We start from the raw sequence: 72,089 nt of genomic DNA on the forward strand, positions 1-72,089 counted from the left end.
GGATGATGGGGATAATCTTATGGTTATGGATTTATGGGTGTTCACTAAAGTGCCATAACTTCGAGTTAAATGGGTAATGTTTGCTACCTTCCTCTCGGAAGAGTTCTACGTCAAGGATTACAGAGGAATTAATACTTCAGGATCCGAGCAGATGACGATCAGGGACAACACAGACACTTCTCATCTTCCCCCATCACACTGCCTCTAGACCTCTGAACCCTTAGGCCAGTGATGGCAAACCTTTTAGAGACCGAGTGCCCAAACTACAACAAAGACCCACTTATTTATCGCAAAGTGCAACACAGAAATGTAATTTGTGATTTATACTCCCTTCTCTGTCACAGTTTTCATTGATACCAGCACCTGAGGCACCGATAAAGCAGAAAATAGTCCCAGGTAGAGCTGTCACTTTAAAATAGCTCTGTGCACAGCAAGTCCTGGGCTGTCTGGGACTGCAGGAAGATACCTGGAGTCATCTCTGGTGATGGCCTGAGTGCCCACAGAAAGGGCTCTGAGTGCCACCTCTGGCACCAGTGCCGTAGGTTAGCCATCACTGCCTTAGGCCATCCCCCTGATCTCTCTACCACCGGCTCATCTCATGATGTATCCTCTCACGTTCCTACTGTCTGGTGGTAACATTTCCGTAGTTCTGGTTAAATACTACAAGTGTCATTTTATTTTTAGTAATAAAAGTCATCACCAACCTGACCCAGTTTCTCCATCATCTTCATGGTCCGGTTCCCCAGATTGGTCAAACCCTCCTGCTTTGGAATATTTATTCAGATTTTTAGTTTTCCCTTACCAGAGAATCAGAGCTATCAATAAATTCTTCAGTAACTTCCTAAACTTTACTCTGGTTATGTAAAAAAAGTGAATGATCTGCATATACATAGTGAGGGACCCATATGGATCTATGGTCTGATTACAATTTTATGGTTCAGATACGCTGGATGCGCTATAATGCCAGAAATGTCCTTTGGATTCTTTACATTGGTATCACACATAATATGACTAGATACACCTGGCTCACAAGTATCACACATACTAGGATTAGATCCATCATACAGTATCACATGTACTAGGATTAGATCCACAGCTCAGCAGACTGTATCACACATGAAAGCCTTAGATACAGCAGCACACACACAATATCACTGTACAAGGATTAGATACAGCAGCTCAGCCTCCATTTCTCTCTTGAATCTCTCTTGAATTTCTCTCTTGAATTTATGGTTGAGAGCCATTAACGCCACATATTAAAATGTAATTCCCTGGGAGCCAAACATTATGCACATGCCCCCAAGTAGATAAGTAGCCACAGCACAAGCCCCCTAGTAGATTCATAGCCCCAGCACATTCCCCCATGTGGATACATAGCCCCAGCGCGTAGCCCCCCTGTAGATAGAGGCGTGGATACCAGGAGCTACCCATCTACTGAGGGGCATGTGCTGCGGCTACCTATCTGAGGGGCATGTGCTGCAGCTACCTATCTACTGAGGAGCATGTGCTGCGGCTACCTATCTACTGAGGAGCATGTGCTGCGGCTACCTATCTACTGAGGGGCATGTGCTGCGGCTACCTATCTACTGAGGGGCATGTGCTGCGGCTACCTATCTACTGAGGGGCATGTGCTGCGGCTACCTATCTACTGAGGGGCATGTGCTGCGGCTACCTATCTACTGAGGGGCATGTGCTGCGGCTACCTATCTACTGAGGGGCATGTGCTGCGGCTACCTATCTACTGAGGGGCATGTGCTGCATCTACCTATCTACTGAGGGGCATGTGCTGCGGCTACCTATCTACTGAGGGGCATGTGCTGCGGCTACCTATCTACTGAGGAGCATGTGCTGTGGCTACCTATCTACTGAGGGGCATGTGCTGTGGCTACCTATCTACTGAGGGGCATGTGCTGTGGCTACCTATCTACTGAGGGGCATGTGCTGTGGCTACCTATCTACTGAGGGGCATGTGCTGTGGCTACCTATCTACTGAGGGGCATGTGCTGTGGCTACCTATCTACTGAGGGGCATGTGCTGTGGCTACCTATCTACTGGGGGACATGTGCCGTAGCTATCTACTTGAAGGCATGTGCTGTGGCTAACAATCTACTAAGGTAGCCACAGCACATATAGATGGATAGTGGGGGCTACCTACTCCTCTCTATGACCCAGTTGCCACTGCCTAAGCTACAAAGGTGCTGGCGCCTGGGTCGTGTAGGCAGCATTAACTTCCAGTGATCAGTGTTATGTGTATCTTAGATTTGTCTATGATCCTGGTGCACCCATCAAAAGAGCCACATCTGGCTCTGAGCCGTAGGTTTCCTACCCCTGCTCTATATGATACCAGTGACACTTACCTATCAATACTGGGATTAATATAAGGAGGAGGATCAGGACGCGGTTCATCCTGAAGACACAAAAATAAAGAGAAATAAATATAAAATTTAGGATTTCAGAGTATGGATGATGCTGATGATTACAGAGTAGGGGAGGCTGGTTATAGTCCCATTATATATGGCAGCCATGTATATTGTGGCGCAGTTGATTGGCTGCAGTGTCTTTACATGTTAATTGCTCTTAAAGAGATTAATTCCAGTAATATGTATTGTATTTAGTAATAATAATGTATGCATTTTAATCAAGTAATGTATATTTTATGACCTACAAATCTAGTAACTCCTTGACCCCATCTATAGCAGCTCCCACCCGTTCGCCCTTTCCCTACTTGCCCCCTGAGGCGAGAAGATGGAGGAGACTTACTTGTGTCTTCAGGAGAGGACCCTCGTATGTGTTCTTCTTCTTCTGATCTCTGAATATGAGCACATGCAGGCGTCTGCGGTCTCAGCAGACACTTCCCCAAAATGCTTAAAACATCATTAAAAGAATTGAATAAGAGTCTGACACAGACCTCGAGCTGAACGAAGAGGAGCGGCAGAGAACTGACGATGAAGGTCTATCAGTTATACCGCAAGCGGCAGTTTAGCAACTGCAGCATAATCCATAACTTTCTAAAGTATTTTACTTGCCAAGCAGAGCTGGGGCAGGCGAGAAAAATTGTGGCCCCACCCACTCCTACCGATAACGGTAACGTCATAGGTATAGCAAAGGTTAGAGGTAACATGTAGTAAAGGTCTCATTAAAACTGTAAGGCTATATTCAAACTAACGTATGGAGGACGTATACACTCACCGACCACTTTATTAGGCACACCATGCTAGTAACGGGTTGGACCCCCTTTTGCCTTCAGAACTGCCTCAATTCTTCATGGCATAGATACAACAAGGTGCTGGAAGCTCCTCAGAGATTTTGGTCCATATTGACATGATGGCATCACACAGTTGCCGCAGATTTGTCGGCTGCACATCCATGATGCGAATCTCCCGTTCCACCACATCCCAAAGATGCTCTATTGGATTGAGATCTGGTGACTGTGGAGGCCATTTGTGTCCAGTGACCTCATTGTCATGTTCAAGAAACCAGTCTGAGATGCTTCCAGCTTTATGACATGGCGCATTATCCTGCTGAAAGTAGCCATCAGATGTTACAGGGTACATTGTGCTCATAAAGGGATGGACATGGTCAGCAACAATACTCAGGTAGGCTGTGGCGTTGTACCAAGGGGCCCAAAGAGTGCCAAGAAAATATTCCCCACACCATGACACCACCACCACCAGCCTGAACCGTTGATACAAGGCAGGATGGATCCATGCTTTCATGTTGTTGATGCCAAATTCTGACCCTACCATCCGAATGTCGCAGCAGAAATCGAGCCTCATCAGACCAGGCAACATTTTTCCAATCTTCTACTTTCCAATTTCGATGAGCTTGTGCAAATTGTAGCCTCAGTTTCCTGTTCTTAGCTGAAAGGAGTGGCACCCGGTGTGGTCTTCCGCTGCTGTAGCCCATCTGCCTCAAAGTTCGACGTACTGTGCGTTCAGAGATGCTCTTCTGCCTACCTTGGTTGTAACGGGTGGCGATTTGAGTCACTGTTGCCTTTCTATCAGCTCGAACCAGTCTGCCCATTCTCCTCTGGCATCAACAAGGCATTTCCGCCCACAGAACTGCCGCTCACTGGATGTTTTTTCTTTTTCCGACCATTCTCTGTAAACCCTAGAGATGGTTGTGCGTGAAAATCCCAGTAGATCAGCAGTTTCTGAAATACTCAGACCAGCCCTTCTGGCACCAACAACCATGCCACGTTCAAAGGCCTCAAATCACCTTTCTTCCCCATACTGATGCTCGGTTTGAACTGCAGGAGATTGTCTTGACCATGTCTACATTCCTAAATGCACTGAGTTGCCGCCATGTGATTGGCTGATTAGAAATTAAGTGTTAACGAGCAGTTGGACAGGTGTACCTAATAAAGTGGCCGGTGAGTGTATACGGCCGATGTATATACGGCCGATATACATCCTCCATAGACGGCAATGGGCGCACGGCGCCCTACGGGAGCGGAACGGTGCGTACCCTGAAAAAGATAGGACATGTCCTATCTTTCTCCATAGTACGGCGCCGTGCGCCATTAATTCCTATGGAGAGGGGCGTGGGTGAGCTGCGCTCACCTCCTCCTCCTCTCCCCGTACACTGCCGTTGCCCGCTACGGTACGGTACGGGCGGGCAACGGCAGTATGAATATAGCCTTACTCCAAGATCTAGATGTGTTTCACAGAAAAGATAGATTTAGAACAGCCAGGACCTGACCGGTTCCCTTTAACATGAATGTCACAGGTAACTAATCAGTTAATATTTCTGGTGGTCGCAGATCTCTGGAGGCTCCAATGTCATCTGCATCCCACGTCACTGGCAGGAGCAAAGGGTTTGGATTCTCTATATGGACAATAGGAATTGAGTGCAGGGATCCTCAAATCCGATGTGGACCTGTAGCTCATATCCCATGACTTTTGGGAGGGAGACTCAAGCAACAGCAGGTCAATTATATTTAAATAAACTTCATTTAAAATGTTCAAATGTGACCATAGGAGGTCAATTTAAGGTGCAGCTTAAAGGACATCTACCACCAGGATGAAAGACGGTATGCAAATGAACCTCAGTGCTTCCAGGTTCCATTAACAAGTATGGAACAGTTCGTAACCCTGGTAGTAGATGTCCTTTAAAATACAATGGACAAATACAGCATAATTCAGACAAACGTGTTTTGGATATTTCTTGTTTATTCTCAGTCCTAGTCATAGGACACAGGTCACAGACACTGAATTTACACTAAAGCCTACACATTGCAAAGAAAGGAGTTTACCATTCAGTGTCAATTTTTGACCATTCTCTTTCCAATGCATATGTGTTATGGAGACTGGGTAGCCAGCATCCCAAGGTCCTCCTCTCCACACACATAGCCAGCATCCCACGGTCCTCCTCTCCACACACACAGCCAGCATCCCAAGGTCCTCCTCTCCACACACATAGCCAGCTTCCTCACTTACATCTCCTCCTCCCACATGCAGACAAGTTCTCACCATTTTCAAGATTTCTGCTTGTAATAGAATATATGCTCAGCTGTGGAACTTTAACAAAACTAATGTGCAGACATGGTGCGGACAGCTAGCCACGCATCAAAAACCTTTCATAATACCCCACAGTTCTACTACTGTGGGGGCATTGGGAGGGAAAAAGTGAAAGTTTTGTTTTCAGACAAAGCTTACAACCTGCCTGGTCAGCACGCTGAAACTTATTAGTGACGTGACGACAACAGGAAGCACGTCTTGGTTTTCCTGTAATTTTGAAGCGGAGAACTGTCGAGATCAGCAAAAACAGACACAGCAAGATGTAGCTTAGATAAGAGGCGCACAAACGAGGAGAGTACACAGCCCCGCTGCCATCTCTTATAGGGGTTTTATTATTTCATTGCTGTAGAAGTCATCTCAAAAGCAGTTACTGATCTTTGCGTTATAGTTTTTGAAGGGGTCCAAGTATCGAGCTTAAGGGAACTTGTCACCAGGGACTTCATTTTCACTGAAGACAGACTGTAAAAGCCCATGTCACCTGCAGTGAAAATAATCCTGTATTTTCTAAGCATTTGCATTACAAAATAATTGTGTGTTATAACTTACTCTTGCATCCTGACAAAATCCTGGGGTAGTCACAGGGGTTGGGCTTTGGTTTGGATGAATTTCAAAAAACAACATGTGACTTGTCTATGCTGCAGGCTGCCTCCATCTTTGTGCTCCTCTACAGCTTCTCTCTCCCCCACTGATGTCAGGCTGAGACCTCTGAGAAGGAGCAGGGGGTGGAGCTGTACAGGATCACAAAAGGTGGGGGCTAAGCTCTGAGGAGGGAGTAACACAGACAAGGAACATATTTGGTTTGGATGCATTTCAAAAAACAAGTCCAACCCCTGTGACTACCCCAGTATTTTGCCAGGGTGCAAGATAAGTTATAACAAACAAATATATTGTAATGCAAATGCTTAGAAATGGCAGAAAGGCAGATTTGCACTGCAGGTGTAATGGGCTTCTGTAACTTGTCTTTAGTGAAAATGAGGTCCCTGGTGACAGGTTCCCTTTAGTCTTCGCCACACACACAACACCATCCTTGCGGCTGGCACTGAGGGTATGTGCTGAGGACAAATTCTTTCCAGCAAGATTTAGGTGGCTCCCCCTAGTGGTCAAAGGTCAGTATGCAGCATTTCACAGGGAACAGAGAAATGATACCGCTTTATAAGTTTAAAAAGGTCACTTTTATGTATTTGTTAAAAATGTTTCCTGGATAATCTGTCCTCAAAGGAAAAAGTAAAGCAGCAGTTATACTGTAAAACACAATATGTATATCAGCAGACAGGATGGAGATAAGACGACAGTGCTGTATCTTCATGATAAGAGTAGTCAGGGAATCTATAATCAAGAAACGGTTAAAAGGATCTGCAGCCGTGATGAAGGGAGATGTCCAATAGAGCTCTTACGTAAATGTTTTATGTAAATGCAGTGGGGCCAGAACCTCCTCTGGCTAATCAGTGGCCACAGATGACTAATGGACATCACTTGTGACTAACACAACATTACCCCTTCAGCGGCTGACCACAGGCTAAGGGCAGCTGGATTCCCAGGAACCAGAGGGGCTGGCTGTAGTGCAGCCTAGTGCCAGAGTCACATCACGTTGGAGTAGTCCAGGAGAACAGGCCTCATCGACGGCCATCAGGGAGAAGAAAGAAGAGGGGAGGCCCTTGGGTCATTCCCAATGTTAGAGATCCCCAGCAGGTAGAGGAGGCTTATGATGTTAGTAGCAGCAAGCCAAGGATTACACCGGACAATAGGAAGCTTGAAAGAACTCACAATTCATCTGGAGCAACAATCCTTCCTGGCAGACCTTCAAGGCAATGGATTGGATGCCTATAGATACTGTTGTGGAGTAGGAATTAAGGATTACCTTCGTGTCAAAGGGGGGGGGGCAATCAGGAGTCTTGGGGCTCTGCTGCCTCATCAACAATCAGAAAAAAAATAAAATAAATAAATCGGCCCTCCGCAGACTAAGTATACAGTCATGCGCTGAGCACACTGCCCGACTGGTTACAAAAGGTGTGGACATGCGCACTAGACACCATTCACCGCTATGGCACCAAGAAGTTGGACATGCTCTGTCAGTCGCGGACCAGCTGACAGGTCATAGTTAATGACATATTGACAATGTCACTTTTGTTTTCAGTTACCCCATTGGACTGGACCAGTGTGTACCATGGTTTATGGGAGGTAATCTATTTTCATTGGAAGATTTTCCCGACAGTCACTACTACTATTGGTTATACTACATGTCGATCGTATCAATACTTACCTATCAATGTCGGGCATTAGGAAGTCTCACACGTCCACCCATGCTATTGGCCATCAACGCTGTCGGGGAGAGTGCCATGTGCCTAGTAGCTTTTGTCAGTATTGGAGTCTATGGATTTCCCACTCAGTCAATAGCTCAGTTGAGGGGCCTCGTATTATCATAAATAACCAGTGAGAGGACGGTTCCACGCCTAATAAACCTGCCAGGATTGATGCATTCCAATGCAGAGCTTATAGCTAGGAGCTCATTCACGACGTTTGCAGTCACCATACGAGTACAGCCAACAGCTCATACAGTATAGGAGCGTGCCATTCCACACATATACGAGTAGAGGACGGAATTTCTAGAGCACCATACTCAATGTATGTGAGCTTTCTTGACCTAGCTATAGATAGATTCTGTTGTGGACAAGGAATTTTTGAGTACCTTCGTGTCAAAGGAAGGAGGGCTGATTAGGATCCCCAAATCTCTGGGGCTCTGCTGCCTCATCAGCAGAAAAAAAAAAAAAAATAAATAAATAAATACAACCCCCACCCCTGCCCCGTGGCTAGGCAGAGCCTACACCGTTCTGGGATTTTCCAGCTAACCAATCACAGCCCGTGTTCTGTAGAGGAAATTGCAATAACATCAACATATTAGAGACCCTATTAACTCCTCAGTGACAGGTATAATGTATGAATGTAAGCACTCCTTACATTACACCAGCAGGTGGTGTCTCACCCCACCCAGGACCACAGCCTCTGACCACTGCAGTAGTTGGACGCCCACGTCCTCGCCCTCGTCCTCTACCCCTAGCCCTCGGGTTAAACATTTTCCAAATTAAAGTGTAAACTTTAATTTTATTTTTTTTTGTGTGTTTTTTATTTATTTTTTTTTAACAAAACGATGCTATCCTATTGCTGAGGGAGCAGGGGAACGCAGCAGAGCTACACTCCCTAGGTTTATCATGTCTCAAGTTACTGGGACTCGTGGTAGAGCACTGTTGAGGCCAGAACAGTGCGAAAAGGTGATGTCGTGGATTGCGGACAATGCTTCCATGTCGCCGAAATCGGCACTCCTCCAGCTCCTCCACCTCAGCCTCCTCCCCCCCAGTCTGCCCCCTCCCAGCAAAATTTGGCATTTGAACCGGCATACTCTGAGGAACTGTTTTCTGGACCCTTCCCACAGTCACAAACCACTTGTCCGGTTGCTGCTGAGCAATTTTCCGATGCCCAGGTTTTCCACCGGTCGCAGTCTGTGGGTGATGATGACATTATTGACGTAGTGGAAGAAGTGTGTAAAGAGGTGTTGGACGATGAGGAGACACGGTTGTCAGACAGTGGGGGAGCAGACTGAGGGATCGGAGGATGATGAGGTGACAGACCAAAGCGGGGTTGATAGGCCGGGTGAACACAGTGCTTCTGAGACGGAGGCGAGTCCTATAGCAGAACAGGTTGGAAGAGGCAGTGGTGGGGCCAGACGGAGAGGCAGGGCCAGAGCTGGTGCATCAGCGCCAAATGTTGCCCGTAGTCAAGCTCCCGTGGCGAGGGCTAGATTTTCAGAAGTCTGGAGGTTCTTTAAAGAAACACCGGATGACCGACGGACTGTGGTGTGCAACCTTTGCCAAACCAGGATCAGCAGGGGTTCCACCACTACTAGCTTAACTACCACCAATATGCGCAGGCATATGAATGCTAAGCGCCCCACTCAATGGCACCAAGCCCGTTCACCTCCGGCCGGGCACACCACTGCTCCTTCCCCTGTGTCATCTGCTAGTCAGCCCCCTACCCAGGACCACGGCCCAAACACCTCCCGTGCGAAAACCCCATCTTCGCCTCCACGATCCTCCACAGCATCCACCAGCGTTCAGCTCTCCATACCCCAGATGCTGGAGCACAAAAGGAGGTATAGCGCAACCCACCCACACGCCCAAGCCCTCAACGTCCACATCTCCAAGTTGCTTAGCCTGGAGATGCTGCCCTATAGGCTGGTAGAGACAAGCACGTGTCAGAGAACATCCTCCGTGCCCTGACCAACGCCGTTTCTGACAAGGTCCACCTGACCACGGACACGTGGACGAGTGCTGCCGGGCAGGGCCACTATATATCGCTGACGGCACATTGGGTTAACTTGGTGGAGGCTGGGACCGAGTCTGACCCTGGGGCTGGTCATATACTGCCGACGCCGAGGATTGCGGGGCCTACCTCGGTCCAGGTCTCAAAGGCCTACTATGCCTCCTTCTCCTCCCACCCCTCCTCCACCTCCTCCTCCGAATTACCATCCGTGGGCATGGCGCCATCAGTCGGTAGCTCTAGGCACAGCAGCAGTGCCATCGCTAAGCGACAGCAGGCGGTGCTCAAACTGCTGAGCCTAGGCGATAAAAGGCACACCGCCCAAGAGTTATTACAGGGCATCACGGCACAGACTGATCTGTGGCTGGCACCGCTGAACCTGAAGCCAGGCATGGTTGTGTGTGACAACGGCCGTAACCTGGTGGCAGCTCTGCAACTCGGCAGACTGACACATGTGCCATGCCTGGCCCATGTGTTAAATCTCATAGTTCAGCGTTTCCTCAAGACATACCCCAATCTGTCTGATTTGCTCACGAAGGTGCGCCGCATCTGTGCGCATTTCAGGAAGTCCAGCACAGATGCTGCCACTCTGAGGGCAGCGCAGCGCCGCCTCCAAATGCCCGCTCACCGACTGTTGTGCGACGTGCCCACGAGGTGGAATTCAACACTGACCATGTTATCCAGAGTTTGCCAGCAACGCAGAGCGATTGTAGACTGCCAGATGTCAACTTCCACCAGAACTAGTAGTCAGGTCAGTCAGCTTCCTCAAGTCTACAATGAGGAGTGGACGTGGATGTCTGATATCTGTCAGGTGCTGAGTAACTTTGTGGAGTCAACACAGATGGTCAGTGGCGATGCCGCCATCATCAGCCTCACCATCCCGCTGCTTGGCCTGTTGAAAAACTCTCTGGTCAGCATGAAGTCGGAAGCTTTGCGCTCGTCACAAGAGACGGGGGAAGAAGATTCCCTTGTTAAAAGATAAAATATAACTTTTATTAAATGCTAATAAAATAGGACTCAAAATTGCAGACAAACAAACATGAAACAAGTATGAATCTCTTTTTGGACATAAAGGGTGGGTGCTTTCATAGTTTCATGCACGCAAGCCATGCGGTATAAACCCCCCTCTCTAGTTATAATGGGGAACTTCCTAGTAACTAGTATGTCCTGAGATTACAGTAAAACACTGTATTGGTGTGGCTATTAGAGTTTAGTACGCCACCTCAATACTGTAGAGTAGTAGGTAGTGTGCAAGGTAATCACTAAAGGGATGGTATCCTCGTTGGACACTATTGCACTGTCGTTCCCGTTCTCCAATTGAACTTATCGCTGTGCCTGTGCCCCTGGAACATGCAGTTGTGCCTGTGCCTACACCTATCCCAATAGCACGCCTGATTGCTGCCTAAGATGGTAGCAGTTGACTAGCAGCTTATATACTGTAAAGCTGCCAGATCAGTGACAGTCAGATCGCCGATGTTGTTGGCACTCTGTTGCTGACACTATAGGGTTTGCAGATGACTAGCAGCTTATATGCTGTAAAGCTGCCAGGTCAGTGACAGTCAGATCGCCAGTGTTGTTGGCACTCTGTTACTGACACTCTAGGGTTAACAAATAAGGAGCTGTATATATGTCTGCTAGCAGCAATACACCTATCCCAATGAACAGGCCTGATTGCTGTCTAAAAGAGTAGCGGATGACTAGCAGCTTATATGACTGTAGGGATTAACAAACCCAAACCTTAAATTTGGTACTTGCCCCTGTACCTTAATAAACCATCCAACCATTTGGTACTTGACCTTGTACTTTGATAAACCATCCAACTGTCTGGTACTTGACCTTGTACTTTGATAAACCATCCAACCGTTTGGAACTTGACCTTGTACTTTGATAAACCATCCAACCGTTTGGTACTTGACCTTGTACTTTGATAAACCATCCAACTGTCTGGTACTTGACCTTGTACTTTGATAAACCATCCAACCGTTTGGAACTTGACCTTGTACTTTGATAAACCATCCAACCGTTTGGTACTTGACCTTGTACTTTGATAAACCATCCAACCGTTTGGTACTTGACCTTGTACTTTGATAAACCTTCCATCCGTCTGGTACTTGACCTTGTACTTTGAGAAATCATCCAACCGTCTGGTACTTGACCGTGTACCTAGACTAACCACCCAACCGTCTGGTACCTGACCATGTACCTAGACTAACCACCCAACCGTCTGGTACTTGACCGTGTACCTAGACTAACCACCCAACAGTCTGGTACTTGACCGTGTACCTAGACTAACCACCCAACCGTCTGGTACCTGACCGTGTACCTAGACTAACCACCCAACCGTCTGGTACCTGACCATGTACCTAGACTAACCACCCAACCGTCTGGTACTTGACCGTGTACCTAGACTAACCACCCAACAGTCTGGTACTTGACCGTGTACCTAGACTAACCACCCAACCGTCTGGTACCTGACCGTGTACCTAGACTAACCACCCAACCGTCTGGTACCTGACCGTGTACCTAGACTAACCACCCAACAGTCTGGTACTTGACCGTGTACCTAGACTAACCACCCAACAGTCTGGTACTTGACCGTGTACCTAGACTAACCACCCAACCGTCTGGTACTTGACCGTGTACCTAGACTAACCACCCATAAACAGACCGGGAAACTAAATGTTTGGGTAATGTGGGAAGGCCACAGCGTTTATTAACAACTAAGATAAATTATTAAATAATGTTATAAATTAAAACATTTCCCAACTTGCTAGGCCCGCTTGGCATCTTCAAAATCTTGAGAACCAACTTCGCCCGAAATGGCGGCTGCGGCCCTACAGCCGGCATGTGGGCATCTTCCAGCGCCTTAGGCCTGTGTAACTTCCGCCACGGAGCAGCCTCCTCCCTCCTACCACCGGCTGCGACCCCCCACACGGACCAAGGCCATGGCCTTCTCAGCCTGCTCCTGCAGGCCGAGAAGGAAAATATTCGAAAATATTCACCTCAATGGAATTGAGATGGACCCCGTCGCATAATAAGAGATGGCGGTTATCCCCTGCAGATTCTCATGCCTATACAGCACTCCACCCAGGGACACCATGTATTTTTGATAATCGGGACTTTCCTTGCTCTCCTTAAGGCAGCTGTGAATAGGATGCCTGACCCATTAACTACTCGAAGACATACCTGCAAAACCCACAAGACTTCCTTCAAGGGACTAGTTATCCGGGGTGAGCTGTGCCTTTTTACGCAACCCAGGATTATCCTTTACCGACTTTAAGTTGCTGCATTTACCCAAAACCGGGGACCAAAACCGCAAAAGATCGCAACTAGTTATGGAAAGTTTTGGACACTTCCATCTTTCTCTGCACTAAGTCGACCGCCCTATTAAAGGAGACGAACGTAACCGCCACAACCTCCTATATAGCGTCATTGACCGATGGACCCTTGGGAAAAGACAGGTGGTCGATTAATCTGAACATTCCGGGCTCCTTTTGGGAACTAAGCCTGGCGGTTCTATAAGGGGACCGGCCATCCTACCCGGGGAAACCTCTTCCCGACCTTCTCCAGTGCTAATACTGGATTGAACGAAATTAAACTACCGCATTTAACCAACATTACGGTAGGCTGGTGGTTATCCTGATGCAGTGGATGGGGTGAGAAGTGCCTTTTGTGCTGCCCAGGATTATCCTTCACTGACATTAACCCCTTAACGCCAAAGCCACTTTTCATCTCCCTGACACGGGCCAGTTTTTGAAATCTGCCCTGTGTCACTATAAGTGGTTATAACTTGGAAGCTTTAACATATCCAAGGGATTTTAAAATATTTTTCTCGTGACACTTTGTACTTCATGTTAGTTGAAAAATTTTGGTGTTATGTTTTGCATTTATTTATGAGAAAATCAGATATTTGGTGAAAATTTGGAAAAATTCTCGATTTTCGAACTTCAAAATGTTCTACTTTTACCATACGCAGTCATCACCGCAAAAAAACGTAATAACTAACATTCACCGAATGTCTATTTTATTTCTCTGTGGTTTTTTTATGCATGCTCTTATTTTTGTAAGATAAAAAACCTGAGGGACCTGCTCTGGTTTCAAGTCACTTTGAGAGGCCTAAATAAAAGTAAAATCCCATAAATTATCCCATTATAGAAACTACACCCCTCACTGTATGTGAAACAACTTTTATGACGTTTGTTAATCCTTAAATGTTTTACAGGGGTTAAAACAAAAATCGGATACATTGTGAAAGTACATATTTTTGGCTAAATTAATGTGTCTTTCAAAAATGTACAAATTCTCAGTGGATAAAATACCAAAACGCTCCACAAAATTTGATACCCAATCTCTCCCGCGTATAACAATCCCCCATATGTGGTGGTGACTGCTGTACGGGCACACGCCAGGGCATCGAAGGGAAGCTGCGCCATTCACAGCAGATTATGCACTGTACTTTTTATTGGCTATACAACTTTATTTTCATTTATTTATTTAATTTTTATTTTTTGGCAATTTGGACATATAAGGGCTTATTTATTGCGACATGCGATGCACTTTACTAAATAAAAAATTATTCAAACTGGGATTTGAACCTAGAACCCGCAGTGTCCATAAACAATAATGACACAGCGCCTCAACCAACTGAGCTATAACTTCCGTGCTTCATGTTAGTGGGTCATTAGCTTAATGATGGTATTTTATTAACTCTTGAATGTATGGGGATGAGACTTTATTAACTCTCGAATGTATGGGTGAAAGAAAATTGTCAATTTTGGTTTCCGGACTTAAACTTTATTCACTTAATTCTTTTTATTAAAATTTTTTTTTTTTTTTTAATTACTTTTACAGGTAAGCCTGATCAAGCGATCCACTGATCGCTTGTTCAAGCTATTCTACACCTCCCACAATGTAATACAGATGAGATGCTGCGCATGCTCAGTGTGTTACAGCCGGGACGGACCCGGCTCCTGGAAGGAGGATCGCGCAGCCCCTGGCACTGGCAGTCCCTAAATGTGTTACCCTATCCTGCGTTAGCCAAATTCCCTAAGCCCACAGGTGTATCCTGACTGCCTTCTAATTGTGTGAGTAGTGATCTAATGGACGTGAAGACCTCTGTTCTTGTGTGATGACCTCTGTGTTCTTGTGTGATGAGATAATGGACGTGAAGACCTCTGTTCTTGTGTGATGACCTCTGTGTTCTTGTGTGATGAGATAATGGACGTGATGACCTCTGTGTTCTTGTGTGATGAGATAATGGACGTGATGACCTCTGTGTTCTTGTGTGATGAGATAATGGACGTGATGACCTCTGTGTTCTTGTGTGAGGAGGTAATGGCTGACCACGAGGGGAGGCCACTGAACTCACCGGATGAAGTCTTCGCTGGTGGAGCTGACGTGTCCTGATGAGAAGACTGTGCTTCGTCCTGTTCAGATGGTTGGTGATGTTCTGAAGCTGAAGTGATGCGTTGAGGTGGTTGCTTGACGATGTCAGAACAGTGAGGTGGAGCTTGAGAACCTTGGCTGCCATGGCGGGATGACCTCTGGGACTGCGGTGGCTGTAGATGAGTTTCGGATTCCTGGTGAGTTGTTGGATGCTCTGATGTCCGCCTGGAGCGGGGAGGGGAGTCTCTGCGGCGTTGTCGGGAGTCTCGGTGACGGGTGCGTGAGTGCGCCGCCTCGCAGCCACTGGAACCCGGTGACGATGGGCTGTTGTAGTGTCTGCGGCGTCCTCCGTGATGATGATGGCAGCTGCGGTCTGGCGAGAGGAGCTCAGAGCCAGTATCGGCAGCCCACCTGCGGTATGGCCTCTGGGAGTGACTTTGCTGCTTGTAGTACGAGGATCTGTGGCTCCTGTGTCTGTGGTGCACCGTAGGCATAGAGGTCTCTACCGCATCAAGGGTATGCAGAGAGGACTCGGGGAATAGGAGGGGAGGCGGGAAGGGGAGCTGCCCAGGGATCCAGAGCTGCAGTGTTGGCCTGGCCCGGGGGGGGGTTGGGCCTGGGGAGTAGGCCCGAGGCCTGGGGCTGGCTGGGGAGTAGGCCCGAGGCATGGGATGGGGCCTGGGGCTGGCTGAGGAGTAGGCCCAAGGCCTGGGATGGGGCCTGGGGCTGGCTGATGGGTAGGCCCGAGGCCTGGGATGGGGCCTGGAGCTGGCTGGGGAGTAGGCCCGAGGCCTGGGATGGGGCCTGGGGCTGGCTGGGGAGGGGTTGGGGGTGCAGCGCTGGGGTGCGGGGGTGCGGCACTGGGGAGCGGGGGTGCAGCGCTGGGAAGCGGGGCAGGGGAGCAGGCAGCAGCATTGGGGTGCAGAGCAGGGGAGTGGGCAGCAGCGCTGGGGTGCAGGGCAGGGGAGCAGGCAGCAGCGCTGAGATGAAGGGCAGGGGAGTGGGCAGCAGCGTTGGGGTGCAGGGCAGGGGATGCAAACCACTTACCCCTTGTGGTCTTCACAGCAGGGATCCCACGAAGATCCTCCAGTGCAGCCAGCGTCCCACGTGGTCCAGGCAATGCCATCTTCTTCTGGCCCGGGCCGCGCTTCCTGGCTGGTGCAGGTGATTTTCCTCAGGGGACGTCCTCCATCTTCTGCCAGCTGCTCCCGTGGAGGAGGTAAGGAGCACTGGGTGGGTGGTGGTGACAGGGTGGCGGGCTGCCGGGCGGGGGTGGTGGCTGTACCCTCCAGGGTGGAAGCCACTGCAGGAGGATTCGTCCAAGGAGATGGGTGTCCTCTTCAGGGACGTCCGCTTCTTGAACCGACCCCGCAGAAAGGCGCTGCAGGAGGGTATCCAGCATGGCTGAACCCTGCATGGCCGCTTGCTGGATTACTTGTTCTTCTAGGGAAGCCATGCTGGGTATTTGCAGAGGGGTCTCTGACTTCTCGCCTCTTCGGTCCAGGGGGCAGAAGGAAAGAGGCCCCCCCACGTGCTCTCGGACTTTATAAAACCACCGGGCGGGTCCTTACCCGCCCCCAAACACCACCTCCTGTGACCTCACACGGGAGGAGTAAAGGGGCAAGCCCCACCAGCCTACCAGAAGGCTTGAAACCACCCCCTACAGTCCTCAGCCCCTTCGCTATTTGCTTTGGGGCTTGCTAACTGTAAAGCTGCCAGGTCAGTGACCGTCAGGTCGCCAGAGTTGTTGGCAGTCTGTTACTGACATTATTATGAGGTTAGCAGATAAAGAGCTGTGTATGTATCTGCTAGCGACAGTACCGCCTGTCTCGCTAGTTGCGGAACATATCTAACAGCTCCAGCTTAACTGATCTGCTAACGGGAGTTCACTTTTATGTCTCCTATGGACTCTCCTCGCTGAGTACAGATTTCAGGCTGAATCACTTCACCTACTACTGGTAAAACGTATACACCCTAAGACCCAACACGTTTCGTCCGCCTAAACTCATCAGGGGTCATTCATTGCGGCATTACTATTAGGGGTATGTGTCACATAAGTCTGTGCTGGTGCATACAGACTTAGGGTGTATACGTTTTAGCAGTAGTAGGTGAAGTGATTCAGCCTGAAATCTGTACTCAGCGAGGAGAATCCATAGGAGACATAAAAGTGAACTCCCGTTAGCAGATCAGTTAAGCTGGAGCTGTTAGATATGTTCCGCAACTAGCGAGACAGGCGGTACTGTGGCTAGCATATACATATGCAACATCCCCCACCGGGGCCTAGCCCTTGAGGTGAGGCCTGGTGACAGCCGGGGCCCGCGGTACCGGAGTGGCTGGCGGTTGCGGCCTAAGCACGCTATTGTCACGGTGCTTGGTACGGGGAACCGGAGGGCTGTCCTACAGCCTGGCAGGTCTCCAGCAGGGTGGTGTTGGCAAGAAAAGATGAGGGAGAGGCTGCTATAGCGGATCTCCCTGGGGCAACCCCTTAATGTCCCGAGGGTGAGTCTCTGGGTGATGGACAGGGTGCCGGTGATGAAGGCAGCCGTATTAGCAGGGACCAGACGGAGACAGAAGTTGAAGAAAACAACTTACAGTTCTTTATTTGAACCGGCAGGAACCGCAGCAAACGTGCCTTTAACAGGTAGATGGAGTGCTGAGATGTGAGTTGGAGGGAGCCTCAGGAGATAGTTCACCAGCCTGGATGTAGAGGGCAGGCTGGGAGGTAGCTGTGTCCTGGTAGGAAGCTTCAGCTTGTCCTGTAGGGCTTCAGGTATCACCTTTAAAGGTAAGATGATACCCCTTTTCCTCACTACACTAACTCTAGTCTAATGCTCCACTCTTCAGAGGCAGGGGCTAGGCTCTTCCTGCTCTGGTATGGGCTAGACAGAGATTACTCTCTCACTCACTCACTAGGATTCTCCTACACTTGAATCTCTCTGATAGAAGATCTCAAAAGACCCAGAACATTCCTGGCCAGGGGGTTTTATTACCTTCCTTTGGTCAGGTGGTGGCTGCTCCTCCAATCACATCTCAGCTTACAGAGCACAGGATGTAACACATATCATTGGATAACAGCATCTGGCATTATACAAAATACTTAACTCCTGCCTTGCCAGGCAGGATTCACCACTGCAATACCGCTATGTCCTATCAGGACCATGTAGTGTAAGGTGATTACATGCAGGTGGGACGTATTCGCAAACCCTACCTCGCCATTGCATCGGCGAGGGTGTTGCATACCCCGGGGGCAATTGAAAGAGCCGCCCTCGGCTCGACTACAGATGTTTTGGGGCACAGAGGGGGCTAAAGGCACTTCTGGGAAGTGCAGGCTATGTGAGGTGTAGGGACAAACCGCCCATGGTCCTGGAGACAGGCACCTGGGTTGGTGTCGGACTAAGACAAAAACATATAGCTGTATGACAGTTGGTCGCTGACGCCATTAAACCGAACTGTACAGTAGGAAAGGTGTGGTGTCATGTCCTGTAATCCACTCCTTGCACCAAGGCCTGTATATTTGCTGTATCAACGCTTCTTCCCTGGCGGCAATTATATAATGTGTATATATGCATTGCATTAGCATATGCGACACGAGTACCTCCTGACTGGCATCCTTACCCATGTATGGGTGGCATCCAGGTGCTATCTCTGTAACACCCTCGGTCCCCGAAGGACCCGCAGTTTACGGACTACCCCCACGTGCAAACCTCAGTTTGAGGGATCAGGTAGCGGTCAGTGTTTTACATGAAAGACGGTCCGACACAGCCACACTACAACCTGAGAAGCCTATGAAAGGGTTAATGCAGACTACTGGCAGATATGACAGTGTGCAAACATTTGGCAAAATCACATTGGCTTAGCAGCCCAATGGGTACACATCTTATAACATTGCAAACGTTACAGAGGTGGATAGGCTACTCAGGGTAGCACGATAGAATGTCTCTTTTCCTGAAAAGGAAAGGCAAACAGAATGTCCGTACCTAAAAAGGAAGGCATTAAGTGCAAAATGATAATAAATTACATTGCAACTTTTCCTTGAGGTTGGCAAAAGTCTCTCAGAAGGTCTCTAATGACAAAGTCCATCTTCTGGGTACAGCCCTTGATGTGGGGAAAAGTGCACTGAGAAGCAAAGGGTCTCCTCTTTTTGGAGAGGGACAGAGTCCTTTGAAGATATCTCTGCTGTGGCAGAGGAAGAGGTGCTATCATAGCACATGACAGTGTGTAATCTCTTGACTGAGATAAATAAGGATAAGAGTCTCAGGACAGTCTCTGGCTCTTTAGGGAAAATGGAGATAAATATACACAATATGTACATAGTACCTGGAGAGGGCTACAGCCCTTCAGGGGTTAGTCTGATGCACCTTCGCTGGGTTCAGCAGGGACAGGATCCAAAGTCAGCAGGGAATCCTGTGCATCCTCAGCGGGAGTAGGTGCCGGCTGGGGACACCCGGTGGCAGTAGTGGGTACTGCAGGTGCAGCAACATCCTCCGGACCTTCAGGGGGAGGAGCGCTGTCGCCCGGGATGTCGGCTGTTCCAGCCGGGGGCTCAACTGAGCCAGGGACCACGGAGGGGTCCAGGAAGAAATAGACAGAGCCCGGCGGCCGCGCCGCAGCTCCTTCCAGCTCCGGTTCTTCCGGGGCCGGGTCATCACCCCATTGGTAACCGGCAAGGGGAGATGTGGGCCTCGATGGAACCTCCGGACAAGGTTCGCTAGCCGGAATGTCTTCTCCCACAGAAGAGCCGCGGGACCTGGCAATGCTCCCGGCAGGGGAGACGGTGGGGGTGGCGCCCTGTATCATGCCCGGCCCATGGATGGCAATGGGACCCGTACTCACGATTACCGTGGATGGGGCATTCACGTGGGTCACCGCCCGGGGACTCGCAGCCGAGGAAGAAGAGGTGTTCGGAGATTCCGGCCACTCGTCGTCCTCATACCAGTCATCGTGCGGGTAGTAGCGGTCCTCATCGGAGTCGGGGATCCGGATCACACCAGCCGCCCAAGGTCCTCGGGGCCCCTCTTGCAGGGAGAACTCAATGCACTCGCCTGGCTTCAGGTTGTGCTGGCTCTCCGGCAGATCAGGCCTCTTGACGGACCGGCGGGGTATAAATACTTCCCGTCCGGTGTAGTCCTGGGTGGCGAAGCCATAGCCCCGCTGCTTATCAAAGAACCGGACCATGCCGGTGGTGCGGTTCTTCTCCACCCAGGCTCCAGCTGTAGACCGGCCGGCCATGTAACGTTGGGCCTCCTTCTCGCGGCGTCGCTGCTCCGAGACAGCATCCCGGAGTCGCTGGCGGGCGGCCTCACCTCGGCCACGTGGCTGCGGAGGTGTCGGTGCTGGGGCTCGTGGCTCCGGTGCAGGCTCGGATCTCCGTGTTGATCGGGCAGGTGCCGGAACAGGAGCGGGAGCAGCCGGAGGATCAGGAACCGTCACAGCAGGGCTGGTAGGCCGAACAGCAGGGATGGTAGGCCTCGGAGCAGGTGGCACAGCCGCAGTAGGCCCAGGCGTTGGTTCTGCAGGAGTCGGAGCCTCCCCACGTGGCGCCTCCATGTGGGCCTGCGGTACCGGGATGGTAACCGGGACAGGTATGAGGAACCGCCCGGGTGGGACCTGGTACTGCGTCACCGTTTGATAACACGTCCGGGTGACGAAGGCCCGAGTCAATCCTCGGTGCAGCCGATGTCCAGCGGAAGGTCTCCGGACCGGCTGCGCAGAGACCACCACCATAGTCTCTAGGACTTCATAGAACTCAGGCCGCTCCACAGGAGGGAAGGGCGGAGGACCCCACATGATGTTGTCTTCACTGTCCAAAATCCACTCGAGTTCTGGCGCTTCTCTGAGGCAGGGCAGGAAGTCCGCCTCGAGCCAGTGGGAGGAGTCCAAGTCCTTCCCGCCAAGAGCTGTGGCGGGCTCTAATTTTTCCTGCGCCACAGGAGGCGGGGTTCGCGCCCTTCGCGCGTGGGTGGAGCTTGATGCGTCATCTGGGTTTCCCGCCAGTGAAGGTTTTGGCGGGCTTGAATTACTTGCTGCGCCACAGTTTCTGAGGTAAAAATCTTCAGGCACGGCAGCGCCGGATGTAGCAGAGCTGGTACAGTTCTTGCTAGGATTAACCTCTGGAGTGCTGGAGCGGCGCTCGACAGCACGTGGCAGCAGTATAACACAGTTCATTCCAGAAACACACAAGCACTTGGGCCTAAACCCGGATGGCAGCAGGGTTAGGCAGCACAGTCTTTTTCTTAATAAAGTACAGTCTTTAGTGCCAGGATAAGGCACAGAAGTATATATCCTGTTCGTGACGCCACTTGCAACATCCCCCACCGGGGCCTAGCCCTTGAGGTGAGGCCTGGTGACAGCCGGGGCCCGCGGTACCGGAGTGGCTGGCGGTTGCGGCCTAAGCACGCTATTGTCACGGTGCTTGGTACGGGGAACCGGAGGGCTGTCCTACAGCCTGGCAGGTCTCCAGCAGGGTGGTGTTGGCAAGAAAAGATGAGGGAGAGGCTGCTATAGCGGATCTCCCTGGGGCAACCCCTTAATGTCCCGAGGGTGAGTCTCTGGGTGATGGACAGGGTGCCGGTGATGAAGGCAGCCGTATTAGCAGGGACCAGACGGAGACAGAAGTTGAAGAAAACAACTTACAGTTCTTTATTTGAACCAGCAGGAACCGCAGCAAACGTGCCTTTAACAGGTAGATGGAGTGCTGAGATGTGAGTTGGAGGGAGCCTCAGGAGATAGTTCACCAGCCTGGATGTAGAGGGCAGGCTGGGAGGTAGCTGTGTCCTGGTAGGAAGCTTCAGCTTGTCCTGTAGGGCTTCAGGTATCACCTTTAAAGGTAAGATGATACCCCTTTTCCTCACTACACTAACTCTAGTCTAATGCTCCACTCTTCAGAGGCAGGGGCTAGGCTCTTCCTGCTCTGGTATGGGCTAGACAGAGATTACTCTCTCACTCACTCACTAGGATTCTCCTACACTTGAATCTCTCTGATAGAAGATCTCAAAAGACCCAGAACATTCCTGGCCAGGGGGTTTTATTACCTTCCTTTGGTCAGGTGGTGGCTGCTCCTCCAATCACATCTTAGCTTACAGAGCACAGGATGTAACACATATCATTGGATAACAGCATCTGGCATTATACAAAATACTTAACTCCTGCCCTGCCAGGCAGGATTCACCACTGCAATACCGCTATGTCCTATCAGGACCATGTAGTGTAAGGTGATTACATGCAGGTGGGACGTATTCGCAAACCCTACCTCGCCATTGCATCGGCGAGGGTGTTGCACATACACAGCTCTTTATCTGCTAACCTCATAATAATGTCAGTAACAGACTGCCAACAACACTGGCGACCTGACGGTCACTGACCTGGCAGCTTTACAGTATATAAGCTGCTAGTCATCCGCTACTATTTTAGACAGCAATCAGGCCTGTTCATTGGGATAGGTGTATTGCTGCTAGCAGACATATATACAGCTCCTTATTTGTTAACCATATAGTGTCAGTAACAGAGTGCCAACAACACTGGCGATCTTACTGTCACTGACCTGGCAGCTTTACAGCATATAAGCTGCTAGTCATCTGCAAACCCTATAGTGTCAGCAACAGAGTGCCAACAACATCGGCGATCTGACTGTCACTGATCTGGCAGCTTTACAGCATATAAGCTGCTAGTCAACTGCTACCATCTTAGGCAGCAATCAGGCGTGCTATTGGGATAGGTGTAGGCACAGGCACAACTGCATGTTCCAGGGGCACTGGCACAGCAATAAGTTCCATTGGAGAACGGGAACGACAGTGCAATAGTGTCCAACGAGGATACCATCCCTTTAGTGATTACCTTGCACACTACCTACTACTCTACAGTATTGAGGTGGAGTACTAAACTCTAATAGCCACACCAATACAGTGTTTTACTGTAATCTCAGGACATACTAGTTACTAGGAAGTTCCCCATTATAACTAGAGAGGGGGGTTTATACCGCATGGCTTGCGTGCATGAAACTATGAAAGCACCCACCCTTTATGTCCAAAAAGAGATTCATACTTGTTTCATGTTTGTTTGTCTGCAATTTTGAGTCCTATTTTATTAGCATTTAATAAAAAAGTTATATTTTATCTTTTATCAATAATATCTCCACCTTCAGTGATCTCGATACCCTAGTGGAGTTATTCTATATAATCACACCGCATGTAACCTCAGTGATACAAGATTCCCTTGTTGATAGCCAAAGCACCCTTAGGTCTGTTTCTCAGCGCATATCGGAGGAGGTGGAGGAGGAGGAGGAAGAGGAGGATAATGTTGGCGAGACAGAAGAGGGGAGCATTGTTCAGTCCTTCACTGTTCAGCATGTATGGGCAGAAGAAGAGGAGTTGGAGGAGGAGGAAATGGACAGTCAGGCCAGTGAGGGGAGTGAATTCTTACGCGTTGGTACTCTGGCGCATATGGCAGATTTCATGCTAAGCTGCCTATCCTGTGACCCTCGCGTTCAAAGAATTTATTCCAGCACCGATTACTGGGTATTCACTCTCCTGGACCCATGGTACAAGCAAAATCTTTCCACTCTCATCCCTGGAGAGGAAAGGAGTGTGAGAATGCATGAATACCAGCAGGCCCTGGTGCACAAGCTGAAACAGTATTTCCCTTCTGACAGCGCTAGCGGCAGAGGGCGTACTTCTGCAGGACAAGTAGCGAGGGAGAGTAGGCGAGCAGGCAGCTTGTCCAGCACTGGCAAGGGTACGCTTTACAAGGCCTTTGCCAGTTTTATGTCACCCCAGCAAGACACTGTCACCTGTCCCCAGTCTTGGCAGAGTAGGGCTGATCTTTACAGAAAGATGGTGAGGGAATACGTAGCTGACCATACCATCGTCCTAAATGATCACACAGCTCCCTACAACTACTGGGTTTCAAAGCTGGACATGTGGCACGAACTGGCGCTGTACGCCTTGGAGGTTCTTGCCTGCCCTGCCGCTAGCGTGTTGTCCGAGCGGGTTTTCAGTGCAACTGGTGGCATCATCACCGATAAGCGTACACGCCTGTCGACTGACAGCGCTGACAGGCTGACGCTTATCAAGATGAATAAAGCCTGGATTTCTCCGCATTTCCATTCTCCACCCGGTGAAAGAAGCTGAACCTGAATAATGTATGCACTCCTCCTCATTGTCCTCCTTCTCCTCCTCTTTGTACACTAAAGCAGAGGAAACTGGCTATTTTTTTTGCCAGGGCCAACTGGCTCTGGCTATAGTACCCTATGTATTTAATTTTTCTGGAGGGCCAACTACCCTGTCCTCTGTTTTAAACAATTTTTGGGACTGCCACATACAGGCACTCAATTTATTTAATCTTTTTGGAGGACCAGCTACCTGCTCCTCTGGTTTGAAAACTTTTTTGGACTGCCACATACAGGCACTATCCAAATTAAATTGTCTCTATAGCAGCCTCCACACGTCGTCTTTTTAGCTGCCTTCACACGTTGTCTCCATTGCTACCTCCACACGTCATTGCCATAGCTGCCTCCAAAAGTAGTCCATATAGCTGCCTCCATACATGGTCCCCTTATCAAACGTGCTGTGTCAGGCAGAATTTTGGGTTGTTTTCATGGCTTCCACAACAAACTTGTTAACTTTGTCGCCACCCTGCTGTGTAATCCACAAAATATACTGGCAAACTTTTATCATTTACCAATATTATTTCAGCGCTTCTTGCGCATCTGTTTACATTCCCCTCACCCGCCATATCCCAAACTTATAAGAACGCTACTACACTTGATCTTATACAAAAGGTTCTTAGAAGTGCTGTTTGGGGAGTAGCCTAGAGACAGGGGCTTGGATTGGCGAAAGCTCGCCTGGCAGCGGAGCGCCAGCTCCATCCCAAGATCCAACTAACATAGTTTTAACTGCAGCACCTTTAATCTACTACTAGTTCACTGCCTCCATACATGGTCCCCTTATCAAACGAGCTGTGTCAGGCAGAATTTTGGGTTGTTTTCATGGCTTCCACATCAAACTTGTTAACTTTGTCGCCACCCTGCTGTGTAATCCACAAAATATACTGGCAAACTTATCATTTATCGATTTTATTATAGCGCTTCTTGCTCACCTCCTTTGGTTCCTCTCTGCCACCCATTGGTTTTAAGCCTGAGTCCATTTGGGGTATGTTGCCAAGACACTCTCTAGCCTGCCGCTGCATAGTCCCCTATAGTGTCAGGGTCAATTATTGGATGTTTAGATGCTATCTAGCCTCATTCGGTCACTCCGTCATGGCCATGCTGTTGCCCATACTTTTGGCATAATGGTGCGATTAAGCAGCCTCAGAGGCATCCATGCATGCTGCCCCTGCTGTTTCCTGTCCATTTCCGTGGTGTTTCCATCATTTTCTGAGGTTTCCAGGTGTTTGGCCAAGCTTCCCTGTGCAGATCCTTGGTCCCCTTGAAAAAATGCTCGAGTCTCCCATTGACTTCAATGGGGCTCGTTATTCGAGACGAGCACTCGAGCATCGGGAAAAGTTTGTCTCGAATAACGAGCACCCGAGCATTTTAGTGCTCGCTCATCTCTAGTAATGACCCATTTTTCAGAGCATTACACTAAGGAAGAGACATCTCATAGGTCACCATAGGCTGGAGACCACCATTACTGGAGTTGGAGGGGTACCCCAATGTCTTTATATTCTCGAATATTCAGCATTGCCCAGAAGAAATTTAAATGCTTATTGAGTCCCAAGGTGGGATGAGTCCTACTTTGATGCCCCCCCTCCCCTCCTAGCCAGATTTATCACCACTAAAAACTATTTTAGAGCAGCAGTGATGTATTTAGAGAGGGTAATCTGTTTTGCTAGGTATGGGGAACATCCCAGAATGACTTCTCCACTCACTTGAATCCCAAATGGCCCTTTGAAAATTGTTGTTCCATACCAAAAAGGTCCTGGATAACAGACCGGTAACCATAAAATGGATCTTGGAGAAGGTGGACACTAAAAATGTGACACTCAAGCTAGAAAGTTGCACAATACCTTTTGTCATCTTTCGAATTTAGACTAGACTGTGGTGTCTCAAAATCCCACAACTTTCACAGCAATTGTTACACAAGGGAAAAAAACAAAAACACTCTTTGAAATGGGGACATGTTGTTAGAGGGGGGGAAACAGGAACAGCTTAGCACCCAGCTCAAACAGCCAAATACCACAGGTCTTACTCACACCATCTTCAGATCTCAACAACATCGTCACCAGATGAGAACACACTTCAGAGGAAACGTGACACCTACATATGTTATCTACGTATATTTAGACTTTATTTTCTGATTGAATATAAGGGCAACCATATGTATACTGGGGGGGGGGGGGGGGGAAGGGAACAGTCTTGACACAAGTGACTTCTATGGGAGACTGTTGAAATGGTCTGGATCCTGTGCAGAAGGAATAGGATATCACCAGCTCCCCCCCCCCCCTTATTGTGGTGTGATCCAAGGTCTTCTGCCTTTGTTCCACCATTTAGGAATTATTCATCATAGTTACACCTGCTGAAAATTAATCTTTACGAAAAGACGGCATCTCCTCTCTACAAGTTTCTTCCCATTATACATCCTGTCTGTTATAGGTGTTGATCAGCAACACAGCCCCAAACCAAAGGATTGGTCTGGCGCCATTTCCTGAAATATAGCAACCATTTTTTTTCCCCGAAACTTGGAAGCTTTATTTTAACCAATGGTTCCAACTAAGGTATTCCAACTGTTGGGGAACCAAAATTGCTAGCACATTGACCATCTGGGATTATGTTCAATAGGAATCATAAAGGATTATCCGGTTGTCGGATGATCTATAAATCTGCCCATCTACAATAGAAGTGTGCACCAATGTAGGATTTTTTTCCACACTGTATCTACGAGGAGGTTCTGGCCTTCTTATAGATCCAACCTGGCATAGGACTGAAGCAGTCTATAAGTAGTCCACTTGCCCTCTACACCACTATTTTTGTCACCAGGAACCACTTCTAATTTCAGAGCTTGTATGCACTGATAAATCCTGCACCCCTGCAATTGCGTTAGACCTGTTTATTTGTCCAGGGATGGACATTTCTGTACAGTTTACACAAAACTGCCATTATGGGATTCTATAGAGAACATGTTCTACAGAGATTAATGAACTGAATTTTATTACATTACAAAAGCAGAACACACTTTAGGTTGTAAAAAAAGTTTTTATTTGACCAAATGAGCAGTAGAGCGGTAGTGATGCATCAGAGTCTAAAAGAAAGAGGGAAATAAAATTAGTGAAATGTTCGCAAATAAAATCTATAAAACCTATAGTTTAGACTCTACCTTCATACTCTGTCTTTACTTAAATTATTCACCAAGTCTTTGCATTACATTAAAACTTACCATAACAGGTCTTCTGTCAACCAAGATTCCAAGGAGAATGTTTGATTCTGCATTGGAAGTGGATTTCCAAAAGTGCACGCTCCACAAAGTTCTGCCGAAAGAGACTGTGCCACCTCAATTTTCAGATCTCCTGCAGAGCTGAAGGTAATACGCAGATTTCCGGGCTGGCCTAGAGTCACCATGTCTGAAGATTTGACAACGTAGAGCTCTGGAGCCAGTGTGACAGGTGGGACCCTCAGTTTACCATTTACCTAGTGTAGAACAGATACTTAGTAATGACACATTCTACTGGGTCAAAGCAAGAGGGGCCCAAGTGGCCACAAGAAATTAACTTTTGATACTACAATAACTGAAAATCAAAAGTAAAACATTTAGCCTTCTTGACCAAAGCAACCACTAGCCTTCTCCTGCAATTCTTTACTCACCCAGACTTCTAGTGTCGAGTGAATGGTGATGAAGCTTCGTTCATAGAAGATATGGAGCTTAGCAGGTTTAGGCGATCGCACATGTAGAGCAATTCTCAACCAATTTGGAGTAGAGTCGTCACACTTGCGGAGAATATCATACACACCATTTCCCATTGTGAGACTTGAGACATTTCCAAATGTTGAGATTGGTTTATCATGAAAGCTACAGAAGCGACAGAGGCTTTGGGATGTTGAATTTGAGTCACAGTTCAGGTATTCAGGTTCAGAGGGAGAAATTCTCTACAAAGAAAAAAAATAAATATTGAATACAAGTCTTAAGATTTTCTTCTATACCGTTTTGCATTGTTAAAATGGATGCCCCAAGACATCAATCAAGTCCTTCCTTCACCTTATAAGTAGCTCCAGCAGGAGCCCCCTTTTGCCCCACCTACAAATTTTATCCCACATGAGGCTTAACAGACTTTGTCTGGGGTCTTTTCGGAGTAAGATATATATGGGGCAAGTGTTCAGCCAACAATTTTGTTTCTGTGTTCGACATAACAGCCAGAGGTATGAGGCTTAGTGAACATTGTTGGAGATAGCAATAATCTACTCACTTTAAGGCACAAGTCAGCAGGAACACAGCCGATTCCATTCCACAGATAACCCTCCGTACAGTTACAGCCTTCCTGACAAGGTCCCAAGCATTCTCCATTTTGACACTGAATGCAGGTTCTCGTACAGAGCTCATATGTCCCATGAGGGGAACATACAAACGCTGAAAAGAAAAAGACGGACATTGGAATACACAATGAGTGGCAAGAGGTTTTCGGTCATAGAAGCATAGAACATTCAGCTACCCATTTATAAGGAGTCAAACTAGGCTTCGCTTTTAGACAGAAAAATCAAGAATCTGTCGTCTAGTCATTCCACTGGACCCCATGCTGAGTCTTAAGACCTCGCATTTAGCATGTTCCACCACATCTTATGTTCCAAAGAGAAGACAACTCACAAGAGAAGTCAAGAGTCCTCAGTCCATGTTATACAATATACCTTAAACAACATTCCTAATGAAATTGAATTGAAGGCATCCCACCTAAAAAGTATTGATTTTAATAGAAGATAAATGGAGTTACAAAACTCAAAATATTCTCTGGAAATCAGGCAACCCCACATAAATACAACTATATATTTCATACACAACTCAACCCAAGACCGGATATAAGTTTGGAAACTTACGGCAGAAGCTCTCATTCCTCCAGGGTTTGATCGTCACAGATTGTAGCTGACACAAGGTAACATATTCTTCAAGATCACGACAGGCAACCTCATCTCCGCTTTCACCACGCTGAAGATCCTGACACACATGAAACCGGCATTCATCATGGAAGCGATCAGGGTTGATGACACGGTGGCAGTCTCTGAACGGGCTTTCGTTCCCCAGAAACATGCTACAGTAGTTGGGACTGGTAGAGTCGTCTTCATTCCTGGTCCATGGCTCCTTGGTTACTGTTAAACATTGGTTTTCCGAATAATTATTTGACATTTCACTTGTGAATTTAATCTGGTTCTCATGCGGCTCCTTTTGAGCACATTGACCACATATGTAGTTTTGGTACATGAATGGAATCTGTACAAGGATAAAACCATGATGGTCATACTTTATGGCAAGCCCACAAGCCGTGTTCAAGATCAAGCTGGAGCCTTCAATGCTTATTTGGAGCTTGCCCGGAACAAGGCAGGCAGGTAGACTTACTGTCACATTATTGACCTAAAAGAAATATTAAAAAAAAAAAAAAAAAAAAAAAAAAAAGTTACCACTCTATATACTGGAAGTCACTAGCAGATACATTTCGCAAAATATGGCATAGAAAAATTTTAACTTGTAATTAAGCACTTCCGTCTATACTATACTATAGACCAGTGATGGCAAACCTTTTAGAGGCAGAGTGCCCAAACTGCAACCCAAAACCCTGCTTATTTATCATGAGGTGCCAACCAGAAATTAAAGCAGTGACTTATTGCTCCCTGTTCAACAACTTTCAATCATATTGGGCTGATGACAGCAACAATGGAAAATGTTCATCATTTTAGCTTCTTTCCAGTTTCCCTCTGTACTCAGAGAATAGTGGGGCCAGCAGGAGGTCCTCCAAAAATAATTTGATGCTGTCTAATGCTCCCATTTCCTACAGTCCCAAGTAGCAAAGCAAGTATCAAAATATGACTGAAAGCAGCATCTTTTAAGTTGCTTGGAACTGCAGGAAGATTCTTTGAGTCCTACCTGGTGTGCTGGCCGGGTGCCCACAAAAAGGGCTCCGAGTGCCGCCTCTGGCACCAGTGCCATAGGTTCGCCTCCACTGCTATAGACCCAACACACACAGGATGTAAAACAGAATTGGTTGAAGAGAAACTAGCCTCAAAGTGCGCACACAGTATTACAGATCATTGATATAGCCTATTAAAGTAGATTCAGGAGGGTCAGAAACAGTGGGCGACAACAAGACTGTATTCTCTCCAAAAGGGGACCCTGGCTCCCCCAAATGAGTTGTGAGGATTTGTTACCCACTTTAAATACTAATAAAGACTTGGAGAGAATACACCCGGTCTTGTTGAGCGCCCACCATTTGACTCCAATCGGCTTAGCTCCCCATGCTTGGAGAACACACCAAAAACCCATCAAGCTGCACCGCTGACCATCGTCCTTTAAATCAAACACTAGAGTTGTGCCTTGTTGAGCACAACTCGACCAGGTGAGCAATCACTAAAGCATACTAAACATCTGAAACCAAACAATATGACCCTATGAGCGCAGTCTTGCTTCTGCCATTTTTCTATAGCCCATCAAATGCTCCTCTTACCAATACACCATTTTCCCACATCCTTGGCACGATGATCTTCAGTCCATACACCTCAACATGAAGACTCTCCAAACTATGGTTTCCAAGATCATAGTGGAGCAGAACAGAAAACTTCTCCACTTCTGTATCATTGTTGCAGATTTCAGCCAGAGACCAGCTACATGTTAAAGGAGATGACAAATTATTGATCCTAGGAAAGCTTGGAGCTTGAAAAAGACAACTGGTTTTATCTAGAGATGAACAGGCCAGTGGGACAACGCGAGGTAGACATTCCAGGTGAATTGGTGAAGTAGTTGGTGAAGTTGAGAAAGGCAGATCTGTCATTGAGGTAGGTGAAGTAGCCGATAAGTTTAATGTCTCAAATGGAGGTTCTTGAAGCTCTGTTTAGGAAATGCAACTGGTTAGAGTGGAGAAAAGCCAGACATCAGAAAGACAATTTGTAAAAATAAAACTCACGGCAATGTGTTTCATCATTCCATGGGTGGATTGTTGCTCCAGCCAATTTGCATGCCTGCTCATAGTGGTGCAACGTTTTACAGATTGAGAACAGGTCATCTTCATTCACATTCAGAGCAGACAAGCAGTTATTATAAAAGCCTTGGGGACCAAGGATGCTATGACATTCTTGGAATGGTCCATAATCTTCCATTATAAGGTCACAATACTTTGTTGCATTGAAAGGATCATTTCCAGAAGCACAAAAGTTATGTTCTACATAGGAGCTCCAAAGGGACATGTGGTTTTCAGTTGGCAAGTTGGTGATGTTCTCAGCAGACACATTTTTCATGCCACAGAGACCAAGAACCTTCCCTACATATTTAATTGGAACATTAAGGGAGACCATTGAAGAGTTGAAGACAAGCCAGAGATTAAAGTTGGTTTTCATCACAATGTTGAAAGGGGTTTTGTAAAAGACCACTTGATCAGACAACTCAACGGGAAAGTTTGTCAGAGCACCATTGACCTACAGGAAAAAGAGAACAGGAAAGAGTCAATCCATGATCCAAGTGGCCGTCCTCACCATTAAAACCTTGGATTCACAGGGTGCCTAAAGTCTGGTGCAAGTAGGACCCTTTATGAACCAGAGGGTCTACCCCCCCCCCCCCCCCCATTTAAATGAAGCCCGTAAAAATGCCATCACATTTAAAAGGGGAAAGAAAATAAAAAAGACCCAAAAAGTGGAATTGTAGTGAATCAACCCCTTTAACCACGAACTACACAGCCATTTCACATCATATGTGTGCCTTTTTCTATATATAAAATACCCTTCTCATAACTGCTGAGTAAATAGAACGATGCAGCTTTTGCATACCTATTTACCCATTTAGAATTCCTGCAAACGTTATTTCCCACCCAAATTTTTGTAAAAGTCAAACTAATCGCTTTTCTCATCTGGAGCGCGTTTTTTTTTTTATAAACTTATCAAAATGGGCTTATGACAAAAAAGGTTACAACCCATTTCAATCATTTTGCACAAAAAAAAAAAATAAATAAATATATTTTATATAATAGATATCTAGGATTAGGACAAAATAAGATTTTTACCTTGGGACCTTCACTTTGCATATTTAATACAATTTCATAGCCATGTATTTTCACAATGGCCTCTTGAACACTTGGCAGCTCACCACCACTCAATGCTTTTCTTCGCAAAAGGACTTCAAAATTGACTTGCTTGCTACTATTTAAAGAGGCCATTACAAACAAACAGCTATTGTTGAAGGGGAAACTAAGTTTATCCAAGGTGAGAAAGGTTGGTCCCGATGTCGAGCAGGTGGATGACAAAGGATAGCAAGCTCTGACACCCATTACAACGGTACACTCCTCGTCCAAGGTGCAACTATGACTTTCACAGACAATTCCACCATCTAAACAGGAACATTTGTTTCGGCACTGATCATCATAGAAGATGGAACCAGGTTTCCAATACTGGCCATTCTTATAACATCCGCAGTCTTCAGGAAGAACACAATGGTCCCCACTAAGGACGTAGCCAGGATTACACTGACAACCGTCTTGACATTCGGAAACACAAGTAATGGGAAGTGTGTTGTAACAAGACGATTGACAGCTAGAAACACATCTATTGGAACCGGTGTAGGTGGAATTTGGTGGACATTCATAACCTAGAACAAAAGAAAATATATGAGAATGATGCAAGTAAAGCTAACCCCCCCCCCCCACCACACACACAATTACGTTTTCCAAATTACATTCCGTTGAATGCCACTGCATAATGTTGCAGATTTTCCGCAATGTGTGCAGATAACTTTCAGCGATTTACAACGGTCGACACCTGCAAGCATACTTTTTTTTTTAAATGGTGTCTGATTTCGTGAAGAATTGTTGCACTTTAGGGACTCTAGTTAAAGGGGTTAGCCGGTTATAAAAAGTTACTTAGTGCCTGGCCATTTAAAAAAAATAAACATGTACTTGTCTCCTCCAGTGCCGGTGATGTCCCACGCAGCTTGTTTACAGGGGCACAGAAGCCGCGCACAGGGAGCTTTCGGCTGGCAATGTGACCGGCTACTCAGATCCGTCCCCATCTCTCAGCGTTGTAAGCTCTGGGAGCTTCCGGCCGGCCAGAAGCTCCCTGTGCACCCTTGTAAAGAAACCGGCGCACAGAGGAGACGGACCGCGGCACGGGACATCAGCAGCGCCGTATGAGGTAAGCATTTTTAAATAGCACACCCCAGCCCCAAGTAAATGTTTACACCCTGATAACCCCTTTAACACACAAAATGTTGGTCCTTACCACAAGAAGTTTCTTGCCTCCATGGGTAGACCTCAGCACCCATTTCCCGACATGCAGCAGCATAGGCATAAAGTGTTGGACACCAGCTGACGTTAGAACACAGGTCATTGACACACGACTCAAAATAATGGTCTGGTGGAACTCTTCGATGGCACTCTCTGAAGAACCCCTGGGGGTCTTTAATTATTTCACAAGACATTGCAGCTCCTGGAAGAATTTTCTCATTTAAACATTGTGAACAGACACCTTGACAATAATCCTGACACAATGGACCCTTGGAAACTCTGTCAACCATGGAAGAGCACAATCCACAAACCATTCCCACAAAAGGGTCTGGAATCTTGATCTGAAGGCGCCTCATATGGTCAAATGAAACCACCAGGCCAAAGTCAGTCTGAAGAATTTCAGCACCATGGTTACTCCTATAGATTTGAAGGCTGGTGTCAACTACATATGGGGTATAAAACAATGTACCATTCACCTAAGAAGGAAAAGAAAAAGTTCAAGCCATGGTTCTCAAAGCCACATTTCATTGCCTTTTTTAATGAAGTAAAAAGAAAAAAAAATGCAAGACTTACATCTACTTTTCCATCAAAGTTTGGACTCATTAGGATAGATTTTCCATATACTGCAATTTTAACAGCTTGAACAGATGTTCCCGAATGTTGGTCTTTGACCAGGTGGATCTCAAAAGCATCCAGATCGGAAGAGTTCGCACAGAGACCAGCCATTCTTGAATCACATATTCCATTGAAGGTGTAGGAATTACCATCAAATGTTGTATAATGAGTGTCACCGTACAGAGTGCATGACATTCGGTGCAGGGGTTGGCAGGACCATAAGCCATTCCTCAGTTCACATTTATTGCCCACATGGCAACCATTTACATCGCGGCACACCATTTTTGATCCTGAACATTGACACTTTTTCTTGCAATCTTTAGTGAGAAATTCTTTTCCTTCGAGATAATAGCTCCCTTGCCAAAAGCAACCACATTCTTTTTTTATTACACAGCTCCCTGCACTTACTTCATAGCCCTCATCACATAAGCAGGTTTCAAAGAACAAGCTGGGATCACAAGTGGAAATTTGGGATTCTGAACAAGATGCTTGGCAAGTAGTAGTATAGCTTTCATAGTGGCTATGGCGGGGGCACTGAAGACCTGCAAAAGTTAAAAAAAAATTCCCAAAAACTTCAGATGAAGGTATCAGAATACATATTACTCATACCTTCAGTAACTTACCACAATGGCTGATATTTCGCCATCCCTCCAGATGGACACCATATATGGCACAAGCCAAAGCGTAAGACTCGATGGCTGAACAAGACGAAGCTCCACTGCAGACTTCAGATTTACAACTTTCGATAAATGGTCTTGGATCAATTATTGAGCGACAGGAATGAAAAATGTTAGACTTTGATAATATTTGGCAATTTAAATCTGCCATAGAACTTTTATTACTGCATTGGTTCTCATCCTCCACGAGCATAGGTTCACAAAGTACTGATAGACCTGGATAAAGCGGTCCCCTTATCTTCCTCCTGGAAGGTTGGGCAACGCAGTCTCCAGACAAACTTTCATAGTAACGTCCAGGAAACTGTAGATGGATGAATCCACTATCACCAATTATGACACGCAGACCAAAGGAGACATTTACCATGGTGGCCACAAATCCGAGTCGTGTTATATTAAGGCTTCCATTAAGGACACTTATTGGAGTATACAGCTTTACATCATTGATCTAAAAGAAAATAAAAGAAATTTTGGCAATTGAAGTGCACATCACAAGTAGGAGAATCCAAGCACAACTTTACATTTAGTTTTAGATATTGATATCAACTCACAAAGACTGCTCCATGATCTTCAGTTGAGATCTTCAAGAGTTGGCCAAAAACCCTTATTGTTATAATAAAGGCAGAAATTGCTTCTCTTTCAACGCTAAATGGCCGTAAACTCAAGTCATCACCATAGGAATGAATGAGAACATGAGGACAGTCCTCTATTCCACGCATATGGGAGTTATAGATGGTCAACAAGTGAGTTTCGCTCCAGGCCATGCACGTTTGAGTGGTCATCGAAATGCAATCGGACAGGTCACCATGGATATTGCAGACTGCATTTGCACATTCAAACTGGCAGAGGAGGTATACTGAAATGTAAAAAAGTTAATCATAAGAGGGCACCAAAAGTACAATGTAGATGCATACACAGAGGATCTGACATAGCAGGTTGGTCAGCACATCACCAATTACCCTTCATTTGGTGTAGGGTTAAAGAGGAGTACCATTTCCCAACAATATAATAACATACAACAACATCAGTGGTGGTCTACCATAGGATACAGATTGGGTGTCTCATTATCAGTGTAGACATATGAAAAACTAAATTAAATATTTAGCTGGAATATGATCATTTAACTCAATAACTCATTGCACGAGAACAAGCCCACAATACTTCAAGTTCTATTCATGGTATTTGGCAATAGTTAGCAATTTATTAAAATGGTTTAATCCCCCCCCCTTTCCCTGAGCATGTTCAATATGGGCAGGTCAGGAAACAAAAAGATATGTCAGGTAGGGCTATGTAAACTCAGAACAGCCACCAACTTTGGTTAATGGATGAAACCAGCTGTCAATATAAACAAATAATCTTACTTTTGATCTATTTAGTCCAAGCTGATGTTCTCCTCTGCAATAGTCTCACCCACATCAGCCCAGGTCCTCCTCAGAGCTTTCCTTCCATACGTCAGTAGGGTCACAGCTACAGCCGGTGAAATCTGGCTACTGTGCATGAGGCAATGAAGCTGTAGCCCCAGCCCCTTCTACACAAAAAGGTGCCCAGTCCATGAACTTGGACCCATGTGCTGGTCAGATCACATGGACTGTTTATTGCGCAATGGACAAAAGCACAAGCATCACAAATAACTACTGTATAGTTCAAAGAGTTGTCTACCAGGATATGAGAAGCAAGAACACTAACAATGGTTGACCTTTTCAGGAATTTACTTTAACATAATTAAGTAACAACTTCCTTTTAAGATTTTTTTTAAATTATAAGCTATCCATACAGTAGTACTTGCAAGTAACCTTACCTTTATCCAGGCATATTCCAGGTAATCCATATGAACCAGATTTTCCAATGCCAATGGAGACCAAACTGAAGTCCTGTCCATGGTTATATATAAAGTGGTATCCCTCATTAGGAGGTAGAGGAAGACTTGTATAAATTAGTTCAGAATTAGTAAGGTTTTTCCAAGTCAACTCAAGTAGACGACGTCGATCAAGCTCCAACTGTTCCTTAGTCTCTTCATGTGCAACCAGGAGAACGCTGTTCTCAAATTCAGGCATGGAAACAATAGAATAGGCAACACATGAAGTCTGCATTGGCAGAAGATTATAAAATATGCCTGAAGACACGCCAAAATCAAGAATTACCATAATATTTCGAGAGCTTGTAATGACCGCAGAGTTGGTTGTGTCAACCTCAAACTCTTGCTTCCCTCCACGACCCACCATCAACTTGGTTGTGTCATTCCCAAGACTCAGTTCCACTTCTGTGTCACTTGCTGATACAATAGTAATTTTGCCAAGGTTTGGGAAGGACAAAGGTGGCAATACAAAGTTAGAACCCCAGGCCGCCTTGGCAGGAAGCTGTGTGTAGAGATGATTACACAAACCATGGCCTCCAATGCAACCAAGTCCAGAAAACACTGCCACGACCTCTTGTGACCAAAGGTGAGTAGCTGTCAAACTTTGATTGGTCTGGAGCTGTACAGATTCCCAAGGTTCAAGAGTTAGATCGAGCTGTTCCCCTGGGGGGTAAGTGGTATTTTCCAGCTGAACCAAACCAGTCAACAGTATTGAAATAATGTTTCTTTTCGGGCCATTTACAATGGCCATCTGACCAACGGAAATCCCTGGCTTAGAGTCCGGTGTCATAATGTAGTACTCATTTCCCCAATGGGAGATTGGAGATAGAACTGCTACACCTATAGAAGGGGGTCTCTTATTAATTGCCACTACAGAAATAGGATTGTTGGAGGTGATACGGACAGTCATGTTTGATTGGACAGAATACGAGAGCTCAAAGATCTTTGGTAGTTCAACTGGTGTTGGAATACCAGTACTTAAAGAAACTACTTTGCTGAAATTTTGCATGGGCTGTTGGATGTTCACTTTTGTACCAGGAAAGAATGATGTGAGAAGTAGCTCCAACTGTGGTGTACCTTCAGTAGTGAGAGCATTCTGCATGAATACTAAGGCAAAGTCAGTGCCAGGATATTGAGCTACAGCAAAGCCTAGGATGAAAGGGTAGAGTTAGTTACCATTAAACAAGGGTAGCACCCTCCAACCTCACATAACCCAAGCATGTACTACAAAGTTCAGGAAATGAAGATTGTTTGTGGACCATGAGCAATCATAAGAACTGGGTTCCAAAGTGTGCATTCATTCCTAGACCTCTCCCACATTAGACTATCATGACATACTGAGTTGGCATAAACAGTAGCACATCATTTATTACTATAGTCGGTTAATGTTTTAGCTAATTAGGCCAAAATAGGAATGAAACCTATAGCAAGATCATCCAGGGGTTACTGGAAGTATACTTACCTCCTAGCCACAGGAAGGCCCAGGCACATAGAAACAGCTTGGAATCCATTACTGCAAAAATAAGTCAGAATACAAGTGGTTAGAGGGCAGGCTAGTAGATTTTGGAAGACAATATGAAAAGGGTCAACTGGATGAACAATGTGGTGGCCATAGTGTGGCTCCTGAATGAGGAATAGCAATATGACCAGGGTAACATTAGTTACAACTATTTGGGCATACAATGGTTTGGTTGAGAACAGTTTCACCCCTAATGAAAACTGGTCAAAAACACAGGCGTTTAACGTACTGCAAAAAAACAAAAAAAAAACAAAAAAACAAAACACTGGTTCAAAATGCCATGTGTGGCATCACCCTAAGGAGTTGCCTTGCCGTCAGCTTTGCATAAGGGAAGAGGCTGAGGTCACACAAGGCTTTGGACCAACACAATGAAAACACCAGGGCTCGGCCAGATCACAAAAGGGTTTCCATGCAAGCAGTAACCAGCACCTGGGCGTTTGCATTGCATTTGTAAACGCAAAACAATGGGTCATCGCACCACAAGTGGTGGAAAAGAGAAGTAGTTGCTGAAAGACCTGTTAGGGGACAGAGCTCTTAGCAGTAGAAGTATATGCCATAAAGTTCTGTAGAACCTCAGATGTGAATTAGAGGCTTTTTTGTTCCTTACAGATAATCCAGTCTCAAAATATTTTGCACTGGCGCTCACCAATGTACTGTACTAGTCCTGGTGTGGAAGAGCAGTGTATTGATATTACTTTCAAAGGGCAACATATTAGTTAAAAAAATGAAGCTATGAATAATGGGTCCCCACGAGCAGCTGGCACAAGGGATTGAAGGGTTGCGGCACAGCTTGTTCACTGTGGCACCTGGCACTGTACCACCCATACAAGCATTGCCTTTCTTGGTGCTGCAGAGGTCAAAAACCCAATTATTCATTGTGTGGTGACAGGACCATGAACAGCGTATCCAAGGAACAAGTTATGTCTGAAGCAGAGAATCTCATTTCTACTTCCTCCTGCAGTCTTGCACGCACAACTATAACCAGAACAAGGACACTCCAGATTCTGGGGTTAACGTCACCCAGTTCTAAGCATTTGCTCAAGTCACTGGTTTTCTGCTTAACATCAGAAATTGCTGCTACCTCAAGGTGTTTTCTTTAACCTCATGTGCAAGAATGTCATAAAACACGGAGAATCAATCATTGTAGAAGGAGACACAGAGGTCCCTCACCAGAACATCCAGGTCTGCTCAACATCTAAAGTTACCTCCTTGTGTTATGGTTGGTGCCTCGGATCACTTTTAAAGTTCATCCAATAAAGCAGGGGTAGGGAACCTATGGCTCGGGAGCCAGATACGGCTCTTTTGTTGGCTGCATCTGGCTCTCAGGCAGATCTTTAATAAATAGTGATGGCTGTGTCCCTTTGACTGATCACTGGACACAGGCAGCGATGTTACATCTGCCTACATTCTTTGTATGACCCAGGTGCCATCGCCACCATCGTCTTAGCCTGGGTCAAAGAGAAGAGCCTGGAAGCGATGAGGAGCTGGCTGCAGGGAGGCATGTGGTGGGTGTCCGGATTTGGAGTAGTGCACCCCCTGGACCGCCGCGGATGATGATGTAAGCAGACACCTGGGATCGGAACCTAAGTGGCACCCGGTCTTCACCAGAGCCCACCGCAAAGCAGGATGGTCTTGCTGCAGCGTGGTACCACCAGGTCATTCCACAGGCGCGAATGTCCACGGTGGTAGCCAAGGTCAAGGTACAGTATCATTAGGCAATCTCATGGTCAGGAACAGGCAGAAGGTCAAGGCAGACGGGAATGATGCAAGGTCAGGTATGGAGAAAGAGGTCTGGCAGCGAAGGAGCAGAATCAGGAACAGGTTCGGGGTCACAACGGGAGATCAACACTTGGGAAGGAAACACTGTGGAAAGCTTCCTCGAAGACATAAAGCACTATGATCTGGCGTGGGAATGCTGGGAGCTGGGTAGCGCCAATCAGCGTCGCACTGTGCCTTAAAATAAGTGAGTGCTGGTGCGCATGCGCTGGTGAGCCGGGCCGGCAGCAGGAACGTGGAGAGGTGAGTGAGCTCTTAAAGGGGCACCACCATGGACAGGGGCACGGGTGTGCCTATAATCCGAAACGTAGATTGCAGGGGCACCTGTGACACTGGAACTACCTATCTACTTGGGGGCATGTGCATATTGTACGGCTCTTACGGAATAACATTTTAAAATGTGTGGCGTTCATGGCTCTCTTAGCCAAAAAGGTTCCTGACCCCTGCAATAAAGCAACATGTGAATGCGGCTATAAGATGTGCATACGGCGGCTCCAATTATAGGTGGGTTGGTGTTCCATACTGCTCAACTAAAAAGGGTGTGGTTACACTTAAAGCTTTGACTCGGTTTAAAAACAGAATGAAAGTGCACAGGTGCCATGCCCGATTGCATATGCTTTTCTATAGAAACGGTAATCAGCACCGAGGGTCTTGCATTAAAAAAGACACTAGATGCTGTTACCAATCACAAGCGTTTCCACAGAAAGGCCGCGGTAACACGTACCGCTAGGCATCCGTCATAACGCGACGCTAGCGCACAGGGGGAGGTCCTCGGCCGAACACACATGCGTTTCCAGGGAAACGCATGCGATTGTTAAGCCGATCGCATGCGTTTCTCTGGAAACGCATGTGCGTTTGGGCCAAGGACTGCCCCTGTGCACTAGGGTCGCATTAGGAACAGACGCCTAGCGGTACGTGTGACCGCGGCCAAACACACATATGTGATCAGCTATATGGTCAGTAAACCAATTAAGTGTGTGGTCAAATGTGGCAGTAAGGCCAGTGGCACACGTGGCATTTTGAACCCATTTCTGGAAGGTTTTTAAGCCGTCCGTTAAAAAAAAAAAAAAAAAAAAAAAAACACACCAACACACCCACACGTCCGTTTTTCAAAAATGCATTTTTTGACCGGACTGCTTAAAAATGGCCCAAAAACAGGCTCAAAACACCACGTGTGCCACCGGCCTAACACATGGATTTTCAAATGCATCTGATTACATTGCTGTTAACATTACATTTACAAAACACATGTATTTTGTAAATGCAATGTTAACACCCCTGTTCTGAGGAGTTTGAAAAACGCAGGCGCTACTGCCGGACATGAACGCACCCTGAAAATTCTTCTTAGAAAACGACATTGACTATTACAGCGGCGGCTTAGACCTCACCTCAATATTATCCACCACCATCCATCTACACCACTGCCGGCCACTTCTCCGACCAGAGGAAACCTCGCTGTGACCTGTGTGTGCACAATGCTGAGCATCCACCTGATAAAGCAGCTCCAATCAATGGTAATAGTCAGGATAACCCTTACAATGCCAGTAGGTTCTATTGTAAATCCCATCTCCTTGAGGCCACTTTCACACATTGCTTTTTATGATGTATTAAAAATGCAATCCAAAGGGCTGTTTTTACACATGAACACATGCATGTAGTAAACTGAGTATTGACAGCAATTAAATAAGGCAAATCTCCTCGGCTGTTACTTTGTTTGAAAATGCAAGCGTTAATGCCACGTGTGCCAGGGTTATTCCGATCCCGGGTGTTGGTGCTGGGTCTGGGCTGTGATGACACATCCCGACACCAGCACTTTAGGTGATGCCACACGTCCCGTTTTTGGTCCAATTAAAAACACATGTGTTTTTGAATGTTTACCGTATGTTTGTCTGGTTGTAATGTGTTTCACAGTTGCTTGCACTTCTAGAAATGAAGATAAAGGACGCGCTCACACGTTGCGCTTTGTTTGCGTTTTCATTGTGTTTTAGTATGCATTGCAACAGCTGAGGGAAGGTGATTTGCCTAATTACATTAGACCGGCGGCAAATGTGGCATTATGAACCCGTTTTTGGGCAGTTTTTAAGCAGTGCATTAAAAAACGAATGTGTTTAAAAACGCGTGCTTTTTTTTAAAAACGCATCAGTTTTTTGATACATTTTACTATCTTAATTATCTTAATTAAAACTAGTAAAAAAAATGCATGCATTTTTTAACGGACTGCGTAAAAAACGGCCCAAAAACGGGTTCAAAACGCCACGTGTCCCGCCGGCCTGTTAACATTTGCGTTTACAAAACGCATGGTAAATGCAATGTTAATATATGTGTTAACAATGTACTAACACATGCAGTTTGTTAACACACATGTTAACACGGTGTTAACAAGTGTAAACAATGTAATTAGGCAAATCACCTCTCTTCAGCTCTTTTAATGCGTTTTAAAACACAATGAAAATGCAACCAAAACACGAGTGAACGCGGCCTAAAGGTAAGGTCACACGTACCGCTAATGTTGTGTTAACAAGTCTAAATATAGCGGTGCCCGTTCTCATTAGCGTTTTCAGTTTTCAGTTACCCATAGCATGTGTATCGCTGAAAACGTAAATGCGTTCTGGCCAAGGCATTGTGTTAGGGTTGCAGAGTTAGGGTGATGATACACATGGCATTTTGAACCCGTTTTTGGTCCGTTTTTAAGCAGTCTGTTTTTTTAACACATTCGTTTTTGGATGGACTGCTTAAAAACGGACCAAAAACGGGTTCAAAATGCCATGTGTGGCAAGTGTGACCCTTTTAGAGTGCACTAACTTGTACCGCTAGCACTGTGTTTATAAATGCAGCGCTCGTGTATGGGGGCAGGACTCGGACGGATGTCATATGCTTTTCTATGGAAATGCAAGGGATCATTGACCAGAATCTGTTTTTTTCATTGTTTTAATACAAGACACTGGGTTCTGGTAACTGATAGATTCCATAAAAACGCAAGTGCAATTGGGCTGAGGCCTGCACTAGTGGTACCTGTGAAAGCACCCTTAGGGTACGGTAACACGTGGCTTTTTGAACCCATTTTTGGCGTAAAAAAGCATGTGTTTTTTGAAAACGCATCAGTTTCTGACCGGTTTTAATTAAGATAATTGGGAAAACCGGACAAAAACGGATGCCTTTTCAAACAAAACACATTTTTTAACCGACTACTTAAAAACGGGCCATTTTAAAGAATGCCTTTTTAGTCCATTTAAACACGTGTTTTCCAGAGCACCTAAAAATGCACCAAAAACTACTGCGTGACTGCACCAAAAACTATACGCACGTAAGATAAATGTCCCCCTTTTGTATTTTGTAAACGAAAAAGTGAACAGGTGGCAGAAGCGGGCCTGACATTCTTGTTCAGGTTCAGGTCCAGCCTCCTGACCTGGACATATTGCCAAATTGGTGGGAAAACAGTCAGGGCGATTTCAAACGATTTGTGGCGTCACGTTTTTTGATGCATTTTTGACGCTTTCCAAAGGCTTCAGCCTTGATCACATGCTGAGGTTACATTGCGTTTCCACTGCATCTGCTAAACCTTTGGAATTCGTCAAAAACGCATCAAAAAACGTGACGCATCGAATGAAAGCATCCTCGGATTAATGCCCCTTGCACCTAGCCATGGCTATGATTGGCCAGGAGGACACCCTAGCATGGCTAGTTGTTGCATGCATTTACATTGTGTCAGCTCCGCTAAGGCGGCGCATCTGTTTTTGTCCATATTTTCCAATTATCTTAATTAAGATAATTGGAAAACAGCCAAAAACGGACAAAGACGGTCAAAAAACATGCGTTTCCAAAAAATGCATGCATTTTTTAACGGACTGCTTAAAAATGGACTTAAAACGGGTTCAAAACACTAACGTGTGCCACCACCCTTAAGCTGCCGGCTATTGTATTGAGTGTAGATTGCTTTGGAGATATTCCTAGAAGGTTGGCTATTATCACTATTTTCTAGGTGTCTGTTGCTAGAGAAACTTGGACGACTGCCTTGTCTTCTGCGGCATTGTACACGGACACAGACAATGTACTTGCTGCTAGGATATGAGTAAAGTGCTACTTGTAAGTAAAATAAAGTTTCTTCCTTGTAGCCTCAAGTCCTTGCAAACTACAGCACGGTGCAAGAGGAACTGAGCCAAGTATCAAACTTAATGGGTTTGTCATGGTACCCCTCAAGTAAAAGTGTACCCTATCATTGATCGTTCCAATGGAGCTAGGTAGTGTAATGTACGAGTACTCACCAGAACGAATGTCTCGCTGTGATTCCCTACTCCTCCACATCCTGATGAATAGGAAATGCAAATCGATGCGGACAAGAAAGCTCCGATGACCATGTGACTGCCAGGTCAGCCGCTCTATGGAACAATGGAAAATCATAATACAACCCAACCCGGTGATAATTAATAGATTTCAACAACCTAGATTTCTGAGCTATGTTCCAAGGCCTCAGAAAGCTGTGGTCTCAAGCACCCAGAGTTTTGGTCTCAGAAAGCCAATAAAATATATTGAACTGATTAAAATGTACTGTTTGTGTTGGTCATATCATCACACTAGGAGACCCCAGGGAGAGGGTCCAACATAATTTCTAATTAAAGAGGATGAGGCAGCACTCCTTCATATGCCCAATAGGGTCATAGTATCATAGTAGATAAGGCTAGAAAAAGACGCAAGTCCATTAAGAACAACCTATAAGAAAGTCCAAATTTCAAACAAGGCTCGCAGCTGGACCCAACATAAACCAAGAAAAGAGAAAGCAACAGCACAACAGTTTAGTGAAAAAATGAAGAGGTGTTCTTTATTCAGAGACATTAAGAATCATGAATAAAGACACTGGGGCTATTTTACTAGGGGTCCGCACTATCGCCAGGTATTCCGTCAATTTCCAATTTGTGCCGCATTTAGCAGAGAATTTTGGCGAACGTGATAGAATTTTGGCGCATTGACCAAAATCAAGGGGCGGGCCATTGGAAGATCCGACTGATTCGGACTAAGCGAGGGATTTAACATTTAAATTGCAAGACAATGCACTTACATACACCGGGAAGAAGATGGTGAACTCCAGCGGACCCTAGCAGGAAGCCACACATGAAAGATATCGGGCGCACGATGTAAGTGAATCGTGGCACAGTGCATTGTCGTCGGACAACGCACCTCGTAGAACGCACAGGGAAAGGTAAGTAAATGTGCTCCACTATGTCGAAATATTCCAACATAATAGCTATGCTACTACTGGGCCCAAGGCCACCAAACCCACGCTTGAAGTTTGATACTACCCTGCAGATATAATAAGGTGAGGTGTCTAGCCCAGGACTTCTTATCCATGTGTTCCAGTTCCTGACATTTTTATACAAGAATAGCAATGGAAAAAAAAAGATTATGGAAATCAACTCAACATTTGTTGGAAATTGGAGTCAGGTAGAATATCAGGAAGACTCAAGCTCAGATACACACAAAAATCTGGACCGCTTCAGGTAACAAATAGAAAGCAAATAGTTAAAACTAAGGTCTCTAGTGAGATAAAATAAAAAAAAAAAATACTTTAATAGGAGATATTAAGACCAGATACAAAAATGTAGCAAAGAAAGCATTTATTGACGCGTTTCGGATGCATTGTTCTTCCTTAGTCATAATGGATGACTAAGGGCAACTAACATGTCGGAAACTCATCAGTGGTTTCTCTCTTTGCTACTTTTTGAATCTGGTCTTAAAGGGGTATTCCTCCCACAAAGACAAGTTTCTTAAATATACTAAGGATAACAAATTAACACATTCTCTTATTCACTATTATTAACACCTTTTCTAATTCACTGAAATACAGTATTTCACAGATATGATTACAACCTGTCGCTCTCAGTGCCAGTTTACACAATTTCAGTTGTCCCTAGACATGATCCTGTAACTTTTAACTAAGGGTTGGGGAAGCCATCTTATTTTTCTCTCTGACGGTGAATGTGAGATTTCTGTCTCTCTTTCTCTGCTCTCTGCACTCTAGCCCCGCCCCCTGCATTCCAGGACGGATCTCACACTGATACACAGACACTGACATCCTGCCGGCAGCAGCGTGAAAGCTACAGACAGTACTTTATCTAGGGAGAGGGAGGATGGCACAGCAGATGTAGCAATGTGTTGTGGAATTGCAGAGATGTAGAGAGCTGACTGTGTCATTGTGTGTAATAGACATCTCATAGATCTCATTATCTCTAAATTGCCTCATCTCTCCTATCTATGTCAGAGACCAACACAATGTTCAGAAGGTAAATGAAAGTGTATATAAACTTTGTCCCTTGATAATCTAAGCACATTCTCAGCACAGAATCTCACAGCACAGAGGCATAATAAAGTGTCTACTTAGAGAGTCCCCACTCACACTCTGGAATTTTGCACTGATAATCACTTTTAAACAATTAAGATGCCCTATTGAAGTATTTTTGATTTTATCTTGTTGGCGACCTTAGTTTTTACTATTTGACATATATGCAAGAGCCCTTCCTTTTAAAGGTCCTCTATAGTTCCTTAAACTTGCAGCACAGAATGGTAACAGAAGGAACCAATCATCCCCGATTCCCCTAAAAGCCTAGTTCTAGTTCTATATAGGTAGTAAGTAGTACTATAAATGGCAGGTAGTATATAAAGTACCTACACTGCCGAATATCAAAGGAGATCAAAATGTTGTGAGACAGGTCTGTTTGCCCCGTGGCTTACGGAACTGGAAGAGAAAAATAAGATAACCCTTTTGGATAACCTCAGCAGAAAATTTTCAAGGTAAAAATTTAGAATTCTAAAACTTTACCCCGATTTACCACACCCTGTCAAAGCTACATAACACTTACAAACAAATATTTAGCAGTTTTTTACTTTTGATGTTACTATTACTAATGATATTAAAGGAAACCTGTCAGGGTTCTTATGGATTGGTGGTTTAGTGTCCCAAAAAAGTAATACTTACATTTGTCCAAAGCTTTGCAGCTAGTGAAGCCGGAGTAGTACAACCTGGTTTTATTACACAAACATCCTCTTTAATGATCTCTCCATAGGTGGTCCATGACATCCATTGATCAAGTGATTCTGACCACTTCTGGTACTGAAATTATGAGATTGGAGAACGAGAAGGACTGCTTTATTCTTTGTGCCATGGCTGAGTTGTATATTTGAATGGGAGCTGGTCTGTAATTACCTTGTTGGGTCAATACATGGAGGATATAGCTGTTCTTCTAACTTTGTTCTTTTGCTGGAGGTTTCCATGGTTCCTAATCTCAAGTGACCCTGCTGAGGGCCTTCAGTTTCAAGACATCCATGTAACGTAACTTTTGGACTGAAAAATACTAAATATGCACCTGTACACACAATAACTCAAGAACAATGCACTATATTATTCATAAATAATGAACACCTACAGTACATCTTCTCTTACAAGACAGGTATGGGTAACAGAAATCAGACTTGGAGCCCAACTCTAATTCACCATTAACCTCCAAGACTCCAGATACATGCACATTCTTGTTGTTGGATGCCAATGCCATAACATCTGGAATGGCCATCTACTGGGTCTTAAACCCATTGGGCCTCATTTACTTACCTGGTCCATTTGCAATCCCGCGGCACGTTGTCCGATGTGCATTCGCGTCTGCCAGGATTCTCTAAGGTCGTGTGCCCGATATCCACCAGGTGTCGCTGCTTTTTTCTGAATCCGTCGGGTTTTCTGACGACCACGGCCCCTTATTTCCGACGCTTGCAAGCCGGCGCTGATGCGACACAATCTGATCACGTGCGCCAAAAACCCTGGGGCAATTCAGGGACAAATGGCGCAAAACGGTAATATTCAGGAAACCCGCGATTCGGCCCCTTAGTAAATGAGCCCCATTGTGCACCATTTGCACATCAAATTTTTATTAGTCAGAAGCCCAGAAAGAAATCCACTGTTGGCCCACTAAACAAGTCAACATCAAATCAAATTGGCGTTTCTGGGTCATTGAGTAGGCACAGGTAAGCTACCTTCAAAAAGGGTGATCATGGCACCCAGAAGGTGCCTTATGGAATATTCCATGTAAAAAATCTAAGAACTTTTCACTGATTGTCTGCTTTGCAGTATAGATTATATAAACAGAAGAATGGATACAGGTAATAGGGTTTTTGGGGAGATTAAGGTCATCCCTAAACCGGGGCCAAATGTGTGGCTGTCTATTCGGTCACCCTAGATAATAACACACTTAGTCATATTAGTCCTTAATGGCCAATATTGAAAACAAATGTACCCCTCCAGCAGAGGGGAGAAAAGAGGACCGACTAAAAAGGTGCATATGAAACAAGAAGTCTTTATTGGTAACACTATACACTTTAACAATAAACTGCAATAAAATCATGAGTGGTGGGATACAAAAAGAAAGAAGAGGCAGACCGATCTGGACAGGATGGAGTAACACATAAATAACAGAGATACATTGGTAAGAAACTAGCCAAATGCAAGCAAGGTGCCTATTATTAGACCATATGTGTAGTATAATCTGTAGTGATTTAAGGGGAGGGTGTACGTTCTTACCAGATCGTTATGATGTTAGAATTCCACTGTCCAGGAAGGGCCGCATCCCCGACGTACGTTTCGGCTCGGGATGAGCCTTCGTCTGGGGGTGGGGTCTTCCTGAACTGGGGTCAGTATATAAAGAGGGGATGAACCAATAAACATTTAAGAAAAAATGCAGTATCGCGAGAGCGCGGGACGTGCATCAAACTATAGACTGAAAGCCTAGCGAGTGTCTGCAGGGAGCATGCGCGGAGGCCCCTCCGAAAAAAATGTGTGTCACGGGTGCTCCCGCGATCCCTGTCTCGGATCGCGGGCGCATCCGTGCACCCCCGTTTGCCCCCGCTGCAGGCCGGTCGCTGAACTCACCTCTCCCGGCTCCTGCTCTTCCCCGGACTGCCGTGCGCGCGCGTCCCCGCCTCCTAGGGCACGCGCACGGCTCCTGCCGAAAATTTAAAGGGCCAGCGCACCGCTAATTGGTGCACTGGCTGAACCTCACCTTTAAGAATCCACTGATCCTAACAGTAAGATCCGGCCATGGATCCCGCCTAGGTTCCGCTTCCCACTTGACCAAACTTTGCCGCCATAGTGGTCCAGCAATCCCAGGAGATTGCCGCTCAACGCGAACAGCTGGATCAAGTCACCACCATGCTGCAACAGCTGCTAGCCGCCCAGCAACAGCAACAAGTTCCCGTGTCTGCTCCCGTGGCTCCTGCAACCCCTGTCTGCCTTCCTGTTGCTGAACCACGACTACGGCTGTCTATGCCCAGCAAATTTGACGGAGACCCCAAACAGTGCAGGGGTTTTATTACTCAATGCTCCCTAAAAATAGAACTTATGCCTTCGCAATTTGTCACGGAGCGTTCCAAGGTGGCATTTTTCGTCAGTCTTCTCTCTGGGAAGGCCCTGGCCTGGGCCACTCCTCTTTGGGACAGAGGCGACCCGGTCACGACTACTCTTGCGGCATTTCTGGCAAAGTTCCGGGCCGTTTTTCAGGAACCAGCACGGGCTTCTTCTGCCGAGACTGCGTTGTTGAATCTGCGCCAAGGCAACTCATCTGTGGGAGAGTATGCTGTTCAGTTCCGCACCCTGGCCTCTGAACTTGCCTGGAATGATGCAGCTCTCATCGCCACCTTTAAGAAAGGACTCTCGCTGCAGGTCAAAGATGCGCTGGCGGCTCGGGATCTACCGTCAACTCTGGGTGGTCTCATCACACTGGCCACTCGGATAGATGTCCGGTTTAAGGAACGCGCTGAGGAACTTCGCTCTGAGCATCCTCAAGCCCTAGTAAGACGTTTTCCTCGCCTCGCACCTGCCTTCCAAAGACCGCTCCAGCCTCCGCCTGTATCGTCTGCTGAGGAACCCATGCAGGTGGACAGAATCCGGCTCTCTCTACAAGAGCGTTCCAGAAGACGACAGGAGAACCTTTGTCTGTATTGTGCCAGTCCAGGGCACTTCATCGGGACTTGTCCTGTTCGTCCCCCACGTCCGGGAAACGCCAGCACCTAGGGCTCTTGGGAGAAGCGTCCCTAGGTGTGTGCCAAGCTTCTCCACGTCTGATTATTCCTGTGCTCCTCAGCGTAGACACCGGCACCCAGATTCAAGTTTCTGCTTTCCTGGATTCAGGCTCTACAGCGAGCTTTATGGACGCAGCCCTGGTCTCCCGGCATCACTTCCCAGTGGTTCGTCTTGAGAAACCATTGTCCATTGCCTCAGTCAGTGGCCAGATTCTTTCCGTGCCCATCCGGTTTCGCTCGGAACCCCTGCTTCTGCAAGCTGGAGCCTTGCACAAAGAAAGACTTTCTTTTTTTGTACTGCCCCAAAGCACTTCCACCCTCCTGTTGGGTCTCCCCTGGTTGCAGCAACATGCCCCTGTGCTGGACTGGTCCTCTGGGGAGATTCTCCGTTGGGGCCCGGCTTGTTCTTCTCATTGTATGGATGTCCCTCGTCCGCTCCCTGTCTGGACTTCCACCGTGTCTCCCAAGCCCCTGGAGGGGCTTCCCGCTCCATACTTGGATTTCGCAGATGTGTTCTCCAAAAAACAGGCAGAGACTCTTCCTCCACATCGTCCCTATGATTGCCCCATCGACTTGCTGCCCGGCTCTTCTCCTCCACGGGGTCGGGTGTACCCGCTCTCAGTACCCGAAACAGCCGCCATGTCTGAATATATTAAGGAAAATCTGCAAAGAGGTTTCATACGTAAATCCTCCTCTCCAGCTGGCGCAGGTTTCTTTTTTGTCACCAAGAAAGATGGCTCTCTTCGCCCCTGTATAGACTATTGCGGTCTTAACAAAGTCACCGTTAAGAATCGCTACCCCTTGCCGCTGATCACGGAGTTGTTTGATCGTCTACGGGGTGCGAGAGTCTTTACCAAGTTGGATCTTCGTGGTGCCTACAATCTTATTCGCATCAGGAAGGGTGACGAGTGGAAGACTGCCTTTAACACCCGTGATGGGCATTTTGAATATTTAGTTATTCCCTTTGGACTTTGCAATGCACCAGCCGTTTTCCAGGAATTCGTTAATGATATCTTCAGGGACTTATTGTACAGCTGTGTTGTGGTTTACCTGGATGACATCCTTGTGTTTTCTGCTGATCTCGCGTCCCATCAGTCCCATGTACGGCAAGTGCTCGGTCGCCTCAGGACTAACCATCTCTATGCCAAACTGGAAAAATGCCACTTTCATCAAAGGAGCCTTCCATTCCTTGGCTACATTATTTCCGACAGAGGCCTGCAGATGGATCCTGCTAAACTATCTGCAGTTCTTCAGTGGCCACGCCCAGTGGGACTGCGTGCTATCCAAAGATTCCTGGGCTTTGCCAATTATTATAGGCAATTCATTCCACATTTTTCTTCCCTGGTAGCTCCACTGGTGGCGCTAACAAAGAAAGGTGTCAATTCTCGTCTCTGGCCCCCTGCGGCTGAGGAGGCCTTCACGAGATTAAAGATGGCGTTTTCCTCTGCATCTGTTCTTACCAGACCTGATACCGAGAAGCCATTCTTTCTGGAAGTCGATGCCTCTTCCGTAGGAGCTGGAGCGGTTCTTACCCAGAAGGGGCCTAGGGGCCGAACTCTCTCCTGTGGCTTCTTCTCCAAAACATTTTCCTCCGCAGAGAGAAATTTTTCTATAGGGGATCGTGAGCTTCTGGCTATCAAGCTTGCCTTGGAGGAATGGCGTCATCTGCTGGAGGGAGCTCGATTTCCAGTCAGTATTTTCACGGACCACAAGAACCTCCAGTACCTGCAGACAGCTCAACGGTTGAACCCACGTCAAGCCCGGTGGTCCCTATTCTTTTCCCGTTTTGACTTCCAGATCCATTTTCGCCCAGCCGAGAAAAACATCAAGGCTGACGCCCTGTCACGTGCTTCCGATGTTATGGGGGAGGACTATGCTCCGAGACACATCATTCCTCCAGAGCGGCTTGTGCTGGCAGCGCCGGTGGACCTTCGGCAATTACCTCCCGGCAAGACTTATGTACGACCTGGACTTCGAAAGAGGATCCTGACCTGGGGACATTCTTCTCGAGTGGCTGGGCACCCTGGGGTGCAGCGCTCTGTGGCCCTGATTTCCCGTTTCTATTGGTGGCCTGATTTGGTCAAGGACGTTCGGGATTTTGTGCGGTCTTGTGCCTCTTGTGCTCGCAATAAGCCCTCATGACAAAAACCAGCTGGTCTTGTGTTGCCGTTACCCGTGCCTACCTGCCCGTGGTCTCACGTGGCTATGGACTTCATTACTGATCTGCCGCCATCATCTGGCAATACCGTTATCTGGGTGGTAACAGACCGCTTCTCTAAGATGTCCCATTTTGTCCCTCTACCAGGTTTGCCTTCAGCCCCACGTCTTGCCAGTCTCTTCTTCCAGCACATCTTCCGGCTTCATGGCCTTCCCCGGCACATCGTTTCTGATCGATTGGCTTCCTCTGCCTATCATCCTCAGTCCAACGGCCAAGTAGAGAGGGTGAATCAGACTTTGGGATGCTATCTCCGCCACTTTGTGTCCGCTCGTCAGGATGACTGGGCTTCTCTTTTACCATGGGCGGAGTTTTCCTACAATTCCCTGGACTCCACTTCTGCTGGTTCTGCTCCCTTCTTTATTAATTACAGACTGCACCCACGGCCTCCTCTTCCGTTACCTGTGTCTGCAGATGTTCCTGCTGTGGAGGACTTGGTACAGGATCTAAAAGCCATCTGGGAACAAGTCCGTACCTCATTGCTCCAAACCTCTGCCAAGACCAAGCATCAAGCGGACAAGAAACGTCGGCCTTTTCCTGTCTTAGCTCCTGGTGACAGGGTCTGGTTATCCTCAAGGTACGTCCGACTGAAGATCCCTGGCTACAAATTGGGACCCCGGTTCTTGGGTCCATTTGAAATCCTCAGTCGCATCAACCCGGTAGCCTACAAATTGCGGCTGCCTCCTAGCATGCGCATACCCAACTCCTTCCATGTTTCCCTCCTCAAGCCAGTCATCTTAAACCGCTTCACCCAACAAGTTCCTCTCCCTCCGGCCCCACAAGCGGACTCTACTGATGTCTTCGAGGTGAAGGAGATCCTGGATACTAAGACAGTGAGAGGTAGGCGGTTGTTCCTGGTAGACTGGAAGGGATTTGGTCCTGAGGAGAGATCTTGGGAGCCAGAGGATAACATCTTGGACAAGAGCCTGCTCCAAAGTTTTCTCAGGCCCAAGAAGAGAGGGAGGCCGAAGGGGGGTACTGTCACGGGTGCTCCCGCGATCCCTGTCTCGTATCGCGGGCGCATCCGTGCACCCCCGTTTGCCCCCGCTGCAGGCCGGTCGCTGAACTCACCTCTCCCGGCTCCTGCTCTTCCCCGGACTGCCGTGCGCGCGCGTCCCCGCCTCCTAGGGCGCGCGCGCGGCTCCTGCCGAAAATTTAAAGGGCCAGCGCACCGCTAATTGGTGCACTGGCTGAACCTCACCTTTAAGAATCCTGCCTCTTCCTGTGTCCCCTGCCGGATCTTTGTGCCTCATAGCCTTAGAGAAAGCTTCCTAGCGATTCCTGCGTTCCTGTGTATTCCTGCGTTCCTGTGTGTTCCTGCGTTCCCGTGTATTCCTGTGTGTTCCTGCTCCTGTGTCCCGTGTTACCCGAGTTCCTCCGTGTTGCTGTGTTCCCGTTCCCACCTGCCTGGACCTCCTGTTGCTGACCCCGGACTTGGACCTGACTGTGCACCTCTGCCGCCTGCCCTGACCCTGTGCCTGGACCTGACTACGAGATTGTCATCCGCTAAGGTACCTCGACCTCGGCTGCCACCGTGGGCTAGTCACACCTGGGAACGACCTAGTGGTATCCTGCCGCAGCAAGTCCAACCCGCTTTGCGGCGGGCTCTGGTGAATACCAGGTGCCGCTAGGCTCCGGTTCCGGGTGTTGGCTAGTTACATCTCCCGCGGTGGTCCAGAGGATCCACTGATCCTAACAATGTGTCTACTGAAGGTACTACATGCATGAATTAATGTTTACACATATAAAGTTGTGTCACACTGTTAATCTCCAATGGCGACACAATAGGTATAGGGGTTTTGTGGGACAATATTAATTAAATAATTATAAGGTAACCACCTGTAAAAAAAGGTATGCCCCCATACAGAATTTTATAAATATAATACATACTATTTGCAATGTAAGTGCAAGATATAGAAAAATTAGTGATTTATGACTTATAAAGTAAATGCAACTAAAGTGACTTGTGCATAAAATAATTGTGCCTTATATATGTATAATACGTACAATAATTACACATTCATATATATATGTACACATTTAAAATTACATACACATAGATGAGAACACATATAAAAATAAAATATGTAAAAAAAATAACATATATATATGAGGATGCCATATGCATAAAATAAATACATCACCATTGGCATTAATGTACATAGGGACAAACATATATATGAACATTATATACCTAATATAAACAACTGGAATTAATTATTTATACAAATTATGCTAAATTATTACTAAAACCTTGAAATTAGCATAATGGTCAATGCATATAATAGATACGGCAAACTGTGTGAGACATAGATATTGGAAAAAGAATGGTGGGGGGCAGAGTGAGGGGGGGGGGTTGAAAAGTGAGGAGGTGATGGTGAAGGGAATGTGGAAACGTGTGGAGTTGATTTTAATATCAAAGTATTGAACACAGATATAGAATACATTGCAATACATAATAAATGTAAAAAAACTTTTCTAGAGAAAAAAAGAGAGAACATATAATACATGATGCATAGTGCATAAAAATGCACAAGGTGGACATATCGGCAGACGTAGAGGCTGAAGAGAAAATGTTAGTGTGAAAGACAAGGTTGAACATGTCGTAATTGAGTCAGTCGTAGTTGATCACAAACTTGTGTCGGAGGGTCATCCCAACTTCATAACTTATTGTCCATTGTAAGTCATGTTGAATCGAAAATAATGGGAAAGTTCACTGAAAATATAAGAATCCACAGACAAGGACAGTTAAAAACAAATAAATAAAAACAGGTGTTTTGAGATGCCAGTGTGTAAATGTATAGCACGAAACCAGCTCGGGTGGGTGAGTAATTGGAAAATGAAACAGATTGAATGGGGTACCTATTGGAGGAATGGAGCAAAACTAAGGGTTTCATTTAGACCTCTTGGTTTGAGGGTATTTAGGGTCCAAATCCACCGAGTTTCTCGTTGCGCTAATATTTTCTGGATCAGGCAACCTCTAATGCCTAGGTCTACTTTGTCAATCCCGCGTACCCTCAGGAGACTCGGCTCAGAGTTATGTTTCTCCTTAAAATGAAGTGCCACTGGTTTACCCTCAAAGTCCGTATCACTCTCCAATGTAGCTTTTATATCTCGCACATGTTCCCTAATGCGTACTTTCATGGTGCGACTTGTCAAACCAATGTAAATCAGATTACACGGACATGTGGCACAGTATATTACAGCTTTGGTTTTGCATGAGATACTATGTAAGATGTTGTATACCTTGCTTCCTGAGGAATCAGTAAATGTATTTGCAGTTGCCACAGGGTTTACATCCACCTGATGGTCGATCTGCCCCAAAGATGGTACCAGATTTACCTGATGTATAGTGGCTTCGGACAAGAATGTCTCGTAGGTTTTGTGCTCCTCGAGCTGTTACTGAGGGGTAAGGTGTGACATATTTGCCTACTATTGGGTCCCCTAATAGAATTGGCCAATATCGTGCCAGTATGTGGCATATTTCATGCCATTGGGAGTTGTAATTTGTAACAAATCTTATCAGGTCCGGAGCCTTTTTCTTTTCTTTTGGTATTAGGAGCGTTTGACTGATGTTCTCTTTGCGCGCCAATATGCCTGTTTCAATGATCTTTTACTGTATCCCCGCTGTAAAAATCTGTTTTTCAAGTCTGTTGCTCGTGCTTCAAACTCTTCTTCTGTAGAACATATTCTCCTTATCTGGAGAAATTGGCCTGTAGGTATGGCTCTGATGGTTTGGGAAGGATGAGATGATGTGGCGTGTAGTAATGAGTTGACAGAAGTTTCCTTTCTGAAAACATTTGTCTGTAGGAATCCATTGGTGTCTTTCCTAATGGACACGTCCAAAAATGAAACACAAGACTTGCATGTAGTACCTTCAGTAGACATTTTTTTCGGGGGCGCCTCCGCACATGCTCCCTGCAGACACCCGCTAGGCTTTCAGTCTATAGTTTGATGCACGTCCCACGCTCTCGCGATACTGAGTCACGCGATCACGTGCATTTTTTCTTAAATGTTTATTGGTTCATCCCCTCTTTATATACTGACCCCAGTTCAGGAAGACCCCACCACCAAACGAAGGCTCATCCCAAGCTGAAACGTACTTCGGGGACGCGGCCCTTCCTGGACAGTGGAATTCTAACATCATAACGATCTGGTAAGAACGTACACCCTCCCCTTAAATCACTACAGATTATACTACACATATGGTCTAATAATAGGCACCTTGCTTGCATTTGGCTAGTTTCTTACCAATGTCTCTCTGTTATTTATGTGTTACTCCATCCTGTCCAGATCGGTCTGCCTCTTCTTTCTTTTTGTGTCCCACCACTCATGATTTTATTGCATTTTATTGTTAAAGTGTATAGTGTTACCAATAAAGACTTCTTGTTTCATATGCACCTTTTTAGTCGGTCCTCTTTTCTCCCCTCTGCTGGAGGGGTACATTTGTTTTCAGTAGAGATTATATATAGATGTGCTTAAGAAATCAGTAGATAAAGCGAATCTTGACAAAAAAAATCCCCTTTTATTGTGGCATCTAATACACAAACTTTTCAGAAAAAACATTTCCTGTTTGAGTTTTTCACTTAAAGTTCAGACAATAACTCAGCATTTTTGCAACTAAGCTTCTGTGATCTGAGACTAATCCGTATGCAAATCCGCTCTATTGTTATCATAAAACATTTTTTTTAAAGTTTTTTCCCATCTTATAGGTTTCTACCACAGACAAATAATACTGTATATAAAATATCTAAAATGTTTATCTAAAAGATGCAAATATATATCTCAAGAATTGGAGTTCCTCAACCTACTCTCGTGCTGCCTGGGGAATATGAATGGTGGATGCATCAGACATAACTAATGGGTTTGCCCTAAATTTCTAATTTAGGAATAAACCTTTGATTCCAAAACTCATTTTGCAACAACTTTTATGAAAATTTAGGGATAGCAAAAAGAGGATTCCTGTTTAGGATTCTGTCCTCTATCAGCTGGAGCAGAGAGAAGCTACAACTGAATGTGCATCTTTGTAAATGTACAAGTAGTGTCGGACAAGCATTACAGGAATAGCCAAATGTAGACAAGACTGTGCCCTATTGCACAAAGCAAGTCCATAAATATATAGTCGGGGGAATCTGTTGTGAAAGAGCATGACTGGCTCTACAAAGTCTTAAGGTCATCTTCATCCAACACCATGTGGATCTAGCACAGTGATTACGAGCCAGTAATTTTCATCGAGCATCAGCACCTGACCTCATGTGTGTTCTTCCGGATGAATAGGTAACAATTTCAATAAAGACCCTCCAAAATCCTGCAGAAAAGCTTCTTGGTGACAGATATGAATGATGACCTACAGAGGCGAAGAGTGTTCACCACCCCACACATTGGGGCACATTTACTAAGGGTCCGAATGCGGCACTTTCGTGGGGTTTCCCGAATATTTCCATATTGCGCCAAATTGCCCCGGGATTTTGGCACACGCGAACGGATTTTGGCGTATCGGCACCGGCTTGGCCGTGGCCGTCGGACAACCTGACAGATTTGGACAAACCACGGAATTTAAAAAAGGTTTTGTGTTGCAAGATCAAGCACTTACATGCACCTAGAAGAAGCAGGTGAACTCCAGCAGACCTCGGCGCAGCAGCAACACATGCAGGAACTCAGACGAATGATCTTAGTGAATCGCACTGGACCCAAATCCTCGGCGGACAACGCACCTGCGGGATCGCGACAGGACCGGGTAAGTAAATCTGCCCCATTGTTGTTTTGGTTTATAGTCTTTCAGATGATATAACTGTAGGGTAATCAGTTCTTTTCAGCTCTGGAAAGTATGAATATTATAGCCCCTCTAAGTCTGGAAGTCACTTCTTACATATAGTAATAGAATCAGCTTCTTAGGGAATGTAGGATGTGTCCTTTCTGTCTGCTATCGGTCTGCATTTCAAGAGCATTTCAGGACCTTTGGTGGTCCTGATGTGGCTCTTGTGTAGATGTCTATTAAGAGCAGGAACATATGTTGAGAATTTCATGGGTGAAGGTCCTTCTCAGTATAAAATGTATTGGGTGTTTTGGGTGGCCATGGGCCCCCTAGAAGCCTTGGACCCTGGGCTACCGCCCAAACTGCCTATATTATAATCCACTACTGGAGACAATAGGGAGAGGTCACCAGCCAAGCACTCCTTACCCATTTATTTATGCAAGAGCCCTTCCAGGACCTTTGATAGTCCTCCAAAGATTCTCAAAATTTCAACACTATAAGCTAACATTGTGATGTATTTGGCGCTGGCAAGCTGATCCAACAGCACATCTCTCCAGGGCATTAGGTACCCTTTAAAACTGTGAATCAGCTTCCCGTAGTCTACACAGAAGAGTGTAGTCTTGTCCTTTTTGGGAACAAGTAATACAGTTGTTTTGAGATTCTTGGATCATCCCCAGTTCCAACATATCCTCAAGCGCCCTTTTTATGATGGCCTCCTCAATGTGGACCCTACTTCCTGTGCCGAAAGGTCTCACCTGCTCCTTCCTCTGACAAGCTACAAACTGGTAGGATGATAAACCTTTGCTTCTTGTGGACATGATCGCTTACGACAACATAGTTCACATCGTTTGGGAGTTGATGAATGGGATATGCACCTTTCCACACATCTTGGAGTTTTGTTTGGTTGTGAGAACTAGAGCCCAAACTACGTTATATGCTCGTCCATTAGCATTGTGATGAGGCCACCCTTACTGATTTGCTGGTGTGAGCTCCTGCAGATAATCATCAGATTTCAGGGCAGCTTGAGACAAAATTTGTTACCAACAATACATCTGAACTGACCTCAGCCACTGGGGACAGGTTGTCAGTTTGTCCCTTTTCCTCTGTAACTGGGACAGCAGTGATCATACATCGGTGACTCTTCTGGGCACTCAGGCGGCAGGTTACAGCGGAATGGAACATGCAACTATCTCCATCTTAGGGTAGACTTTTTGGCATATCAAAAACATGGTCTGTTGCTAAATCATTTCTAGCTTCCACTTTTCTGATGTTTCTTTTAATGTTTCTGTTATCTGGGAGTATGCAAATCTCCATTGTTCCCTGTATGTACCTCATTGGCAAAATGTCCTCATGAAAACATAAAGTTGGCAGAAGACCTAAGGAACTTTTCGAGATCTGACCATTAACTCCACAATTATATACACATTAGAATAAATTTGGAGCACCCATGTATGGATCTGTCCTGTTAGATTGTAGTACAAACCCTGAGACATTGTTGCAGCACATACACTTGTGCTTCATGGCTCATATTGTTCTTTCTTCTTAGCTCACCTTTCTAGAAGGCATGTGGAGAGGCCTGTAGGACCTATGTGGAACATCTTGTTCTGCTCATATTCTATGTCTCATTAGTCATTTTTGACTCTGAGGTATGACTTTCTGAGGTATGACTTGCGGGCATCAAGTCTAGGCTTTATTTATAAACCAGCCCTACACACATAATCCTAATCTGGCAGTAGAAGATCTCAGGAGACATTGCCCTAGACACTTCTGGAAGGCAATTTTTTATTCAATTTGGTAAAAATCTTCTGCACATCGGGACCTTATTGTCTTCCCACATAAATATGGGACACTGTTGGAAGTGACAACCAGACTATGAATCTGTGGCCAACCAGTTCATTCCTGAACTGCAGCACAAAGAGACAGATTCCTAGGCTTTGTCCTTAATAATAAGTGACTTTTTAGAAGAGGAACTTTCACCCACTGGACTTGACTTGAAGGTTGTCTGTTGGGCCCCAGGGGAGTATGAAAACAAACACGATATAATTACATCCCTATAAGTCTCTCCTGCTGTGTGGTGCCTCAAAGACAAGTGGTGACAGGAAGCACCATGCTATAGTGGAGCACTGGAGGGAGGTAAGTGTACTCTATGGGGCAAATGTACTTAGCTGGCCCTGTCGCAATCCCCGATTCAGGCGGTCCGACAAAGATGAAGTCCGGCGCGATTCACGTAGCTCATGTGCCAGCGTTCATGCACCCACCGCTTCCGCGCCGTGGTCCGCCGGAGTTCACCTTCTTCTTCCCAGTGCTTGTAAGTGCATGTCTTGCGACACAATTCAAATGTTAAATCCTGCGCGTAGTCCAAATCCGTCAGGTTGACCGATGGCCCACCCCCCCATTTGTGTCACGTGCAAGCCGGTGCCAATATCTCCTGTTAAATGCGGTCTGCGGACCCTTAGTAAATGAGCCCCAATGTCTCTGTGTGTACTTTGTGCAAACCTCCCCTAGAAAAAATGTTTGATTGTGTACTGTATAGAATGTGGACTTTGCTTGTCTTAAATGTCAAAATTGCTCTTCCATTATTAAGGATGACAATTTATAGCACAGACCAAAAGTTTGGACACACCTTCTCATTCGAGACCTCATAATCAATATTGTTTGGGGTGAGCTGGACCGCAGAGTGAAGGCAAAAGGGCCAACAAGTGCTAAGCATCTCTGGGAACTCCTTAAAGACTGTTGGAAGAGCATTTCAGGTGACTACCTCTTGAAGCTCATCAAGAGAAGCCAATAGTGTGCAAAGCAGTAATCACAGCAGAAGGAACCTAGAATATAAGACAGATTTTCAGTTTCACACTTTTTTGTTAAGTATATAATTCCACATGTGTTATTTCATAGTTTTGATGCCTTCAGCTCTTTGAATGAGAAGGTATGTCGAAACGTTTGGTCTGTACTGTATATATTCATTATAGGGATATCCGATAAGGTTTTTATTTAGATGTTATACTAAAAATCTAGTATCCACATTGAAATGTTCGTTCAAGCGAATCAAGCATGGATAAACCAGAGACACTTACTCATAGGTCAGATACCATGACTGGGGTAATCATCTTATATTTGTTATCCATGACCTCCTAAAATCAACTTTTAAACTATGCTAATGAGCCAGAAGTAGTCATGAGCCTTCAATGTTCGATTAGGGCCTGAACATTGCTGGTTTAGGTCCCATACCTAGTCTTCCGACAGCAGTTTTGGTTCTTTGTTTGGGTTCACCCTTTGGTGTTAACACCCGTGATTGGTGTTGACTCTTTAAATGTGCCACAATAGCACCACAATCCCAATCCTCAATAGCATAATTTTAAAAGTTGATTCTAGAAGGCAGGAGGCCAAGTATAACAAATATAATCACAGTCACGCTGATAGAGATTTTGATGGTGGATTTTCTTTAAGCAAAGTGTTTGCCGGGCAGATATTGCAGGCCTTATTAACAAAATTTAATAAACAGCACTTTGGACATTTGAATCATAAGAAATAAAAAACAGAAGGTGGATTCTGTGGAAATAAATCTTGATAATTTGAGAACATCTAAGGACACAATACTCCAAGCACATGGATCTTTTGTGCTTCTTTATCGATGTACAGTAGCATATAAACAATGATGTTGAAAAAGAAGCAGAGATTTGAAATTACAGATATAGGGGCAGATTTACTTAGCCGGTCCATTCGCGATCCAGCGGCGCGTTCTCTGTGCTGGATTCGGGTCCAGACGGGATTTATTAAGACAGTTGCTCCGACGTCCACCAGGTGGCGCTGCTGCGCTGAAGTTCCTCGGAACGCACTGGAGTTCACCGAGCCGGGCTGAGTGAAGGTAAGTGCAAGCTCCGCGACACATTTTTTTTTAAAATGCGTCGGTTTTTCCGAATCTGTGGCCAGGTTTTCGTTCGGCCACACCCCGGCCAGCGCCGATGTGCCACAATCCGATCGGCGCAAATCGGAAATATTCGGGTAACACGTCGGGAAAACGTGAATCGGGCCCTTAGTAAATGACCCCCATAATCTTATTTGTAGAACTGTTTACAAAAGACTTTTGACAAGATTGGAATCAAGAGTTTCTGGAGAATCAAGTTTGAAAATTGCAGTTTAAGCCCAGAGAGGTATCATACTCTTCATGCCTGCGGGACACATATCACACCTACATGTCTTTTCAGAAGCATCCAAGTTCTGTGAAGATGTGGAACAATATTTGGTAATACTTTTTTGCTGACCCTAGATTTTTTCCTCTCCCATATAAAATTAAAGAGCAGTTTTTGTGCTTTATCTAATATGGGTCTGGGAAATCTTAGTGGAATACATCGGAAAAGGCATAATATCTTGGGTAAAAGGATTGATTTGCACACTTGGATTCTTGCTATCCATGAAAATTCCACCTTTTTTATTCTTTCTATTTCTTCTTTTATTTTTCTATATACTAAATCTGAATTTTTCTCCACCAGCTTCCTCAATGGTAGACACATTTGTACCCCAAGGTATGTGAATCCTTCCTCTCCTCCCTTGAACCCATATGTATCCGTCAGCCGCTTTTTTGATTCTGGTGACATATTTATTGGGAAGATGATTGATTTTGCCACATTCAGTTTATAAAAAGAGATACTGGCAAAATGCCGCAGTGTTTCCATTACACATGAGGATTATGTCATCCGCATATAGGCCTATAGTGTGTGTTTCTGGCCCTAATCGGATTCCTTTAAATTGTGTGTTTAACCTTATTGCCTGGGCCAGTGGTTCCATTACCATAGCGAATATTACTGGCGATAGGGGGCAGCCCTGTCTGGTTCCGTTGGATATTTTAAACCCGGTTGACACAAAACCTGATAAGGATACCCATCCATTTGGATTTGAGTACAGGGCCATTATTGCACTTAGGAATGCTCCTCTCAGACCAAATTTTTGTAAAGTAGCCTCCATGTATCCCCAGTGTATTCTATCAAATGCTTTTTCGGCATCTAAAGATAAAAACACGCTGGGGGTAAGGGACGTCTGAGCTGTCTGCAGTAGGTCTATTACTCTTCTTGTGCCATCTCTGGTTTGTCTTCCAGACACAAAACCCACCTGATCTGTTGATATAACTGTTGGTAACACCTTATTTAATCTAATAGACAAAATTTTAGAATATATTTTTATATCGCTGTTCAGTAATGATATTGGACGAAAATTCTCTGGTTTATTAGCCGCTTTACCTGGTTTTGGTAATGTGATTATAGATGCGGTCAAGTTTTCAGTTGCAATTTTACCCTTTTTTTTGCCAAAACTTATATAATCTTTCTAGGTGTGGCAAAAGCTGAGTTGCAAATTGCTTATAATGTTCATTCGGTAACCCATCTGGGCCTGGGGATTTATTTAATTTTATTGTTTTAACTACTCCCCCTATCTCTTCTATCGTAAATGGGCTGTTTAGGTTCTCTATTTGTTCTACTGAGAAACATGGTAGGTTTATGGTTTTTAAGAAATTTTGTATCTTCGTTGCCAGGGCCGGATTCAGGGTGGTGGGGGACCCTGGGCGCAAACTGGTGGGGGCCCTTTTTTGGAAGTATATAGCCTGCCAGCCCCCTGTAGTATGTAGCCTGCCAGCCCCCTGTAGTATGTAGCCTGCCAGACCCCTGTAGTATATAGCCTGCCAGACCCCTGTAGTATATAGCCTGCCAGACCCCTGCAGTATATAGCCTTCAGCCCCCTGTAGTATACAGCGACCAGCCCCCTGTAGAATCCAGCCGCCAGCCCCCTGTAGAAAATGGCCACAAAATAATAAACTTCATACTTACCTCACCTTCCCTTCCAGTGATTCCACGATGCTGCAGGCTCTTCCTCGCAGCTGAGCTGAGTCACTGACTGTCAGAAACTGGGGGGGCCCTAAAAAAGTGAAAGTGGTGGGGGCCCTGGGGCTAGAGCCCCAGGAGCCCCTCCTTTAATCCGGCCCTGTTCGTTGCCGTAGGCTGTGTCTCTGCCTTTTCATCTTTTAAATTGTATAGTTTGGCATAATATGTTTGAAATGCTTCCACTATCTCATTTGGATTTTTGCTAAACTTGTTCACAGGGTACTGCAGGGTTTCTATTTTGTTCTTGGCACAATTTATTTTAACTCTCTTTGCCAGTAGCTTACTCGCTTTATCCCCCATTGAGTAAAACTTTATTTTACACCTCCTCATATGCTGGGCGTATGTCTGGAGTAGTAGCGTCCGTAACTGTAATCTTATTTCTGTCAAGATTTTTGTGCCCTCTGGGCATGGTGCTACTTTATTCCTCTCTTCTATCCTTCTTAATTCTGAGATCAGCTTATCTAAGTTGCTTTTTTTCTGTCTTTTGGCTTCTGCTCCGATTTTCTTATACAACTCCCTCGTGAACATTTTGTAGGTAGACCATAATGTTTCCTCACTTACTTCTAAGTTGTCATTTATTTTAAAAAATTCATTTGTCTCCTTTTCCACGCGAGCTTGAGTTTCGGGGGATCTTAATAGGTGTGTTTGTAATCTCCATCCTATGTTAACATTTCGCCTTGGTCCATTCTGCAGTTTCAGTACTATGGGGGCGTGGTCTGACCATGTTATGTCCCCAATCGTTGTGCTAATGCAGTGTGGTAGGATCTCTCTATCTATCAGGAAGTAATCTATCCTAGAGTAAGATCCATGTCTAGGAGAAAAGTATGTGTAGTCTTTTTCGTTTACATGTTGATATCTCCAAATATCATGCAGGTCCCACTCCCGAATGATGGTTCCCACTTCTTTTCTACCTCCCGATGTGGTGCAGTCCTGACTCTCTGATGGAGGTGCATTAAAATCCCCACAGATTATTAATCTTCCTTGTTTAATTTTGTTAATCTTTTTTAATACTGACCGCAGAAACCTACATTGCCCTGTGTTTGGTGCATATACTGTGCCACTGTAGCCACTGTGTATTGAATACCGTTTATCTCACTGATCACTATCACATAGCGCCCTTCTTTATCTTTCACCCACTCTGTTAATTCGAAATTCAAAGAGGACTTTAGAAAAATACTAACTCCTGCTCTTTTGCTAATAGAATTTGAGTGAAACCCTGTATTGAAGTCCTTATGTGTTACTCTAAATGTATCTTTAGCTAATAGGTGTGATTCTTGGATGCACACTATATCGCATCTCGATTCCTCTACTTCTGTCCAGAGGGCCCTTCTTTTATAAGGGGAGTTCAGACCTCGCACATTTATAGATAAAATTTTCAGCGACATCTACTACATTGTAACAAGACTTTATTTATTTTCCAGGATTGACATTGCCGGTACCCATTCCACACCACACAAAAACATAAACATATATAGACACTAAACAAATTGTCCCGCATTTATTCCTTATCGGTTTCTTCACCGATTGTCATTGGGGGGAGCTCCTCCAACCTGTTGGGTTGTATATATCATTGGAGGTGCTCAGTACCCTTTTTTTTTTTCCTATTTGCCCATTTAGATTTTGGCCGTCTGCCTTTATTAATTATGTTAGTCTTTTTATCCCTTCCCTACTATTTCTTCACCACTTGTGTCCATTCTGTCTGAATTTTTCCCACTTGAATTTGTTCTAACCCTACCCTTTGTTTCAGGCCCCAGCTTTCAAGTAAAGACTCCAATTCATTTGGTTTATTACATATACAGGTGGTCCCCTACTTAAGGACACCCGACTTACAGACAACCCATAGTTACAGACGGACCCCTCTGCCCTATAGTCCCAGGCTGTAATGGTCAGCTGTAATATGCCTTTAATGAAGCTTTATTGATAATCCTTGGTCCCATTACAGCAAAAAATATTTAAATGCCAATTGTCACTGGGGCCAATTTTTTTTTTGTCTGGATCTACAATTATAAAATATACAGTTTCCACTTACATACAAATTCAACTTAAGAACAAACCTCCAGACCCTATCTTGTACGTAACCTGGGGACTTCCTGTATATTGTTGGCCTTTAAACCATACCAATAATTTAACTGGAGACCCCCATTTGTAATCTATTTTATTTTTCTCTTAATATTTTTGTACTTTCTCCAAACTCTCTTCTTCTTCTTCTTAAAGTGTTTACTGATAAGTCTCCAAATATTTCAATGTTTTGGAATGGCTCTGGGAATCTAGATAGTTGTTTCCCTGCCTGCATCAGTTTTTCTTTCATTTTATATAGGTGGAATCTCACAATCGTGTCCCAAGGTAGTTCAGGTTTTACAGTTTTGGGTTTAGGTAGTCTGTGTATTCTGTCAATTGTCTTGTCCATGGTTACCTCTTCTGTTATTACTACCGATAACATCTTAATTACATATCCTTCCAGCTCCTTATCCTCTACTGACTCGGCAGGCCCGGCGCCAGCACCCGGCCAACCCGGGCAAGTGCCGGGGCCCCGGGGTACTGGAGGGGCCCACTCGGGCCCCCGGATCAATTGTACCAGTGTCGCTATAAGACACTGGTACAATTGATCACCATCCGGATCTATTTCTGCCTCTATGCTGCGCTGGTCGGGAGCGCAGCATAGAGGCAGAATCTGAAACTCACCTGTCCCGGTTCCCACGATGCAGCGCTCCGCAGGGTATGCGACGGCTCTGAAGCCGGCGCACATGATGACGTCATCGGATCACGTGTGCCGGCTTCAGAGCCGGCGCGTACGAGAGGCCCAGGCCGTAGACAGCTGTAGGCGCTGCTCCGGGGGAACCAGGAAAGGTAAATTCTTTTTTCTTTTTTCTTTCCCGGAGGGGGGGGGGGGGTCATTGTGTCATCAGGGAGAGGGGGGAGGGAGGGGGTCATTGTGTCATCACGGAGAGGGGGGAGGGACGGGGTCATTATGTCATCAGGGAGAGGGGGAGGGAGGGTGGCGGTCATTGTGTCATCAGGGAGAGGGGGGAGGGAGGGAGGGGGTCATTGTGTCAGCAGGGGGGGTTCAGTGTGTCCGGAGGTGGGGGTCAGTGTGTCCGCAGGGGGAGAGGGGGTTCAGTGTGTCCGCAGGGGGAGAGGGGGTTCAGCGTGTCCGCAGGGGGGTGAGGGGGTCAGTGTGTCCGCAGGTGGAAGGGGGGCAGTCAGTGTGTCCGCAGGGGAGGGGGGGCAGTGTGGCCACTGGAGGGTGGCCCACGGAGGGGCCCACTAAGGCTCTGTCGCCCAGGGGCCCACTAAAACCTGGAGCCGGCCCTGTGACTCGGGTATGCCTCTAATTCTAATGTTATTTCTGCGAGATCTATCTTCGATATCCCCCAGCTTGTCTTTCATCATTATCATTTCGCTTTCCAATCTATGGTGTGCCTCCACTAAGCTGTTATGCGCTTTGGCACTGTCTTCTGCTTCTTTTTCCAACACATCTGTTCTAGTTCCTAATTCATCTACTTCTTTTCTTAATACCCCAAAAGTTGACCTGAATTCTGCTACCAGCGACTTATGATATGTCTCAAACATTTCCTCCATATTTTTTGTTATGTAGTCGTCCGTTTGTGTTCCTATACGTTCATTTGACAATTGATTGCTGCCGTTTGCCGTTCCCTTCATTCCTAGCCTTACTTTCTGCGACATGGCCCTATCATTTCCATTTTCAGGGTCATGAATGCTTTGTTTAGTTGTTTGGGGCTCTATTTCTCCTGTATTTTTAATTTCCTCCAATACGAGTTCTTTCTGTCTTGTTTCTGTCGCTGTTGCTTCTTCCATGTTGTCTAATTTTTCTGGGATATTTTTTTGTTGCATTCCTGGTCTACGTGCCATGAAATCTTTAATTTTGGGGGGTGTTGCTTTTTTTAACTGTCTTTTCCTAATCCTGGAAGTTCTCCCCTGGCCATACATCCCCCCACTATCTCCGTATCCACATTTTAGGACGGGTATTTGTAAGATATCTGTGTATTTTAACAAATTCCCCCCCCTCCCCCTTCTATCTGTTATTACTCTGTATTTCCGGCAGTTATAGATGCAGTGTGATTCCTGAGTCCACCTCCGGAGTCTATATAGATAGGTATTCCAATTATTATAGGAGGGATCCCTATTGGGTTAGTGGGCTTATCCACATAAAGGTCCCTGTTAAACCTTAATCCTTAATATTGCAGATTTAGACACAGTTATATCCTTTACATATACATACGTTTATATACCTGTGTGCCTCGCCAGTTAACATCCTATTCACTATTAACTGATTCAAATCTAACCGTATTCCCGAGTACAATGTCCGGTATTCCACTACATGTTGGTGAATAGTACCCATTTAGGCATATATATTTGCTGCTCAACGCTTATGTTTATGCTTTAGTTAGCAGATTTTAGGTTGGTTAGGCTTACTCCGTATGCTTAATAAATATTCTTTCCACACAGATGTCAGTTATGTTAGGCATGCATTAGACACTTATCCATACAGAGTTAGATATAATACTCCTGCACTGACTTGTACAAATCATATGGGAGAGCGGAGGGAAGAAGAATCCTCAATGCACAATATACTGTTTAGCTGATCCGGCTTGGACTAGGCTCTTTTCATTTCATGTACAGTGTCCAATTATTTTCTCAATTTACTTCTCTATAAGATTTGTACAGTTGAGCGGCAAAGTCAATAATTTCGTTCATTCATGCTTAGTGACAACAGAAGACTACCAGAATTAGATTAGCCAGAGGATCTGTAGATGAAAGCCATCAACATGACCAAATCCCAACCAGCACTAGGCTGAAGACCATTTTGGCACTGGTGAAAGATGAAAGACTTCAATGGGGAGAACACAGAACTAATTTGATTACAAAATGTAGATCTAGTAATGTCTGGATTATAGTGTTTTCTTTTACTTACATTTCTTTAAATAACTTTCTTGAGAATCACAGCTTTTGCTACATAGTGGACAGACCGGTGCTGTTAGATTTTATGACTTTCCTGGAAGTGAAAAAAAAAACCTCATCGTGGGAAAGCAAAAGCTTTTTTATAAATTTGTATGAGAAGATGGCCCTTAAGGCGACAGAGGAGATATACTCTTTGGATGGTTACCATAGGTTCCTCCGCATGGAATCCATGATCGATTGGGTTTTAAAACTAGAAGAGTGTTCATTATAATTAACCAAAATGGAACTAGGAAACATGAGGTTGAAAAAGAAAAAAATACAATTATCTGGTTTAACAAATAGATTTAAAAAAGGATACAAACATATGTATGTGTAATCTATTAATCTACAGAACTATAACACCACTTACCCCATGAAGAGACCATAAATAATAAAAAAAATAGGCAAAAGCATTAAAAAAAATCAATAATAAAACTGGTTTTGGCAACTTAAAAGTTGGAACTGTTTTTAAGTATTTTTGGGGCCCTGATTCTGACATCTACATTTGGCCCCCCTAGGTATGTAGTATACGCTGTTCAAACTTGAGTCACTCAATATTGTGCTCAAGAAATATTGAAAAGTACTATTGTGGCATATTGTGGCTGTAGAGTAGAGATTTTCGATCATGTTGATCATTTAAATCATGTCAAGAATGGACATTGGCACTGGAGGCCAATAGGGGGGCGGGGGGGGAATTTAACAATGTGTCTCAGGTTCCGCCAGTTTTTAGCTCGAAAACATAAGTCTTTTGCTGCTCCAGATTTACCACTGTGGTGATGAATTCTGGATAAGACTTTCAGTTTCTACTTTATACATACTTTTAGTTGGTCGAAATTGTGCGCCCGAATTTTGGGTGCATGGACAATTTCCTGCAAGCCACGCCCCTTTCTTGGCAGGCCACGCCCATTTCCCCAAAGGCCACGCCCCTAATTCAGACAAGTAGGAAAACTGCCAAAAAATGGCCTAAAAGCCTTGATAACTGTGGTGCGAGCCATTTAAGAGAGTGTTTTGGTGCAAAACCACCCGAATTGTGGCTCAAGTGTTTTAATAAATCCTCCCCAACATGTCATAAACTAAAGCTGCTGGAGAGAAATGGAAGGTATTTTCGGAATAAGCAGTTCAAAAATTTACAGAACCAGGTGAAAACCTACAGGCGCCACCATTTTTTAACTTGTTCCCCAGTGTAATCATCTGTATCCAAAAATTGTGAAAAACCTCCGTCGATTCTACAACACAAAAAAGCCCATACAGAGTGATGGAAAAATTAAACAGGGATTTATCAGGACTTGTATGCCAGTTTTCTGACGTACAAACAATGAAATAGGTGCAATTCCTAGTGTATGGGCAGGAATTGTGCCTATTTCCCCTCTTACACCACCTGCATGCCAAATAGTGGAGGGGTGTGCATGGGGTCACAGAGTGGGGCAGCATGAGGTGTTCCTCTTCTATAGTTATAACAAAGAGCTGGCATAGAACTGTAGGGGGGCACCACCGCTCTGGATACATCAAGAGGCTGGGTCCTCCTGATAGATCCAGCAGGTGCCGGGAGGCAGGGTTCACATCATATGATAAAACCCCCCAAAGACTGTAGCAATCCTGCCTACGCAGGTTATTACCTAAGCATTTTTGGAATATTTTAAGTTTGTAAATAAGGCTGAACTGATGGAATACTAAACCTATAAAAACCTGTTATTTTACTAATTTAGGACAGTGGTCAATTATTACTTTTTAGCCATGGGCAGTGAAAACAGGAAAGAGCAGGTTTGTGATGCTGGATGACTGATAAAGTGGACAAGTGTTGCAGAACTGCATGTAGGTGACTGTGGGTACTTATGAAATAGGAGACTCTTGGTGAACACATTTCACGTAGTTATCTGATGAAGCTACAATATGAAAAAATTATTGAGACTAACACTGGGGTCAAGGATCATCAATATAATCTATGGGGAACCAAACATAAACCATCATAAAAGTTTTATGGAGATGGAACAACATAACCCTTAACCGCTCTTTATTAGGTAATACAACCCCTGTAATCCCAGCTGTACTCTTTCTAGGGGATAATCCAGCAATGTCAAGAATAAAGTTCATCATTTAGGGCCCTAGGCGACTACCCAAACCTCATAAATTATAATCTACTACTGGATGCAACAAACCATCAAAGTCCTAATAGCAAACTTTCCCAAACTCCTAACTTTTCAATACTCCTAAAAAATAAGAACACTGTCAGGAAAGCTTTAAAAATCTACCCATTACTGATGAAGAAGAGGATATGGTCTTGCTGACAAAAAAGGAAGCAGTGGGGGGCATGGCGTGGTTAGATGTGCATTTGAGCAAACCCCCATGTTTAGCAGTATTACCCTGCTGTACAGCACCCTATCACCCTGCAGATGGGACCCAAGAAACAGGGAGAGCCCAAGACACTGGGGAAGATTTATAAAGATGTCTGAAGGTCAGAATATTTCTAGTTGGCCATGGCAACCAATTACAGCTCAGCTTCAATTTTACCAGTGCTCATGAATATTTTAAAGGGGAGCCATGATTGGTTGCCATGGGCAACTAGACATATTCTGACTTTCAGAGAGCTTGATAAATCTGCCCCACTGTGTGCTCCTCTGAGAAGAATGGCTGCTTGTGGGATCGCAAGATTTTTAACTCCCATTGCAGCCACCTCATCCTCGCTTCTCCCGGCCAGACCCCCAAGACGTCAGACACGCAGAGGCCAAAGAGGACGGGTGGCTTCTCCCCAGCTACAGAGAATAGTAATAGTAACGTGGACTGTCCATTCTAAGCTAAAATGCAGTGGAATTATGTATAGTCAAGTCTCTATAGGGATACATATCTGAATTCTTTTGTCTATTCTTTACATGCTCTTATCACTCCCTAGGTAACCTAAACTTGTCTGAAAATCAGCTCTAGCTCAGCCCATCTGACTCTGAGCTGTCTCATGGATAATGCATAAATGTTAGGGGGACTCATGTGCTCCTTCCAAAATGCTCTACAAATGTTGGATAGTTATCATTTCCATTTTTACTTGTTACCTCATTTACAGCAACCGGGGGGTCGCATGTATCTTGTGTACTCCTCCTCCTTAGCTTACCCGTTTCCCCTCTTGGGTTTACACATACAGCAGGTCCCTTAACGTATATTTAGGCAGTACTCCAACTTAATTTTGTAATTTAAAACTTAGTGT

The 72,089-nt window shown here is 45.6% G+C and overlaps 1 protein-coding gene across 1 annotated transcript; it reads right to left on the minus strand.

Annotated features, from left to right (window-relative positions):
* Positions 1-27,388: 27,388 nt before the first annotated feature.
* LOC140134642 (IgGFc-binding protein-like) lies at positions 27,389-41,579 on the minus strand. Its single transcript, XM_072155107.1, has 15 exons — positions 41,436-41,579; positions 38,215-38,265; positions 36,696-37,901; positions 35,449-35,753; positions 34,847-35,345; positions 34,182-34,765; positions 33,604-34,084; positions 32,394-32,974; positions 31,305-31,812; positions 30,849-31,228; positions 29,230-29,761; positions 28,608-28,768; positions 28,009-28,290; positions 27,584-27,834; positions 27,389-27,448 (listed from the first exon to the last, which is right to left on the minus strand). Coding segments are annotated over exons 2-15 (5,820 nt in total). The 5' UTR covers positions 38,264-38,265; positions 41,436-41,579; the 3' UTR covers positions 27,389-27,447.
* Positions 41,580-72,089: the final 30,510 nt, after the last annotated feature.

This window comes from Engystomops pustulosus, chromosome 6, assembly GCF_040894005.1.
Source record: "Engystomops pustulosus chromosome 6, aEngPut4.maternal, whole genome shotgun sequence".
Classification (NCBI taxonomy): domain Eukaryota; kingdom Metazoa; phylum Chordata; class Amphibia; order Anura; family Leptodactylidae; genus Engystomops; species Engystomops pustulosus.

Coding starts and splice junctions, on each gene's coding strand:
- LOC140134642 (XM_072155107.1), bottom strand. CDS start 38,263: ATGGATTCCAAGCTGTTTCTATGTGCCTGGGCCTTCCTGTGGCTAGGA. Junction 35,754..36,695: donor TGGAATATGCCTGGATAAAG/GTAAGGTTACTT, acceptor TTTACATTTCAG/TATACCTCCTCTGCCAGTTT. Junction 31,813..32,393: donor TGCAAAGTGAAGGTCCCAAG/GTAAAAATCTTA, acceptor TTTTTCCTGTAG/GTCAATGGTGCTCTGACAAA.